Source organism: Nerophis lumbriciformis, linkage group LG10 (assembly GCF_033978685.3).
Source record: "Nerophis lumbriciformis linkage group LG10, RoL_Nlum_v2.1, whole genome shotgun sequence".
NCBI lineage: Eukaryota > Metazoa > Chordata > Actinopteri > Syngnathiformes > Syngnathidae > Nerophis > Nerophis lumbriciformis.
This window is the reverse complement of record NC_084557.2, coordinates 50,570,990-50,643,078: the sequence shown is the minus strand read 5'-3', so window position 1 is coordinate 50,643,078 and position 72,089 is coordinate 50,570,990. Positions and strand designations below refer to the sequence as shown.

At 39.4% G+C, this 72,089-nt stretch overlaps 2 protein-coding genes and 1 long non-coding RNA gene across 3 annotated transcripts; 1 reads left to right on the top strand and 2 right to left on the bottom strand.

Annotated features, from left to right (window-relative positions):
- The first annotated feature begins 17,584 nt into the window (after window positions 1-17,584).
- LOC140679058 (uncharacterized) lies at window positions 17,585-18,039 on the top strand. The gene is made up of 3 exons (XR_012050656.1): window positions 17,585-17,662; window positions 17,738-17,822; window positions 17,901-18,039. It is a non-coding gene; the product is annotated as an uncharacterized lncRNA (long non-coding RNA).
- A 2,321-nt stretch (window positions 18,040-20,360) lies between these two features.
- cyp11a1.2 (cytochrome P450 family 11 subfamily A member 1, tandem duplicate 2) lies at window positions 20,361-39,693 on the bottom strand. Its single transcript, XM_061969456.2, has 9 exons — window positions 39,396-39,693; window positions 36,176-36,331; window positions 35,914-36,113; window positions 35,598-35,801; window positions 27,727-27,887; window positions 27,483-27,649; window positions 20,972-21,050; window positions 20,709-20,900; window positions 20,361-20,636 (listed from the first exon to the last, which is right to left on the bottom strand). The coding sequence occupies exons 1-9, from the start codon at window positions 39,671-39,673 to the stop codon at window positions 20,514-20,516; spliced, it is 1,560 nt and encodes a 519-aa protein (XP_061825440.2). The 5' UTR covers window positions 39,674-39,693; the 3' UTR covers window positions 20,361-20,513.
- A 139-nt stretch (window positions 39,694-39,832) lies between these two features.
- Window positions 39,833-55,616, bottom strand: stoml1 (stomatin (EPB72)-like 1). Its single transcript, XM_061969459.2, has 7 exons — window positions 55,259-55,616; window positions 48,573-48,679; window positions 48,342-48,491; window positions 40,824-41,027; window positions 40,549-40,750; window positions 40,304-40,480; window positions 39,833-40,223 (listed from the first exon to the last, which is right to left on the bottom strand). Exons 1-7 carry the CDS (start codon window positions 55,419-55,421, stop codon window positions 40,033-40,035), a joined length of 1,194 nt encoding a protein of 397 aa, XP_061825443.2. The 5' UTR covers window positions 55,422-55,616; the 3' UTR covers window positions 39,833-40,032.
- Window positions 55,617-72,089: the final 16,473 nt, after the last annotated feature.

Sequence of the window (72,089 nt, the reverse complement as noted above, 5' to 3'; positions counted from 1 at the left end):
TATCATTAAACATCTTTAACTTGTTAACAATATTAATTATATGTGTTAAACATGCTTGTATTATCTTTAAACACCTTTAACTTGTCAACAATATTAACAATATGTGTTAAACATGCTTGCATTATCATTAAACATCTTTAACTTGTTAACAATATTAACTATATGTGTTTAACATGCTTGCATTATCATTAAACACCTTTAACTTGTTAACAATATTAACTATATGTGTTAAACATGCTTGCATTATCATTAAACATCTTTAACTTGTTAACAATATTAACTATATGTATTAAACATTCTTGCATTATCTTTAAACACCTTTAATTTATTAACAATATTAACTATATGTATTAAACATTCTTGTTTTAGCATTAAACATCTTTAATTTATTAACAATATTAACTATATGTATTAAACATGCTTGCATTATCATTAAACACCTTTAAGTTGTTAACAATATTAACTATATGTGTTAAACATGCTTGTATTATCTTTAAACACCTTTAACTTGTTAACAATATTAACTATGTGTTAAACATGCTTGCATTATCATTAAACATCTTTAACTTGTTAACAATATTAATTATATGTGTTAAACATGCTTGTATTATCTTTAAACACCTTTAACTTGTTAACAATATTAACAATATGTGTTAAACATGCTTGCATTATCATTAAACATCTTTAACTTGTTAACAATATTAACTATATGTGTTTAACATGCTTGCATTATCATTAAACACCTTTAACTTGTTAACAATATTAACTATATGTGTTAAACATGCTTGCATTATCATTAAACATCTTTAACTTGTTAACAATATTAACTATATGTATTAAACATTCTTGCATTATCTTTAAACACCTTTAATTTATTAACAATATTAACTATATGTATTAAACATTCTTGTTTTAGCATTAAACACCTTTAATTTATTAACAATATTAACTATATGTATTAAACATGCTTGCATTATCATTAAACACCTTTAACTTGTTAACAATATTCACTATATGTGTTAAACATGCTTGCATTATCATTAAACATCTTTAACTTGTTAACAATATTAACTATATGTGTTAAACATGCTTGCATTATCATTAAACATCTTTAACTTGTTAACAATATTAACTATATGTATTAAACATTCTTGCATTATCTTTAAACACCTTTAATTTATTAACAATATTAACTATATGTATTAAACATTCTTGTTTTAGCATTAAACACCTTTAATTTATTAACAATATTAACTATATGTATTAAACATGCTTGCATTATCATTAAACACCTTTAAGTTGTTAACAATATTAACTATATGTGTTAAACATGCTTGTATTATCTTTAAACACCTTTAACTTGTTAACAATATTAACTATGTGTTAAACATGCTTGCATTATCATTAAACATCTTTAACTTGTTAACAATATTAATTATATGTGTTAAACATGCTTGTATTATCTTTAAACACCTTTAACTTGTTAACAATATTAACAATATGTGTTAAACATGCTTGCATTATCATTAAACATCTTTAACTTGTTAACAATATTAACTATATGTGTTTAACATGCTTGCATTATCATTAAACACCTTTAACTTGTTAACAATATTAACTATATGTGTTAAACATGCTTGCATTATCATTAAACATCTTTAACTTGTTAACAATATTAACTATATGTATTAAACATTCTTGCATTATCTTTAAACACCTTTAATTTATTAACAATATTAACTATATGTATTAAACATTCTTGTTTTAGCATTAAACACCTTTAATTTATTAACAATATTAACTATATGTATTAAACATGCTTGCATTATCATTAAACACCTTTAAGTTGTTAACAATATTAACTATATGTGTTAAACATGCTTGTATTATCTTTAAACACCTTTAACTTGTTAACAATATTAACTATGTGTTAAACATGCTTGCATTATCATTAAACATCTTTAACTTGTTAACAATATTAATTATATGTGTTAAACATGCTTGTATTATCTTTAAACACCTTTAACTTGTTAACAATATTAACTATATGTGTTAAACATGCTTGCATTATCTTTAAACACCTTTAACTTGTTAACAATATTAACTATATGTGTTAAACATGCTTGCATTATCTTTAAACACCTTTAATTTATTAACAATATTAACTATATGTATTAAACATTCTTGTTTTAGCATTAAACACCTTTAATTTATTAACAATATTAACTATATGTATTAAACATGCTTGCATTATCATTAAACATCTTTAACTTGTTAACAATATTAACTATATGTGTTAAACATGCTTGCATTATCATTAAACACCTTTAACTTGTTAACAATATTAACTATATGTGTTAAACATGCTTGCATTATCATTAAACATCTTTAACTTGTCAACAATATTAACTATACGTGTTAAACATGCTTGTATTATCTTTAAACACCTTTAAGTTGTTAACAATATTAACTATATGTATTAAACATTCTTGTATTATCATTAAACACCTTTAACTTGTTAACAAAAACATATATTTCATAAATAAGTAAATATAAATGATATATATGAATGAGGTAGATCCCCACGACTTGATCAATTGAAAAGTAGCTCGCCTGCAGAAAAAGTGTGAGCACCCCTGATTTAGTGCAAGTCTCCTAATAATTCAGCATTAATTGCTAACAGAAGAAAGAATGAACACTTCATTGCATTGATTTGGAGATCACAATTGCCTTGTCCTTCCAAGTCCAGTTCTCTATTATGAGATGGGCTTATAGTGACATCTAGTGGTTGTTCTTTTACACATTCTTCCATGTACAGACATGAAAACATCCCTTTGATGCTTTATTATTTTGTAATTAAATAAATTATCTTCACAATTCTGGCAACTACTGTACTGCAACCACCACTTTGTATCTACATTATATTTGAAATGCCGTGTACTGTTCATATTATCATACTTGCCAACTTAGGAGGTACAAAACTATTCCTCAGCCTTGGACAAGATGGCGGGGGAAATCCTCGCTCTGAGCACACAGCTGGTGACGTGGGAGTTGGAAAACCAACAACTGTGCAGTGATCCATCTTTGCAGCAGACTGTTCATGGTGCCAGCATCCAGGTCACGGTTGGAGTTGCAGGGCCAAAATGTACAAGACCAAAAACATTTACACGTTGTGTAAATTATAAATAAAAAGAGAATACAACAAATCCTTTTCAACTTATACAGGTAAAAGCCAGTAAATTAGAATATTTTGAAAAACTTGATTTATTTCAGTAATTGCATTCAAAAGGTGTAACTTGTACATTATATTTATTCATTGCACACAGACTGATGCATTCAAATGTTTATTTCATTTAATTTTGATGATTTGAAGTGGCAACAAATGAAAATCCAAAATTCCGTGTGTCACAAAATTAGAATATTACTTAAGGCTAATACAAAAAAGGGATTTTTAGAAATGTTGGCCAACTGAAAAGTATGAAAATGAAAAATATGAGCATGTACAATACTCAATACTTGGTTGGAGCTCCTTTTGCCTCAATTACTGCGTTAATGCGGCGTGGCATGGAGTCGATGAGTTTCTGGCACTGCTCAGGTGTTATGAGAGCCCAGGTTGCTCTGATAGTGGCCTTCAACTCTTCTGCGTTTTTGGGTCTGGCATTCTGCATCTTCCTTTTCACAATACCCCACAGATTTTCTATGGGGCTAAGGTCAGGGGAGTTGGCGGGCCAATTTAGAACAGAAATACCATGGTCCGTAAACCAGGCACGGGTAGATTTTGCGCTGTGTGCAGGCGCCAAGTCCTGTTGGAACTTGAAATCTCCATCTCCATAGAGCAGGTCAGCAGCAGGAAGCATGAACTTGCTGGTAGACGGCTGCGTTGACCCTGGATCTCAGGAAACAGAGTGGACCGACACCAGCAGATGACATGGCACCCCAAACCATCACCCAACCATGCAAATTTTGCATTTCCTTTGGAAATCGAGGTCCCAGAGTCTGGAGGAAGACAGGAGAGGCACAGGATCCACGTTGCCTGAAGTCTAGTGTAAAGTTTCCACCATCAGTGATGGTTTGGGGTGCCATGTCATCTGCTGGTGTCGGTCCACTCTGTTTCCTGAGATCCAGGGTCAACGCAGCCGTCTACCAGCAAGTTTTAGAGCACTTCATGCTTCCTGCTGCTGACCTGCTCTATGGAGATGGAGATTTCAAGTTCCAACAGGACTTGGCGCCTGCACACAGCGCAAAATCTACCCGTGCCTGGTTTACGGACCATGGTATTTCTGTTCTAAATTGGCCCGCCAACTCCCCTGACCTTAGCCCCATAGAAAATCTGTGGGGTATTGTGAAAAGGAAGATGCAGAATGCCAGACCCAAAAACGCAGAAGAGTTGAAGGCCACTATCAGAGCAACCTGGGCTCTCATAACACCTGAGCAGTGCCAGAAACTCATCGACTCCATGCCACGCCGCATTAACGCAGTAATTGAGGCAAAAGGAGCTCCAACCAAGTATTGAGTATTGTACATGCTCATATTTTTCATTTTCATACTTTTCAGTTGGCCAACATTTCTAAAAATCCCTTTTTTGTATTAGCCTTAAGTAATATTCTAATTTTGTGACACACGGAATTTTGGATTTTCATTTGTTGCCACTTCAAATCATCAAAATTAAATGAAATAAACATTTGAATGCATCAGTCTGTGTGCAATGAATAAATATAATGTACAAGTTACACCTTTTGAATGCAATTACTGAAATAAATCAAGTTTTTCAAAATATTCTAATTCACTGGCTTTTACCTGTATTCAATTGAATAGACTGCAAAGACAAGATACTTAACTTTATTTTTAGCAAATATTAGCTCATCCGGAATTTGATGCCTGCAAAATGTTTCAAAAAAGCTGGCACAAGTGGCAAAAAAGACTGAGAAAGTTGAGGAATGCCCATCAAAGACTTATTTGGAACATCCCACAGGTGAACAGGCTAACTGGGAACAGGTGGGTGCCATGATTGGGTATAAAAGCAGCTTCCATGAAACAAACAAGGACGGGGGCGAGGGTCACCACTTTGTGAACAAATGCCTGAGCAAATTGTTTAAGAACAACATTTCTCAACCAGCTATTGCAAGGAATTTAGGGATTTCACCATCTACGCTCCGTAATATCATCAAAAGTTTCTGAGAATCTGGAGAAATCACTGCACGTAGGCAACATTGAATGCCCGTGACCTTGGATCCCTCAGGCTGTACTGCATCAAAAAGCGACATCAGTGTGTAAAGGATATCACCACATGGGCTCAGGAACACTTCAGAAAACCACTGTCAGTAACTACAGTTGGTCGCTACATCTGTAAGTGCAAGTTAAAACTCTCCTATGCAAAGCCACAGACATTTATCAACAACACCCAGAAACGCCGCAGGCTTTGCTGGGCCCGAGCTCATCTAAGATGGACTCATGCAAAATGGAAAAGTGTTCTGTAGTCTGACGAGTCCACATTTCAAATTGTTTTTGGAAACTGTGGACGTCGTGTCCTCCGGACCAAAGAGGAAAAGAACCATCTGGATTGTTCTAGGCGCAAAGTGTAAAAGGCAGCATGTGTGATGGTGTGGGGGTGTATTAGTGGCCAAGACATGGGTAACTTACACATCTGTGAAGGCACCATTAATGCTGAAAGGTACATACAGGTTTTGGAGCAACATATGTTGCCATCCAAGCAACGTTACCATGGACGCCCCTGCTTATTTCAGCAAGACAATGCCAAGCCACGTGTTACATCAACGTGGCTTCATAGTAAAAGAGCGTGGGTACTAGACTGGCCTGCCTGTAGTCCAGACATTGAAAATGTGTGGCGCATTATGAAGCCTAAAATAGCACAACGGAGACCCCCGGACTGTTGAACAACTTAAGCTGTACATCAAGCAAGAATGGGAAAGAATTCCACCTGAGAAGCTTCAAAAATGTGTCTCCTCAGTTCCCAAACATTCACTGAGTGTTGTTAAAAGGAAAGGCCATGTAACACAGTGGTAAAAATGCCCGTGTGCCAACGTTTTTGCAATGTGTTGCTGCCATTAAATTCTAAGTTAAAGGGGAACATTATCACAATTTCAGAAGGGTTAAAACCATTAAAAATCAGTTCCGAGTTGCTTGTTTTATTTTTCGAAGTTTTTTTCAAAATGTTACCCATCACGCAATATCCCTAAAAAAAGCTTCAAAGTGCCTGATTTTAACCATCGTTATATACACCCGTCCATTTTCCTGTGACGTCACATAGTGAAGCCAACACAAACAAACATGGCGGAAAGAACAGCAAGCTATAGCGACATTAGCTCGGATTCAGACTCGGATTTCAGCGGCTTAAGCGATTCAACAGATTACGCATGTATTGAAACGGATGGTTGTAGTGTGGAGGCAGGTAGCGAAAACCAAATTGAAGAAGAAACTGAAGCTATTGAGCCATATCGGTTTGAACCGTATGCAAGCGAAACCCACGAAAACGACACGACAGCCAGCGACACGGGAGAAAGCGAGGACGAATTTGGCGATCGCCTTCTAACCAACGATTGGTATGTGTTTGTTTGGCATTAAAGGAAACTAACAACTATGAACTAGGTTTACAGCATATGAAATACATTTGGCAACAACATGCACTTTGAGAGTGCAGACAGCCCAATTTTCATCAATTAATATATTCTGTAGACATACCCTCATGTCAGCAGGCCAGGTAAGCTAGGGTCGATATTCTTCTCTTGATCATCTTCGGTGGCATAAGGGACGGTGTGAGCCAAGACATCCAGGGGGTTTAGCTCGCTCGTCTGCGGGAACAAACTGCCGCCATTGCTTGCCGTGCTAGCGAGGTCCTTTGTCCCTGAATTGCTCACACACTCCGGCAGATTCAATGGGGGTCTGGCGGCAGATTTCTTTGACTTTATGGTTGGAAATGCATCTGCTTTGAGTGTCGCAGGATATCCACACATTCTTGCCATCTCTGTCGTAGCATAGCTTTCGTGGGTAAAGTGTGCGGAACAAACGTCCAATTTCTTGCCACTTTGGCATCTTTGGGCCACTGGTGCAACTTGAATCCGTCCCTGTTGGTGTTGTTACACCCTCCGACGACACACCGACGAGGCATGATGTCTCCAAGGTACGGAAAACAGTCGAAAAAAACGGAAAATAACAGAGCTGATTTGACTCGGTGTTTGAGAAAATGGCGGATTGCTTCCCGATGTGACGTCATCGCTCCGAGAGCGAATAATAGAAAGGCGTTTAATTCGCCAAAATTCACCCATTTAGAGTTCGGAAATCGATGTTGCAGAGTCTTGTCAACCAAGACTGTCTTGGTTGACAAGACTCTGCAACATCACGTGGACATCGGGGGCGGTACCTCTGGATTGGCAGACCGGGGTGGTGGTTCCTCTCTTTAAGAAGGGGAACCGGAGGGTGTGTTCCAACTATCGTGGGATCACACTCCTCAGCCTTCCCGGTAAGGTCTATTCAGGTGTACTGGAGAGGAGGCTATGCCGGATAGTCGAACCTCGGATTCAGGAGGAACAGTGTGGTTTTCGTCCTGGTCGTGGAACTGTGGACCAGCTCTATACTCTCGGCAGGGTCCTTGAGGGTGCATGGGAGTTTGCCCAACCAGTCTACATGTGCTTTGTGGACTTGGAGAAGGCATTCGACCGTGTACCCCGGGAAGTCCTGTAGGGAGTGCTCAGAGAGTATGGGGTAACGGACTGTCTTATTGTGGCAGTCCGCTCCCTGTATGATCAGTGCCAGAGCTTGGTCCGCATTGCCGGCAGTAAGTCGGACACGTTTCCAGTGAGGGTTGGACTCCGCCAAAGCTGCCCTTTGTCGCTGATTCTGTTCATAACTTTTATGGACAGAATTTCTAGGCGCAGTCAGGGCGTTGAGGGGATCTGGTTTGGTGGCTGCAGGATTAGGTCTCTGCTATTTGCAGATGATGTGGTCCTGATGGCTTCCTCCGGCCAAGATCTTCAGCTCTCGCTGGATCGGTTCGCAGCCGAGTGTGAAGCGACTGGGATGGGAATCAGCACCTCCAAGTCCGAGTCCATAGTTCTCTCCCGGAAAAGGGTGGAGTGCCATCTCCGGGTTGGGGAGGAGATCTTGCCCCAAGTGGAGGAGTTCAAGTACCTCGGAGTCTTGTTCACGAGTGAGGGAAGAGTGGATCGTGAGATCGACAGGCGGATCGGTGCGGCGTCTTCAGTAATGCGGACGCTGTATCGATCTGTTGTGGTGAAGAAGGAGCTGAGCCGGAAGGCAAAGCTCTCGATTTACCGGTCGATCTACGTTCCCATCCTCACCTATGGTCATGAGCTTTGGGTCATGACCGAAAGGACAAGATCACGGGTACAAGCGGACTAAATGAGTTTCCTCCGCCGGGTGGCGGGGCTCTCCCTTAGAGATAGGGTGAGAAGCTCTGTCATCCGGGGGGAGCTCAAAGTAAAGCCGCTGCTCCTCCACATGGAGAGGAGCCAGATGAGGTGGTTCGGGCATCTGGTCAGGATGCCACCCGAACGCCTCCCTAGGGAGGTGTTTCGGGCACGTCTGACCGGTAGGAGGCCGCGGGGAAGACCCAGGACACGCTGGGAAGACTATCTCTCCCGGCTGGCCTGGGAACGCCTCGGGATCCCCCGGGAGGAGCTGGACCAAGTGGCTGGGGAGAGGGAAGTCTGGGCTTCCCTGCTTAAGCTGCTGCCCCCGCGACCCGACCTCGGATAAGCGGAAGAAGATGGATGGATGGATGGGTTCGGAAATCGGTTAAAAAAATATATGGTCTTTTTTCTGCAACATCAAGGTATATATTGACGCTTACATAGGTCTGGTGATAATGTTCCCCTTTAATGATTTTTCGCAAATTTAAAAATGAAGTTTCTCAGTGTGAACATGAAATATCTTGTCTTTGCAGTCTATTCAATTGAATATAAGTTGAAAAGGATTTGTTGTATTCTCTTCTTATTTACCATTTACACAACGTGACAACTTCACTGCTTTTGTGCATCCAAATGATTCACTTACATGCAAGAACTCTCAGACATGAGTTTTGCCAGAAAGTGAAGTGAAACATGACCAAGCGGTGACGCTCATCCTTGTCTGTGTCAATCCTGCGATAAGACCGCTCATTTAGGCCATGGAGACTCTGATAAGCTGACGTGAGTAAAACATGTTTTATCTCCTGAAGGACAGCGTGTGACCCTCGCTGGGAGGATGTCCCTGGACTTGAAATAATCTTCTCAATGCCTCAGTGGAGTCAATGGCATGATGAGTTGATGGTGAACATGATACATCATTATTATTCATACAGCTCTTTTGTTGCATCTCATTTGTGTTGTGGCCAAGTAAGAATGTTGCACATGACAGGCCTGACTGTGTGGTCATCTTCACACCTGCAGGAGGAGTAGAGCCGCCTCACTAAAAGACAGGATCATGAACCCCCAGAATGACTTGATAAAGGTTCAAAGTAGGAATGCCGATACATGCTTTAAAATGTAATATCGGAAATGATCGATATCTGTTTCAAAAAGTAAAATGTATGACTTTTTAAAAGGCCGCTGTGTACACGGCCGTAGGGAGAAGTACAGAGCGCCAATAAACCTTAAAGGCACTGCCTTTTACGTGCCGGCCCAGTCACATAATATCTACGGCTTTTCACACACACACGTGAATGCAAAGCATACTTGGTCAACAGCCATACAGGTCACACTGAGGGTGGCCGTATAAACAACTTTAACACTGTTACAAATATGCGCCACGCTGTGAACCCACACCAAACAAGAATGACAAGCACATTTGGGGAGAACAGCCGCACCGTAACGCAACATAAACACAACAGGACAAATACCCAGAATCCCTTGCAGATGCTTGTTTTCTTTCAGAAAGATCTACCTCTCACACGTGATGGCAAGGAGAAAAATAATTAGCTCACTCTTTGCACAAATAGACTAATAGTCTGGACTGAGTGAAGCTGTTTTATTTGTGTTTTATGCCTCCTTTCCCCATGCACTTTAAAGGATGACTGTGTTATCTACTAGTCTAGACTGAAGCAGTTTTATTAATGTTCATGCACTTTAAAGGATGGCTGTGTTTTCTACTAGTCCAGACTGAAGCAGTTTTATTAATGTTCATGCACTTTAAAGGATGGCTGTGTTTTCTACTAGTCTAGACTGAAGCAGTTTTATTAATGTTCATGCACTTTAAAGGATGGCTGTGTTTTCTACTAGTCTAGACTGAAGCAGTTTTATTAATGTTCATGCACTTTAAAGGATGGCTGTGTTTTCTACTAGTCTAGACTGAAGCAGTTTTATTAATGTTCATGCAGTTTAAAGGATGGCTGTGTTATCTACTAGTCCAGACTGAAGCAGTTTTATTAATGTTCATGCACTTTAAAGGATGGCTGTGTTATCTACTAGTCTAGACTGAAGCAGTTTTATTAATGTTCATGCACTTTAAAGGATGGCTGTGTTTTCTACTAGTCTAGACTGAAGCAGTTTTATTAATGTTCATGCACTTTAAAGGAAGGCTGTGTTTTCTACTAGTCTAGACTGAAGCAGTTTTATTAATGTTCATGCACTTTAAAGGATGGCTGTGTTATCTACTAGTCTAGACTGAAGCAGTTTTATTAATGTTCATGCACTTTAAAGGATGGCTGTGTTTTCTACTAGTCTAGACTGAAGCAGTTTTATTACTGTTCATGCACTTTAATGGATGGCTGTGTTTTCTACTAGTCTAGACTGAAGCAGTTTTATTAATGTTCATGCACTTTAATGGATGGCTGTTTTATCTACTAGTCTAGACTGAAGCAGTTTTATTAATGTTCATGCACTTTAAAGGATGGCTGTGTTATCTACTAGTCTAGACTGAAGCAGTTTTATTAATGTTCATGCACTTTAAAGGATGGCTGTGTTTTCTACTAGTCTAGACTGAAGCAGTTTTATTAATGTTCATGCACTTTAAAGGATGGCTGTGTTGTCTACTAGTCCAGACTGAAGCAGTTTTATTAATGTTCATGCACTTTAAAGGATGGCTGTGTTTTCTACTAGTCTAGACTGAAGCAGTTGTATTAATGTTCATGCACTTTAAAGGATGGCTGTGTTTTCTACTAGTCTAGACTGAGTTGTATTAATGTTCATGCACTTTAAAGGATGGCTGTGTTATCTACTAGTCTAGACTGAAGCAGTTGTATTAATGTTCATGCACTTTAAAGGATGGCTGTGTTTTCTACTAGTCTAGACTGAAGCAGTTTTATTAATGTTCATGCACTTTAAAGGATAGCTGTGTTATCTACTAGTCTAGACTGAAGCAGTTTTATTAATGTTCATGCACTTTAAAGGATAGCTGTGTTATCTACTAGTCTAGACTGAAGCAGTTTTATTAATGTTCATGCACTTTAAAGGATGGCTGTGTTTTCTACTAGTCTAGACTGAAGCAGTTATATTAATGTTCATGCAGTTTAAAGGATGGCTGTGTTTTCTACTAGTCTAGACTGAAGCAGTTTTATTAATGTTCATGCACTTTAAAGGATGGCTGTGTTTTCTACTAGTCTAGACTGAAGCAGTTTTATTAATGTTCATGCACTTCAAAGGATGGCTGTGTTTTCTACTAGTCTAGACTGAAGCAGTTTTATTAATGTTCTTGCACTTTAAAAGATGGCTGTGTTTTCTACTAGTCTAGACTGAAGCAGTTGTATTAATGTTCATGCACTTTAAAGGATGGCTGTGTTTTCTACTAGTCTAGACTGAGTTGTATTAATGTTCATGCACTTTAAAGGATGGCTGTGTTATCTACTAGTCTAGACTGAAGCAGTTGTATTAATGTTCATGCACTTTAAAGGATGGCTGTGTTTTCTACTAGTCTAGACTGAAGCAGTTTTATTAATGTTCATGCACTTTAAAGGATGGCTGTGTTATCTACTAGTCTAGACTGAAGCAGTTGTATTAATGTTCATGCACTTTAAAGGATGGCTGTGTTATCTACTAGTCTAGACTGAAGCAGTTTTATTAATGTTCATGCACTTTAAAGGATGGCTGTGTTTTCTACTAGTCTAGACTGAAGCAGTTTTATTAATGTTCATGCAGTTTAAAGGATAGCTGTGTTATCTACTAGTCTAGACTGAAGCAGTTTTATTAATGTTCATGCACTTTAAAGGATGGCTGTGTTATCTACTAGTCTAGACTGAAGCAGTTTTATTAATGTTCATGCACTTTAAAGGATGGCTGTGTTTTCTACTAGTCTAGACTGAAGCAGTTTTATTAATGTTCATGCACTTTAAAGGATGGCTGTGTTGTCTACTAGTCTAGACTGAAGCAGTTTTATTAATGTTCATGCACTTTAAAGGATGGCTGTGTTTTCTACTAGTCTAGACTGAAGCAGTTTTATTAATGTTCATGCACTTTAAAGGATGGCTGTGTTGTCTACTAGTCTAGACTGAAGCAGTTTTAATAATGTTCATGCACTTTAAAGGATGGCTGTGTTGTCTACTAGTCTAGACTGAAGCAGTTTTATTAATGTTCATGCACTTTAAAGGATGGCTGTGTTTTCTACTAGTCTAGACTGAAGCAGTTTTATTAATGTTCATGCACTTTAAAGGATGGCTGTGTTGTCTACTAGTCTAGACTGAAGCAGTTTTATTAATGTTCATGCACTTTAAAGGATGGCTGTGTTGTCTACTAGTCTAGACTGAAGCGGTTTTATTAATGTTCATGCACTTTAAAGGATGGCTGTGTTTTCTACTAGTCTAGACTGAAGCAGTTTTATTAATGTTCATGCACTTTAAAGGATGGCTGTGTTTTCTACTAGTCTAGACGGAAGCATTTTTATTAATGTTCATGCACTTTAAAGGATGGCTGTGTTATCTACTAGTCTAGACTGAAGCAGTTGTATTAATGTTCATGCACTTTAAAGGATGGCTGTGTTATCTACTAGTCTAGACTGAAGCAGTTCTATTAATGTTCATGCACTTTAAAAGATGGCTGTGTTTTCTACTAGTCTAGACTGAAGTAGTTTTATTAATGTTCATGCACTTTAAAGGATGGCTGTGTTGTCTACTAGTCTAGACTGAAGCAGTTTTATTAATGTCCATGCACTTTAAAGGATGGCTGTGTTGTCTACTAGTCTAGACTGAAGCAGTTGTATTAATGTTCATGCACTTTAAAGGATGACTGTGTTTTCTACTAGTCTAGACTGAAGCAGCTTTATTAATGTTCATGCACTTTAAAGGATGGCTGTGTTATCTATTAGTCGAGGTGTTATCTACTAGTCTAGACTGAAGCAGTTTTATTAATGTTCGTGCACTTTAAAGGATGGCTGTGTTATCTATTAGTCGAGGTGTTATCTACTAGTCTAGACTAAAGCAGTTTTATTAATTTTTGTGCACTTCAAAGGATAACTGTGTTTTCTACTAGTCTAGACTGAAGCAGTTTTATTAATGTTCATGCACTTTAAAGGATGGCTGTGTTATCTATTAGTCGAGGTGTTATCTACTAGTCTAGACTGAAGCAGTTTTATTAATGTTCGTGCACTTTAAAGGATGGCTGTGTTATCTATTAGTCGAGGTGTTATCTACTAGTCTAGACTAAAGCAGTTTTATTAATTTTTGTGCACTTCAAAGGATAACTGTGTTTTCTACTAGTCTAGACTGAAGCAGTTTTATTAATGTTCATGCACTTTAAAGGATGGCTGTGTTATCTACGACTCTAGACTGAAGCAGTTTTATTAATGTTCATGCACTTTAAAGGATGGCTGTTTTCTACTAGTCTAGACTGAAGCAGTTTTATTAATGTTCATGCACTTTAAAGGATGGCTGTGTTATCTATTAGTCGAGGTGTTATCTACTAGTCTAGACTAAAGCAGTTTTATTAATGTCCATGCACTTCAAAGGATGGCTGTGTTATCTACTTGTCTAGACTGACTCATACGAATACGTTAAGAACAGGGCAGATTGAGCCCAGTTTCTAGTATACTCTGGACTGAAGCTGTGTGCCTTCATTGTTTTTGTAGCTGTTGTTTTGAGGCATGTTTAAAAATTAAAAAATACAAATAAATGCACTTTGTGAAAGTCAAAGTATAGTATTTCCCATAGTTGTAGTGGGTATCAGGATTATTTCAGGGAGAGCATGTCCCAAATTCCAAGCTGCTGTTTTGAGGCATGTTAAAAAAAAAGAATGCACTTTGTGACTTCAATAATAAATATGGCAGTGCCATGTTGGCACTTTTTTCCATAACTTGAGTTGATTTATTTTGTAAAACCTTGTTACATTGTTTAATGCATCCAGCGGGGCATCACAACAAAATTAGGCATAATAATGTGTTCATTCCACCACTGAATATATCGCTACCGCTTGATATCGGTATCGGTAATTAAGAGTTGGACAATATCGGGATATCGGATATCGACAAAAAAGCCATTATTGGACATCTCTAGTTAAAAGAAATGCAAATGATGCAAAATTCAAGCAGTGTCTACCCAGAATGGATGTATGTTGTTTATTATAAACAAGGTCCAGAAAGTTGAAAAACAGCAGCGGGGTGTTCAAATGGCAATAATGGTGAAGTGCCTTCAATTTGTGTTAAAAACATTCACATTTATTAAAGTGAACACTTTTTTCAGGTCACCACAAAGATGGAGGATGTAAACTGTCAGCTTACATCATACTTGCCAACCCTCCCGGATTTTCCGGGAGACTCCCGAAATTCAGCGCCTCTCCCGAAAACCTCCCGGGACAAATTTTCTCCCGAAAATCTCCCGAAATTCAGGCGGAGCTGGAGGCCACGCCCCCTCCAGCTCCATGCGGACCTGAGTGACGTGTTGACAGCCTGTTCTCACGTCCGCTTTCCCACAATATAAACAGCTAATGATGGAGGGCGAGTTCTTGGTTTCTTATGTGTGTTTATTGTTAGGCAGTTTCATTAACGTCCTCCCAGCGCGGTAACAACACACAACAATAGCAGTTTTCGTCTACCTACCGTAAAGCAGTTTGTCTGCCGTAAACAGCAATGTTGTGACACTCTTAAACAGGACAATACTGCCATCTACTGTACATGCATATGTGACCCACCCATAATGTGTCACATTTTTGTGTTGATTTATTTATTTTATTTTGTGGTTTGAATTCGTTTTTGGAGCGGTCATTACACATTTATCAGTATTCACATTGGTCAGTAGGGGGCAGTAGGGCGTTTCTTCCCAATTGAATGCTATCACCTGCAGACCGGAAGTGTCTTGTCATTCTGATGAGCGCGACCAGTCTGTGAACAATTGAAACGTCCTGTGTGCTTTTTCCTCCTGTATAACAGGTTAGTTTTGGTGAATCAACTCACTGAATAATATCCATGTGATCTTTATAAGTTTAAGTACACATTCTGATGGTGGAGCCTAACTCTAAAGTGTTTGTGAGTTGTAGTTTGTATTTGTGAATCAATCCAGTGCACAGCTGCAGTAATCAATACAAAAAGGCGACGTGAGTGCGCAATGTTTATATAGGAACTTCTGATCCTAATTCAGACTCCCAAATTAGAGCTCCCGTTTTCTTATTGATTTTATAATGTATATTTGTATAATGTGTGTGTTCTGGAATAGTGACAGAGAATAGAACAAGGATGGACAATTCAACCCTTAACTCAACAATGAGTAGATGAGTGTTATGTGTGTGTATATGTGTAAATAAATGAACACTGAAATTCAAGTATTTATTTTATTTATATATATATATATATATATATATATATATATATATATATATATGTAATAAAATATATATATTGCTAGAATTCACTGAAAGTCAAATATTTCTTATATATATATATATAACTTAACCACGCCCCTACCTCCCGAAATCGGAGGTCTCAAGGTTGGCAAGTATGGCTTACATGCAAGAATAATCATGGTAAAGAGAAACAAGCTGCTACAAAGAGGTGAGTGAACTTGTTTAGAACAGTTTATGCGGGTCATCTAAATCCACCTGATACTGATCACAGTCTAATCTTGCACCAGAACAAATCTAACCTGCGGGGGTCACACAGGAAGTAGACATGTCACACATTAAAGACCATAGTATTAAAAATGTAGAATTGCATCAAATCCAATAGAAAAACGTCTGTATTTATTATATTCACTGTATGACAATGTTGTGTTGATTAAAACTGTCAGATTACAACATACTTGCCAACCTTGAGACCTCCGATTTCAGGAGGTGGGGGGAGGGGGTGGGGGTGGGAGTGGTCGGGGTGGGACGGGGGCGTGGCTAAAAGGGGAGAATATATATATATATATATATATATATATATATATATATATATATATATATATATATATATATATATATATATATATATAAGAAATACTTGACGTTCAGTGATATCTAGCTATATATATATATATATATATATTTATTTATTTATTTAATTATATATGTATATATATATTTTATTATAAATATATATATATATATATATATATATATATATATATATATATATATAAAATAAATACTTAAATTTCAGTGTTCATTTATTTACACATATACACACACTTAACACTCATCTACTCATTGTTGAGTTAAGGGTTGAATTGTCCATCCTTGTTCTATTCTCTGTCACTATCTTCCGAACCATGCTGAACACCCTCTCTGATGATGCATTGCTGTGTGGCACGCACAAAAGTGCTTTCATCAAATGCACTAGATAGCAGTATTGTCCTGTTTAAGAGTGTCACAACATTGCTGTTTACGGCAGACGAACTGCTTTACGGTAGACAAAAAAGTGACTGCTGTTGTTGTGTGTTGTTGCCGCGCTGGGAGGACGTTAATGAAACTGCCTAACAATAAACCCACATAAGAAACCAAGAACTCGCCCTCCATCATTCTATAGTTATAACGTGATTGGGCAGGTACGCTGTTTATATTGTGGAGGACCTGAGTCCGCCTGAATTTCGGGAGATTTTCGGGAGAAAATTTGTCCCGGTAGGTTTTCGGGAGAGGCGCTGAATTTCGGGAGTCTCCCGGAAAATCCGGGAGGGTTGGCAAGTATGGATTACAACTCGTGCTTTCATTGTTGTTTGTTTATGGCGGTGAATCTTTTTTCATTCATTCTTTCCTACATTTTGATGAAGGAATGGCACTTTTTGTCATGATCCCACGTGACAGTTTGGACTGTGTTCTTTATTATTATTATGTGTTTGGAATCATTTCCTGTCCTTCCGCTCGTGTGTTTTAGTAGTGTTTCCTATTTAGTATCTGTGTTTTGCAGCACGTTTACCTTGTGTTCCTGGTCCCGCCAGCACACCTGTTCCTCCTAGTTGATTAGTTCTGTTTAGCTTCACACTGTTCCCTCCTTCAGCTTCATTATCTTCTGTGTGTTAATATGTTCTGTTCCTGCTAGACCTGCGTTACTTTGCTTCTGCCTGGTACCTAATAAACACTTTGCCTACCTTCTTTGCATCCTGGGATCCCGCCGAACCGACGACACGCACCTTTGTCACACTTTTTTCTCATTGCTTCAATACTACTGAAAAACAGTTACATTTATGTGGTTTCCAATTGGCTTGTGCCCTATCTTTTAAATATGTGTATTTTTTCAGACAGAAGTGGCCAAGGACAGATGAATTTGAATAAATAAACTGGAGGCTGAGGGGAGAATTCACTCTGTGGAGGCAAAGGTGGAACCGGGATAAATAATCACAAGTGCCTCTTCAGTATTACAATAACATGGTTTGTTTTGTTTGCACGTGTAGAAGTGGATGACAGCTCTAAGTCCTGCAGAGGAGATAAAAACAGGACATGTTGGCCCGATAAGGACGTCTTCTCCAGTGGTCCTTGGTCAGTTTGGTGTCTAGTCATTTTTATCTCAATTATGCTGGATGTGAACTTATCTTATTTGGCTTTTACTTCTTGCAGAGGACCCGTCATATCTGCCAAGAAGGACAGGAGTCGTCCCTCCATCAACACATGCGGTAAATAGCGATTGACTGCCGTTCACTAGAGGCCCATTTTCTTAAAAAAGTATGTGATGGTCATTGCTGATGAACGCCTTTCAATGCCCCCCCCCAGCTAGCACATAGTTGTGTCTCCATACACAGTGTGGAGCCGCTCCCCTACATTAATAATAATCGCATCCATTACAGCAAATAAACTGGATTTAGAATTTTAAGTATCATTATCACTGGAGGACGAGGCTAAACATGTTAGTTTTTAATTGCGTTTTGTACAAACCCTGTTTCCATATGAGTTGGGAAATTGTGTTAGATGTAAATATAAACGGAATACAATGATTTGCAAATCCTTTTCAAGCCATATTCAGTTGAATATGCTACAAAGACAACATATTTGATGTTCAAACTGATAAACTTTATTTTTTCTTTGCAAATAATAATTAACTTAATTTCATGGCTGCAACACGTGCCAAAGTAGTTGGGAAAGGGCATGTTCACCACTGTGTTACATGGCCTTTCCTTTTAACAACACCCAGTAAACGTTTGGGAACTGAGGAGACACATTTTTGAAGCTTCTCAGGTGGAATTCTTTCCCATTCTTGCTTGATGTACAGCTTAAGTTGTTCAACAGTCCGGGGGTCTCCGTTGTGCTATTTTAGGCTTCATAATGCGCCACACATTTTCAATGGGAGACAGGTCTGGACTACAGGCAGGCCAGTCTAGTACCCGCACTCTTTTAGTATGATTGCATTGTCTTGCTGAAATAAGCAGGGGCGTCCATGATTACGTTGCTCGGATGGCAACATATGTTGCTCCAAAACCTGTATGTACCTTTCAGCATTAATGGTGCCTTCACAGATGTGTAAGTTACCCATGTCTTGGGCACTAATACACCCCCATACCATCACACATGCTGCCTTTTGCACTTTGCGCCTATAACAATCCAGATCATTCTTTTTCCTCTTTGGTCCGGAGGACACGACGTCCACAGTTTCCAAAAAACATTTGAAATGTGGACTCGTCAGACCACAGAACACTTTTCCACTTTGCATGAGTCCATCTTAGATGAGCTTGGGCCCACCGAGGCCGGCGGCGTTTCTGGGTGTTGTTGATGAATGGCTTTCGCTTTGCATAGTAGAGTTTTAACTTGCACTTACAGATGTAGCGAATAACTGTAGTTACTGACAGTGGGTTTCTGAAGTGTTCTTGAGCCCATGTGGTGATATCCTTTACACACTGATGTCGGTTTTTGATGCAGTACCGCCTGAGGGATCAAAGGTCACGGGCTTAGCTGCTTACGTGCAGTGATTTCTCCAGATTCTCTGAACCCTTTGATGATATTACAGACCGTAGATGGTGAAATCCCTAAATTCCTTGCAATAGCTGGTTGAGAAATGTTGTTCTTAAACTGTTCAACAATTTGCTCACACATTTGTTGACAAAGTGGTGACCCTCGCCCCATCCTTGTTTGTGAATGACTGAGCATTTCATGGAATCTACTTTTATACCCAATCATGGCACCCACCTGTTCCCAATTAGCCTGCACACCTGTGGGATGTTCCAAATAAGTGTTTGATGAGCATTCCTCAACTTTATCAGTATTTATTGCCACCTTTCCCAACTTCTTTGTCACGTGTTGCTGGCATCAAATTCTAAAGTTAATGATTATTTGCACAAAAAAAAAATGTTTATCAGTTTGAACATCAAATATGTTGTCTTTGTAGCATATTCAACTGAATATGGGTTGAAAAGGATTTGCAAATCATTGTATTCCGTTTATATTTACATCTAACACAATTTCCCAACTCATATGGAAACGGGGTTTGTACAAAACGCAATTAAAAACTAACATGTTTAGCCTAATCCTCCAGTGATAATGATACTTAAAATTCTAAATCCAGTTTATTTGCTGTAATGGATGTGATTATTATTAATGTAGGGGAGCGGCTCCACACTGTGTATGGAGACATAATTAGGTGCTAGCTGCGTGTTTCTCACTCTTTTTTGCCACTTGTGCCAGCTTTTTTGAAACACGTTGCAGGCATCAAGTTCCAAATGAGCTAATATTTGCAAAAAATAACAAAGTTTTCCAGTTGGAACGTTAAGTATCTTGTCTTTGCAGTCTATTCAATTGAATATAAGTTGAAAAGGATTAGCAAATCATTGTATTTTGTTTTTATTTACAATTTACACAATGGTTTTGGGTTTTGTACAAGGAGCTAATGTAAAATAAATGTGTTCGGAATGCCTCAAGATCTCAAGAAGAGCTGGACAAAGTAGCAGGGGAGAGGGAAGTCTGGGCTGCTCTGCTTAGGCTGCTGCCCCCGCGACCCGACTTCAGATAAGCGGAAACTTTTATCTTTTCCTATTCTATCCTTATCATGTAAAAGCCTATAATGAGTCAATGGCGACACAGGACAATGTATTATGTGTCATTTGCAGTATTTTATTTGCACACATGGAATAGAGATGATTATTATTCCAGATTACACTCAAACAGGGCCATGACCTAACAAAGGCCTTTGCTCACGTGCTAATAAATTAAAAAAATGCATGTTTTGGTTATTATTGAAACAAACTATGGACTACAGTGCAGGGGCTTGAGAGTTAGAAGTATGGGCTTATCTGGTAGGAGTATGAGTTCAAAGGTGCTCCGCACATCTGCATGTCTTTGTTTCTCCACTTTGAAGTTCTCCAGCATCTGTAAAGAAATAAGGCAAAGCATTAATAAGATGTCCAGTATAAATAAACTACTTGTGCATGTTTATCTCACATGGATGAGAAAGATCTGCATCTCCGTCTCAGCTATCCTGCGTCCTATACACTGGCGCGGGCCGAAGCCGAAGCTCAGGCTGCGGAAGTAGTGGGTCTGGGTCCTGAGCCAGCGAGAGGGCTGATATTGCTCGGGGCGACAAAACACCTTGGGGTCTCTTCCCATTGCATAGAGACCTAACTGCACCAGGGTCTAATCATGGTGAACAGACATGTTCATGAGTAAAACAATGTGCTAAGTTGACATATTAGTGTATCATTTACCCCCGCTGGGACCTGGTAGTTCTGAATGATGATGTCCTCTGCTGTGTATCTCTGCAAGCTCACTGCTACTGGATGCAACCTGCAGGAGTCACATCAACAAATACTCAACACTTAAAGGATGCAGTGACAGCCTGCTTCTCAGCGTTGGGTTATGGACGGTACAGCAAATACAGTAGTTGGTAATATTAGTTAGATATCTTTTACCATACAACTACTTATATTTATAAGTAAAACTACTTATACCTATAAGTGGATGTATGGATACATTTACTTTCATCTGAGAAGAAATAGATATGCGTATATCTATGTTTCTACACAGATATTGGATATCTACTTATTAGAGATGCGCGGATAGGCAATTATTTCATCCGCAACCGCATCACAAAAGTCGTCAACCATCCGCCATCCACCCGAACTAACATTTACCGTATTTTCCGCACTATTAGCCGCACCTAAAAACCACAAATTTACTCAAAAGCTGACAGTGCGGCTTTTAACCCGGTGCGCTTTATATATGGATTAATATTAACATTCATTTTCATAAAGTTTCGGTCTCGCAACTTCGGTAAACAGCCGCCATCTTTTTTCCCGGTAGAACAGGAAGCGCTTCTTCTTCTACGCAAGCAACCGCCAAGGTAAGCACCCGCCCCCATAGAAGAGGAAGCGCTTCTTCTTCTACTGTAAGCAACCACCCGCCCGCGTAGAAGAAGAAAAAGCGCGCGGATATCACCGTACGTTTCATTTCCTTTGTGTGTTTACATCTGTAAAGACCACAAAATGGCTCCTACAAAGCGACAAGGATCCGGTTCATGAAAAGACGCAATCTCTCCATCCGCACACGGATTACTATTTCACAGCAACTGATATTCCTGTGAACCGCACTGTGGATACAACGGGAGCACGTACGGTGAATATTCGCACCACAGGGAATGAGAAGTCATCCTTCACTGTGGTTCTAGCTTGCCATGCTAATGGCCAGAAACTTCCACCCATGGTGATATTCAAAAGGAAGACCTTGCCAAAAGAGACCTTTCCAGCCGGCGTCATCATAAAAGCTAACTCGAAGGGATGGATGAAGAAAAGATGAGCGAGTGGTTAAGGTAAGTTTAAGTTTACGCGAAGAGGCCGGGTGGCTTTTTTCACGCAGCTCTGTCCATGTTGATATACGTATGTTTGTGATTGCACATTTGCGTACATTTTGGGAGTGAACAGAGTTGTTAGAACGCTGGTTTTTAATATATTATTAAAGTTTGACTGACCTATCTGACTGTTTTTTTGACATTCCTTTAGCGCAGTTAGATGCGGCTTACAACACCGGGCGGCTTATAGGTGGACAAAGTTTTGAAATATGCCGTTCATTGAAGGCGCGGCTTTTAACCCAGGGCGCCTTATGGTGCGGAAAATACGGTAATCAAAACCGCACCCGCCCGCCATCCGCCACCCGCCCGTTGTTATATATCTAATATAGACGATACAAGGCATTAGTGAGGTTATAAAGCTTTTGCCTGTTAAAGAAAGGAGACTGATCCAATGCAGCAGAGACATTCAATGCGTGCCACGCTGTCGCGGCCCAGTGCGCAATCATATGGGAGCCGCGCTGAGCGCACCTCCAAGCGGGCTCGCGCCACTCAAACTGCTGCAGGCAGCTGCGTTCTATCTTGTTTTAACATCCTGTGGCACTCTTCTGGGATCACGGCGGACGAAACTGCTCATGCTCAGGGTGTTTGTGGAGGTTCGGGGTTTTGCACAAATGTGATGCACCATGTTAGATGTCCCGGTTTTGTGACTGTCGTAGACATAAACAACGTCACAGCTCTTAAAAAACACGTAGCCAGCATTACTATCATCCTGATTTACAACCTCATAAAAACGAGTCCACGCTGAACTTTTCTGGCCTTTTTTTCCCCTGGTCTTTAGTATTCATTTTTTTAGTTTGTCGCGTACCACGTTTGCTGCCGGCGTTGCCATCTCTTTTTTTTTTCTTCTTTTGTTGTGGCATATGCTGCAGGTGCCTGCTCGTTTTTCGTATGTGGGTAACAACATTTAACTATGTATATATATTTCCGAATTGGTTTAACTGCCACCCGCCTGAATCTATTTAAAATCAAATTTTTTTTTATTTCAACCGCCCGACCCAACCCGCGGATAAAATCTAATTTTTTTTTTATTTCAACCGCCCGACCCGCGGATAATCCGCGGACTCCGCGGTTGTGTCCGCAAACCGCGCATCTCTACTACTTATATATGTATATGCAGAGTAGATATATCTTTGCATAGAGACATATATATATATATAAGTAGATATAGCTGTTTCTTTGCATGTATATAAGTAGCACTGCGTAGAAACAGATAGTAGATATATTTTTGTTTCTATGAATAGATATAAGTAAAATAACTTATTTTTCTATGCATGGATATAATTAAAATATCTGTTTCTATGAATGGATAGGTATAAGTAAAATATCTGTTTCTACGCATAAATATACAGTACGTATATATAATCTATGTTTCTATGCATATATATAAATAGTGTAGATATGGATATATAGAAGTAAAATGTCTGTTTTTACACATAAATATACAGTAAGTAGATATAATCTATGTTTCTATGCATAGCTATAAGTACTGTAGATGTATCTATGTTTCTATGTATGGTTATAAGTGGATATATATATATATATATATATATATATATATATATATATATATATATATATATATATATTAAATGGGCCCTAGTGTGTGAATGTGAGTGTGAATGTTGTCTGTCTATCTGTGTTGGCCCTGCGATGAGGTGGCGACTTGTCCAGGGTGTACCTCGCCTTCCGCCCGAATGCAGCTGAGATAGGCTCCAGCACCCCCCGCCGACCCAAAAAGGGACAAGCGGTAGAAAATGGATAGATGGATATCATTGTTGGGTTAGTTACTGAAAACCAGTAACTAGTTACAGTTACTAGTTACTTTATTTCAAAAGTAACTCAGTTACCAACTCAGTTACTTACACCAAAAAGTAATGCGTTAAGTAACTATTTAGTTACTTCTTTTTTTCTTCTTTATTTTTTTAAAGCTCCCATTAATGCCCTTTTAGCCTTCATTTCAGTACTGTTATTGCACTGGACAATAATACAATGTGTTGATCAGCGCTAGGAATTTTCTAAATGGGGTCCCAGGGACCCCATCAAGTCATAAAAATGGGGTCCCACAGTAAATTTTTGGGGTCCCACTTTTTTGTAAGCGTTTTGAAAAAAAAAAAAAAAAGATAAATGTATGCATTATCCTGTTATATCTCATATTCTATATTGTGTTTTGGAAAAAGGTTGTCATAAAGGTTACTTCATTTATTAAAAAAAAAATTATAAAAAAAGAAAACAAATGTGTTTACATATGTAAATGTATTCAGTTATAAACATTCCTTCACTTTCTTCTTTCCTTCATGGATCTAAATACTGGTAGTTTTTTCTATGTTTTTATTGAATAAGTTGTAGGTGTATTTATTTCAGTATAAAAGTGTAAAAAGTGTTTTGCTTGGTTCATGAAATGATGATAATGGTGTGCCAGGGCATACATACATTTTATATTTAAATCTCTGGAGTCTACATCAACTTCACATCTATTCCTCATTTCAAAATGTTTTAGTTTTTTATGTTGTTTTTTTTTGTTTGTTTTCCGCCCTTTTTTGTCAAACAAAACTATGTTTTTAATGGCAAACACACAAAATATGCAAAATCTTCCACCAAAAATATTTTTCAAAGTGGAATATTTGATGTGAAGTAATGGGAACCTTGGATAGGTCAATAATTCATAATAACATTGATTTTGATTCAATATTATGTTTTGAGCAATGACAGTTTGAAAGAAATGGATTAACGTGGACCCCGACTTAAACAAGTGTAAAAACTTAGTGGGGTGTTACCATTTAGTGGTCAATTGTAGGGAATATGTACTGTACTGTGCAATCTACTAATAACAGTCTCAATCAATCAATCCACTCCCTCTCTCTCTGGCTCTCTCTGGCTCTGCCCCTCCCTCACCAATGCTGCTGCGTGCGCACAATTTGTTTTGTTTTTAACCCCTTCTTAACCCTGAACGTACATTGAAAATACACGCAACCCTAACTCAAAATGCCGGACATTTGAGGCATTTAAGAAACTCCGCCCTGACAGCCCCGCAAAAGAAGACATGTCCGGTGAAAAGAAGACGCATGGTCAGTCTAGAATATCTCCATGTTAAGAAACTCGGCTTCAGCTGCACCATGATGTCTTGTTAGTAAACACAGACACGCCCCCCCACACCCACACCCACACAGCGCCTCTTCTCTTATCCCCGTTGTGACACAGGAAGAATCAGAAGGACGACACTGCAACTCTCCAATAAAACACACTCAGATCTTCTGTTTTTTAGCTGATACTACATAAAAAATAACGTAAAATAACGCAGTAACGCATCATGTAGTAATGGTAACTGAGTTACTGAATATAAAAAATAATGCGTTAGATTACCGCCCAAACTAACGGCGTTACAGTAACGCGTTAGTCCCAACACTGATGGATATACATATGCGTAGAAACAGACGTAAATAGATAGATCTGTGCATAGAAACATAGATATAAGTGGATATAGTAATCTATACATAGATATAAATACAATATATGTTTCTATGCATAGATTTAAGTAGATAATGTAAGGGACATGCAACACTTCCATATACCATTTTCTGTATATTAATAATGAATCCTAAATTGTTTATTTGAGTGGGCACAATACTGTCATTTTGTGAAAAACTCAAAGGCACCGCTTACAAACCTCACAAAAGCACATTTGCCATAAGAACACACCAATTTGTTGACTTTTTTGTCCATCTAAAAATGTGTTCCAATCCTCTGCGGAACAACGTGTGACCATTCTTGTCTCGGTGACTACAAAAGTAGAAAAGCCTGCTGGCAATTGGTCCCGAGTAGTGAAGTAAGCACACAGCTCAAAGGGGGCGTGACTTATATGTTTGTACCTTCAGTTGGGAAGGATTTCATATGGCCACATTCCTGTGTGGTTGTCGCGTGAGATGAAGACGGGGGCTTAATAATTTTGCAATGCAGTCTGCTAAAAACGATGAAAAGCGCCACTCTACAACTCACGCTGTGGTCAAAGTTGAAATTGCCACAAACACGTTTTAAGATATTAACATTCTACTAAAGTGGATAGTGCACCTCTCGCCCCTACAATTTGTCACGTTTCATGTTCAAGGTTCAAGGTTCAAGGTTCAACTTTATTGTCCCCGCGGGGAAATTTGTCTTGGGCACAGTGCATCATTGCTTTCTTAACATACCCAAAAACAACAGAAGAAAAACACAAGCACAGACACAACCACAACCATACAACTAACATTTAAACATCAGAACATGGAGCTTGATAGACATAGGTGGCACTTTGATGTAGGCATAAAATCTACAGTATGGAGATAAAGATAAAGTACCAATGTGCATTGCACTAGAGCTCATGGATAAAGTGCTGTGTGCTAAAGTGCTTAGTTCTAAAGTGCTATGTGCTAAAGTGCTATGTGCTAAAAAAGTGCTAACCTATGTATTAAAATTCTATTGCACATTGTTGGTCAGCTTAATGGAGGCTGGGACAAATGATAATTTAAGGCGGTTAGATTTGCATAGTGGGACCCGGAGTCTTCTCCCTGATGGCAGGGTTCCATATTCAGGAAAGAGTGGGTGTTGTGAGTTGGAAATAATTTTCTTAGCTTTTTTCCTAACTGCCTGCTCATAGATGCTCTGTATAGGCTCATATTCTTTCCTCCCTACGATTTTCATTGCCGTTTTATGCATGCCGGCCAGTTTGCTTTTTAGCTTAACGGTTAGGTTGCCAAACCATGAGGTGATCCCGTATCTAATGATGCTCTCTACAATGGCACGGTAGAAAATCATCATGATGTGGCTGCTTACGCCGTACAATCTTAATCTTCGCAAAAAATATAGCCTCTGTTGCAGTCTATTGCACAGTTTGTCAATATGTGTCTTCCAGCAGAGAAGATTATCAATATGAACCCCTAAATATTTATATGAGGATACCTGGGTGATTTCCTGATTTTTGATGACCACTGGCTCATGGTCAGTCACTTTCCTCGGATCCAAAACCATTTCCTGTGTCTTGGTCACATTTAAAATAAGATGGTTAGTGTCACACCACCTAATAAATAGGTCTATCTCGTCTTGGTACACAGAGGGGTCCGTATCCTTGTGTAGAAGGCTTAGGAGCACGGTATCGTCCGCAAATTTCACCATATAATTGTTAGGGTGCACAGTCCTACAATCATTGGTGTACAATGTAAATAGTGTTGGTGATACAACGCAACCCTGTGGGACGCCTGTGTTGCAGTGTTTGGTGTCTGACAGTGTTCTGTTGACCTTCACTTGCTGTGTTCTGTTTGTTAAAAAAGAGTGTCCGGTAAACCGCGAGGAATGGGGCTGTATGAATCCCCTCCTTACTGTACGGGTTAGCTAATACTAACCTGAGTGTTTCCTTCAGAGCTCCTTTGACCAAAGGAATGTGTTTGAGCATCTCGACCATGTCTCCTTGACACTGGGCCCTGGCTGAGGCCACCTCTGCCCTCAACTCTTCCTGGAGGTTGGGATGTTTGGCCAGCTCATATAACGTCCACAGCAATGTGATAGAAGTCTGGAAGGACGGATGACACCAGTGCTCACTTAAGAAAGTTTAGCTTGTGAGAGGAAAGCGTTAGGACTGTTCATTACCGTGTCAACCCCCCCCGCCATTAACTCGGTGACACTGGCCTTGATGTCTTCAATGGACAGTTTGTCCAGCATGAGCAGGCTGGCCAGTACTCCTGGGTATTTGGCCGCTTGGCCGCTCTCCTGCCGTAACTTTCTGTAGATGTTCTGGATGCAGCGGTCAGCTGAAGAGGAAAAGGACATTTAATGAGAGAATGCCAAGAGTGTGCAAAGCAGTAATCAGAGCAAAGGGTGGCTATTTTGAAGAAACTAGAATATAAAACATGTTTTCAGTTATTTCACCTTTTTTGTTAAGTACATAACTCCACATGTGTTCATTCATAGTTTTGATGTGACAATCTACAATGTAAATAGTCATGGAAATAAAGAAAACACATTGAATGAGGAGAAGGTGTGTCCAAACTTTTGGCCTGTACTGCATTTCATTAAAATTATGAATATCATTACGTCCTAGAAGCATACCTGCCAACTTTTGAAATCAGAAAAACCTAGTAGCCAGGGTCTAAGGGCCGCAGGCCCCGGTAGGTCCAGGACAAAGTCCTGGTGGAGGGTTCAGGGCTTCGCCCCCCGACGCAAAATGATTATTAGCATTCAGACAGGTTAAAATGTTGCTAAAACCATCACTTTTCTATCAGTCACAGTGACTTTTCAAAACAAAAATATTACAGCAAAAATCATATGGGTTGATTGACATGTTTATTCTGTAAGCTAACTTCAATAGTTTGAAATTATTTTGACAGTTAATGCCAGTTATCCTGTCAACCTTTCACAAGACTTCAATTTGTTAATTGAAAGTATAAACAGTATAAACACTTTTTACAGTAAACAAATGGTAAAACAGTACTAAACAATTCCATTAAAAACAAAATTGGTGTCATTATTAACTTTCTGTCCAAGCTTGTATAATCTACTGCCTTGTTCAATTGTAAAAAATATTCTGTGCCTAAAATTCACATTTCTATCACAATTATCATACTGTAAACATGGTAAGCTAACTTCATTCAAATTAATAGTCCTGTCAATAGCATGGAATTACAATTCAAATGTAGTTTTTTTGTAAGCCTTTCAAAAGAATTCAAAATATGAAAAATTCATGAAAATGAATTGAAGCCATCAGACACTTGAAAAGTGGCACATCACATCTCTAATGTAATCATTTGAACTTTTCAACAGAAATAGCACTGCAAAAATATTAAGGACATACTTCTGTATTTTGGTAGTTATGCTGTCAACATTTAACAAGATTTCTTCAACTTGGACTTGAAAGCATAAATAGTATAAACACTTTTAACAGTATAACAGTACTAAACAATTCCAATAGATAACATTGGTGTCATTACCTTTTTGTGGCTAAAATCCAAATTTATTCTATCAGATTGATCATACTGCAAAAATGATATGGTAACTTTATGATAAGTTTACTTGAAGTGGCATAAAACACTGAAAGTGATTGTTCCTATAACCCCTTTGTTTCAAATGTTTGTTCCACTTGTGGCAGTCGGGCACCAGCATACTGTCTTTGACAAGTTGAAGTGGCATAAAACACTGAAAGTGATTGTTCCTATAACCCCTTTGTTTTAAATGTTTTATGCCACTTCAAGTTGTCAAAGACGTGCTGTGAAATACAGCCGACAGGATTGCGCACCAAACACGAAGCAAGGCCAAAGCGCATGCATGGTGCAAGAGAACAAAGGACTTCTTTCATTTAAGGTTTGTGATAAACCATCAAACTCATTCGTTAAAAGGACTCTATAGTAATATAAAGTGAGTTTTTCTGGACATTATCATGCAAGAAAAGTTTATTTTTGGGACCGCGATCACCGCGTAATGATTTTTAAAGGTTGCATTACAAACATTTAACTGTCCCATGTGATCAGCCAGTGCGATTGGAAATCCATGCTCAATTATTGCCTCCGTAAATAAAACTTCGGCATTTATCACATCCAAAGAATCTGTTTGGGCGACGAAAAACGTTGAAAGTTTTCCACTTGTATCGCTAGCAACGGCATTAGACTTGTGTTTTTTTGTCCCAACGTGGTCTTTTACATCGCTAATTCCTCCGTGTCCGATCGAAAAATCTTGTCTGCACAAGGTGCAATTCGCGTAGTTTTTTTCCTTTTTTTTTTTTAAATTAATGAAAAACCGTATTTTTTATCACTGCAACCGTAACCCGGAATAGGTTGATGAAAACCGTACTAATTACGGGAAAACCGGAGTAGTTGGCAGGTATGTAGAAGCCATAAGTGGGTGGGTTATAGACCTACTGGGTAAAATACGTTAGAAAGTTAGCACCCACTGGGTATAAATGGCCCCTTTAAGGCCTGCGATTCATTTTTATTGGCTTCAAACACATGCTTGCAGACAAAATAAACACGTCCAGGATTGGAACATTTTGACACACACACACAAAAAAATAAAATCCTCCCAAATCCCCCCCATAAAACGGGACCCGACTACCGAAATGGGCAATGACCTGTAAAGCAGTGTTTTTCAACCTTTTTTCAGCTAAGGCACATTTTTTGCGTTGAAAAAATGCAGAGGCACACCACCAGCGGGAATCATTAAAAAACAAAAAACTCAGTTGACAGTAAAAAGTCGTTGTCGCAATTGTTAAATATGACTTTAAAGCATAACCAAGCATGCATCAATATAGCTCTTGTCTCAAAGTAGGTGTACTGTCACCACCTGTCACATCACACCCTGACTTATTTTGAGGTTTTTGCTGTTTTCCTGTGCGTAGTAGCAAGGCCCCAGGGGTAGATGAGATCCGCCCGGAGTTCCTTAGGGCTCTGGATGCTGTGGGGCTGTCTTGGTTGACAAGACTCTGCAGCATCGCGTGGACATCGGGGGCGGTACCTCTGGATTGGCAGACCGGGGTGGTGGTTCCTCTCTTTAAGAAGGGGAACCGGAGGGTGCGTTCTAACTATCGTGGGATCACACTCCTCAGCCTTCCCGGTAAGGTCTATTCAGGTGTACTGGAGAGGAGGCTACGCCGGATAGTCGAACCTCGGATTCAGGAGGAACAGTGTGGTTTTCATCTTGGTCGTGGAACTGTGGACCAGCTCTATACTCTCGACAGGGTCCTTGAGGGTGCATGGGAGTTTGCCCAACCAGTCTACATGTGTTTTGTGGACTTGGAGAAGGCATTCGACCGTGTCCCTCGGGAAGTCCTGTGGGGAGTGCTCAGAGAGTATGGGGTAACGGACTGTCTGATTGTGGCGGTCCGCTCCCTGTATGCTCGGTGCCAGAGCTTGGTCCGCATTGCCGGTAGTAAGTCGGACACGTTTCCAGTGAGGGTTGGACTCCGCCAAGGCTGCCCTTTGTCACCGATTCTGTTCATAACTTTTATGGACAGAATTTCTAGGCGCAGTCAAGGCGTTGAGGGGATCTGGTTTGGTGGCTGCAGGATTAGGTCTCTGCTTTTTGCAGATGATGTGGTCCTGATGGCTTCATCTGGCCAGGATCTTCAGCTCTCGCTGGATCGGTTCGCAGCCGAGTGTGAAGCGACTGGGATGAGAATCAGCACCTCCAAGTCCGAGTCCATGGTTCTCGCCCGGAAAAGGGTGGAGTGCCATCTCCGGGTTGGGGAGGAGATCTTGCCCCAAGTGGAGGAGTTCAAGTACCTCGGAGTCTTGTTCACGAGTGGGGGAAGAGTGGATCGTAAGATCGACAGGCGGATCGGTGCGGCGTCTTCAATAATGCGGACGCTGTATCGATCCGTTGTGGTGAATAAGGAGCTGAGCCGGAAGGCAAAGCTCTCAATTTACCGGTCGATCTACGTTCCCATCCTCACCTATGGTCATGAGCTTTGGGTTATGACCGAAAGGACAAGATCACGGGTACAAGCGGCCGAAATGAGTTTCCTCCACCGGGTGGCGGGGCTCTCCCTTAGAGATAGGGTGAGAAGCTCTGTCATCCGGGAGGAGCTCAAAGTAAAGCCGCTGCTCCTCCACATGGAGAGGAGCCAGATGAGGTGGTTCGGGCATCTGGTCAGGATGCCACCCAAACACCTCCCTAGGGAGGTGTTTAGGGCACGTCCGACCGGTAGGAGGCCACGGGGAAGACCCAGGACACGTTGGGAAGACTATGTCTCCCGGCTGGCCTGGGAACGCCTCGGGGTCCCACAGGAAGAGCTGGACGAAGTGGCTGGGGAGAGGGAAGTCTGGGCTTCCCTGCTTAGGCTGCTGCCCCCGCGACCCGACCTCGGATAAGCGGAAGAAGATGGATGGATGGATGGATAGATGGTAGTGTTTTAATCCTTGTCTTGCGCTCCTATTTTGGTGGCTTTTTCTGTCTTTTTTTTTTGTATTTTCCTGTAGCAGTTTCATGTCTTCTTTTAAGCGATATTTCCCGCATCTACTTTGTTTTAGCAATCAAGAATATTACAGTTGTTTGTATCCGTCTTTGTGAGGACATTGTTGATTGTCATGTCATGTTCGGATGTACATTGCCTTTGCTCCACAGTAAGTCTTTGCTGTCGTCCAGCATTCTGTTTTTGTTTACTTTGTAGCCAGTTCAGTGCATAGCCTTCCCTACACTTTAATGCCTTTTCTTAGGAGCACTCACCTTTTGTTTATATAGACAGCACAGACACTCAACAACAACACATCATTTGCAGACTATAATTACTGGTTGCAAAAAAGATTTTTAACCCAAACAGGTTAAATTAGAGAATCTCCCACGGCACACCAGACTGTATCTCACGGCACACTAGTGTGCCGCGGCACAGTGGTTGAAAAACACTGCTGTAAAGGGTGCGTCCTGTCATGGTGAACCTGTGTACACATTTCTTGCAAGAAATGATAGCTTAGCTCTCAAAATTGTTTTAGTTTGCGCTATAATTAGTAAAAAATAATACAAAGAAATTAAATATATGGAGAAGTTTAGATTGGATATTACACACATTTTCTTTGTTACCTATAACATAAAAATGGTATAGCTGTAGATGTGGACTTTTGGGGGCGTGGTTAAGATGGGAGGAGTATATTGACAGCTAGAATATTATATAGTATTTCATACATATATACATATATATATATATATATATATATACATCCTGAAAATATGCAAACAAATCTGTGTATTTCATACATATATATATATATATATATATACATATATATATATATATATATATATATATATATATATATATATATATATATATATATATATATATATATATATATACATATATATATATATATATATATATATATATATATATATACATATATATATATATATATATGTATATATATATATATATATATATATATATATATATATATATATATATATATATATATATATGTATATATATATGTATATATATATATATATATATATATATATATATATACATCCTGAAAATATGCAAACAAATCTGTGTTTGGATAATTGATACTTCAAACTTGCATAAATATAACATGAATATAAGATAACTTGCCTTATGAGAGCTTCAAATTGTAATGAATAAAATGGTAAAGTTGTTGATAAACAAGCAATTATTTTAATAATTAAATATGGTCATTTTAAATGAATTATTATGATAATTTAAAATTAATTATTTCAAATATGTTTATTTTAATGTACCGGTATAATTCTATGGCTGGATGTAATAAGGAGTCAGAAAAATACAAATAAAAATACAATTAATTTTGATGTTTTTAGCAAAATATTGTAAACATTTATTTCGTTTTTTTTTGTTTTTTTTAATTAATAAATATATTTATTTTTAGGTAAGATAAACATAATAATACAATTTATCTCTAGTCTGGATGATTTAGTTCTTGTCACCCTGTTGTCCTCCCGTCGTGAAAAAAGGCTGTCCTCACTCAGGTTCGCATGGAGCTGGAGGGGGCGTGGCCTCCAGCTCTGGCTGAAAATCGGGAGATTTTCGGGAGAATATTTGTCCCGGGAGGTTTTCTGGTGAGGCGCTGAATTTCGGGAGGGTTGGCAAGTATGCCTGCGGTTCCCACACAACATTGTTTGTCAACACTGTCTGCTCTCATTTTCTCGCACATTTGACCCTCTGGTGTTCTGTGTACCTACACTCTGTCCTCCTCCTGTCTAGGCCTGCTTTGTGTGTGTGTGTGTGTGTGTGTGTGTGTGTGTGTGTGTGTGTGTGTGTGTGTGTGTGTGTGTGTGTGTGTGTGTGTGTGTGTGTTGCGTGTGGTACACAGAACATCAATTTCCACAGTTCTATTAGCCCCGGGTCCAGTGGACCCAGACATGTTATATGTAATATAAATGTGTCGGGGGGGTGTATGGTGTGTAGTCATCAAATATGTATTCTGATATATGTTCTTCACAGAAAATGAGCCAAAGCCAGTGAGTCTCAGTTTGAAAAATGGATTAATTGTATCATTTTTCTTTTAATAATAATCGAAAATGGGTCCCACAGACCCGAACACCACACAAGGGTTAAGTAGACTGTCGATTTTACAGTAAAAACCTAACATTTACAACATTTTACTGTAAAATAGTGGGGGGGGGGGGGTTATTTTTTACAAAATGTTACGGTAAATGGAAAAACTACCACTGTTTTTTGGGAGGGTTTTTACAGAAAAAGCTGCCAGAATTTGTGTGTTAAATGTACATTGTTTTTTACAACATTATATTATTAATGGAAAAAAGTTTTTTTTTTTTATTCTGGCAACTTAGCTGCCAGTTTTTCTACCGTAAAAACAAATGTACCGTCTTTCCATTTCCAGTAATACACCGTTAAAAACAACAACCGTAGGTTTTAGAGTCAAAAACTGGCAGCTCAGTCAACAGAATTTGAACGCAAAAAACAATAGTAGTTGTTTTCAATTTACAGTAATATGCTGTAAAGAACAATGTAAAATGTATTGTCATTTTTATTAATTTAATGGGTAGTTTGCTGTAAAGTTAAGTATTTTTATTTAGACAAAAACATGTTTGGAAAGTTTGATAATTGTCATGTCTGTGTAATCATGTTTTGTTTTAGTCATGTTTTGTTTAGTTATTTGACTCTTTAGTTTCTGGCTTTTCACTCCCTTGTCTTGTTTCCATGATTACCCATTAGTTTCACCTGTTCCACGTTTGGACTCATTGTGCACTCTTGTTTGTCACCATAGCAACCCATTAGTTTTCACCTGTCACGTCACGCACCTGTTTTCGTTAATCATGTCTGTAGTATTTAAGTTCATTGTTTTCAGTTTGTCTTTCTGGTGACATCCCCACATTTATGCTCTGCACATTCCTGACACTTTTTTCATGTCCATCGTTCACGCTGCTCCTTTTTGTCCATGCCAAGTAAGTTTTGTTTATTAATGCCACAGTTAGTGTTGTTTTGTTGTTCATAGTTTCTGCCTTTGTGCAAGTATTTGTTTTCATAGCCAAGTTGTTTCTCCGCCACTGTGCGCGCTTTTCGTTTGTACTTTTTTTGATAAGTTTAAATAAATATGTTCTCACATTCCCGTCTCGCCCGAGCCAACTTTCCGTTGCCTTCTAGAAAAACTAAACCCCAGGACCAAGTCTTGACAATAATATACTGTAATATTTGTTGCAATTTTGGATACAATTAAAGTTTAAAAAGATATGCAATTTCAAGCAGTACATATATTTTTTCTATCAAAATGAAAAAAATCAATTACATTTAGCGAGAAAATTATAAGTACTTTATTAACACATATCACTCCCAGGTGTTTGTGGGCCAGATAAAATGATGTCACGGGCCAGATGTGCCTTGAGTTTGACATCTGTGACCTACATTGTATTTCTTTTTGTACCTTACATGTAGAAAAGATATCAAAGTGGCCCACACATCCTTCAGTTTTTAAGTATGCGGTCCTCGCTGGCATAAGTTTGGACACCCCTGATCTGGAGTGATTCCGAGAGTGTCATACCTTGATTAAAGATTCCATCCCAAGCCTCCACGTGGTCACGCCACACTTTGGCTCCAAGGCGCCTGAGCAGAGCAGGCGGGATGTACAGCATGGGCGAGGTAGTCTTGAACATGAGAGTGATGCAGTCGATGAAGTGCTGAGATTCCGGATCGATGTAGTCCAGCATCAAGCCCAGACGCTCGCCGTACAGAACTGAGCTCACAGCTAAAGGATGAAGCAAATAGAGTCAAAATAGAGTCAAGTGTAGTCACCTGCAAAGTAAGGAGATTGAATGAATAACTGAGCCATGTTGTGACCAGTAACAAAGTATCCTCACATTCCAGTGCATATTTGAAGAGTTCCTGAGAGAGATCAGTGGTCCACTTGTTCTGTCCGTTTCGCAGTATCTTCTTGTGCACCCTGGCCACAAAGTCTTGGCCCACTTCGTCCAGCAAGGGAACAAAGTTTGCCAGCATCTTGGGCGAGATCACCTCCTTGTTGAGGATGACCCGATTGGACCTCCATTCCTCCCCATCCCTGCAAGTGTCCAAAGCGCTGGTAAATCTGAAGACACGTATCTGGAAGATAATGATACCCACTTCAGTAGAACTCCATATTTGCGATTCCTGTAGTCTCTGTATGAGGTCCATGCTTCGACTTTCAGCCTTTTTGGATAATGTCCCTCTGCTTTGAACAGGATGGCAGCATCCTCCGGGTTGATGATGTTTACACTTTCATAGTAGCCTATCTTTTCTCTGACAGACACATTGTGAGTGAGAATTAGAGTTACACATCAGCAACATCTTTATATCTTTCTGTCTGATATACAAACCCCGTTTCCATATGAGTTGGGAAATTGTGTTAGATGTAAATATAAACGGAATACAATGATTTGCAAATCATTTTCAACCCATATTCAGTTGAATATGCTACAAAGACAACATATTTGATGTTCAAACTGATACAAAAATTTTTTTTTGCAAATAATCATTAACTTTAGAATTTGATGCCAGCAACACGTGGCAAAGAAGTTGGGAAAGGTGGCAATAAATACTGATAAAGTTGAGGAATGCTCATCAAACACTTATTTGGAACATCCCACAGGTGTGCAGGCTAATTGGGAACAGGTGGGTGCCATGATTGGGTATAAAAGTAGATTCCATGAAATGCTCAGTCATTCACAAACAAGGATGGGGCGAGGGTCACCACTTTGTCAACAAATGCGTGAGCAAATTGTTGAACAGTTTAAGAAAAACCTTTCTCAACCAGCTATTGCAAGGAATTTAGGGATTTCACCATCTACGCTCCGTAATATCATCAAAGGGTTCAGAGAATCTGGAGAAATCACTGCACGTAAGCAGCTAAGCCCGTGACCTTCGATCCCTCAGGCTGTACTGCATCAACAAGCAACATCAGTGTGTAAAGGATATCACCACATGGGCCAAGGAACACTTCAGAAACCCACTGTCAGTAACTACAGTTGGTCGCTACATCTGAAAGTGCAAGTTAAAACTCTCCTATGCAAGGCGAAAACCGTTTATCAACAACACCCAGAAACGCCGTCTGCTTCGCTGGGCCTGAGCTCATCTAAGATGGACTGATACAAAGTGGAAAAGTGTTCTGTGGTCTGACGAGTCCACATTTCAAATTGTTTTTGGAAACTGTGGACGTCGTGTCCTCCGGACCAAAGAGGAAAAGAACCATCCGGATTGTTATAGGCGCAAGGTGTAAAAGGCAGCATGTGTGATGGTATGGGGGTGTATTAGTGCCCAAGACATGGGTAACTTACACATCTGTGAAGGCACCATTAATGCTGAAAGGTACATACAGGTTTTGGAGCAACATATGTTGCCATCCAAGCAACGTTACCATGGACGCCCCTGCTTATTTCAGCAAGACAACGCCAAGGCACGTGTTACATCAACGTGGCTTCGTAGTAAAAGAGTGCGGGTACTAGACTGGCTTGCCTGTAGTCCAGACCTGTCTCCCATTGAAAATGTGTGGCGCATTATGAAGCCTAAAATAGCACAACGGAGACCCCCGGACTGTTGAACAACTTAAGCTGTACATCAAGCAAGAATGGGAAAGAATTCCACCTGAGAAGCTTAAAAAATGTGTCTCCTCAGTTCCCAAACGTTTACTGAGTGTTGTTAAAAGGAAAGGCCATGTAATTTTTCTAAGTTAATTATTTTTTGCAAAAACAAAAATGAAGTTTATGAGTTTGAACATCAAATATGTTGTCTTTGTAGCATATTCAACTGAATATGGGTTGAAAATGATTTGCAAATCATTGTATTCCGTTTATATTTACATCTAACACAATTTCCCAACTCATATGGAAACGGGGTTTGTAGATGAGCTGGGGCCCAGCGAAGCCGGCGGCGTTTCTGGGTGTTGTTGATAAATGGCTTTCACTTTGCATAGTAGAGTTTTAACTTGCACTTATAGATGTAGCAAGGAACTGTAGTTACTGACAGTGGTTTTCTGAAGTGTTCCTGTCAGTTTTTGATGCAGTACCGCCTGAGGGATCGAAGGTGACGGGCATTCAATGTTGGTTTTCAGTCTTGCTGCTTACATGCAGTGATTTCTCCAGATTCTCTGAACCTTTTGATGATTTTATAGACCGTAGATGGGGAAATCCCTAAATTCCTTGCAATAGGTCGTTGAGAAATGTTGTTCTTAAACAATTTGCTCAGGCATTTGTTGACAAAGTGGTGATCCTCGCCCCGTCCTTGTTTGTGAATGACTGAGCATTTCATGGAAGCTGCTTTTATACCCAATCATGGCACCCACCTGTTCCCAATTAGCCTGTTCACCTGTGGGATGTTCCAAATAAGTGTTTGATGAGCATTCCTCAACTTTCTCAGTCTTTTTTGCCACTTGTGTCAGCTTTTTTTGAAACATGTTGCAGGCATCAAATTCCAAATTAGCTAATATTTGCAAAAAATAACGTTTACCTGTTCGAACGTTAAATATCTTGTCTTTGCAGTCTATTCAATTGAATACAAGTTGAAAAGGATTTGCAAATCATTGTAATCTGTTTTTATTTACTATTTAAACAACGTGCCAACATCGCTGGTTTTGTAAAATAACTATTATGCACATGTATACTACCATCAAATGCAGTTTCACCACATCGCATATTTTAAAGCTACTTTTTCAAAAAAATTCCCTAAATTAAGCATTTTCAAACATAATTGTTAAATGAGCTAAAATATCAATAGTAGTTATATTGACCACTAGATGAAACCAGACCAGGTCATCATGTTCAGTATTGTGGCCACTGAGCTTCAGACAGCATTACCAGATTGGATTAAAGAGTGTAAATGTGACTAAATGGTGTTATTTCATGTCTAGAGGGCTTCTTTCATAATGTTGAAAAATGTATTTAGAAGGTAATAAAAAAAGATGTCTATGCTCTAGCTATGAAAATATTCGATTTACAATTAATGATTCCTTTTACGCAAAAATCCATTTATCGCAGTCATGTCCGGAACCAATTGACAGCATTAAACGAGGAATTATCGTAATTGAAAACTGCAACATTTGTTCATTCAAAAGACTTTCCAATGTTTAAAAAGAAAAAAAAACATTATATATGTTAGTCATTGGGCTGAATTTGACACATTTGAGCAAAAAATATATATAAATCCAAACATAAGAACGCATATGTCCTGTTTGGCTTTGGTGTATTGTTGAATAACTGCCGGTGTTTGTGAAGGTGTGGAAGAACTGACCACATTCTCCACCTGTTCAAAAAAACAATGACCTAGGTTGAAGTCCTGATTAGATTTCTTAACTAAAAGTACATCCTCATACCTGTAAATGGGTCCAAAAGTGTTAAAATTCTGCACCATGATCCGGTGAAGGTTTTTGAAGCCATCCAGCTTCCAAAAATTGTACAGGTTGGCCACGCCGTTCTTCCACAACCCAGGAATCTCTGCGAAGGGTTTGACGATGCTGCTGCTCTCGGAGAAGGCCTGTCTGACCATCGGCACGCTGCTGCTGCTGCTCCTGCGCACACCCGCTGCCATCAGCTCATCCCAACAGCTGGCGGGGAGCACAGAGGGTTGGCGCCACAAAGTCCACCTGGCCATTCCTGCAACTCTTCTGCAATCTGCGCCGTCCGGAGTCAGATGTTTGGTTCAAGAGCAGGAGGCTGGTCTAAATAGTCCTCCTACACGCCTCTTCGCTCTCAAGGCTCTCCAAGTTGCAGCACAGTATGTCTTTGTGAGCTACGGCACAAACTACACTCATTATTACTTCAAACTCCAAACTGTTTATTGCAACCCTGTAGCTAAAACTCTGAAAAACTCTGCGTGTACTTCGGTGCAAAGTACTACCATAATAATAACATACTGTAATGTTAAATAAAGCTGATCACAAAGAATCTCCAAAAAATAATGTTTTCACATCAACTTAAACATTCAATGAATATCATATTCAAACATTATTTCTAGAGCAGCTTTATTAGTTCCTCCAACTTCATAGCTGTCCTCACATCTCCCTGAATTTGAAGTCGACCACAGCTGTAAGCCGCAAACGGTCCCAGCCTACCCTGGAACATGGCCAGTAGGTCGTCCTCGCACATGGTCAGTGTTACGTCAGGCTCTCCACACGGGGGCCCCTCTCCAGCTGCACCGCAGCCTAAACCACGCACGCAAAAAAAGATGTTATTGTGTAGCTTAATGATTTTTTTTTTTCATACGTTCCTCTCAGTGAGATACCTTGGCTCAAATCCACATAGTAGCTGTGATGCTGTCCATCTTCTGAGCTGATGTCAAACTGGAAGCAAGCGCCCACCTGGTTCACCAAAGCTTCAGAGAGGACACGTTCGACCTTGTGGAGCAGCTCTTCAACAGATGTCTGAGGTGTCTGCTCATCTATAAAGGTGACACTGCTCTCTATCCGAAGGAAAACGGTACGATTGCGTTAAACAGCAGCGGTCTAACACATTTTGGTGTGAGGCTACCTTGTTGTTGCGAGCTGTTGCTGATAAAGTGCATGGCCAGCTGCTGAAGGGGGCCTGCGAGACCCTCCATGCCTGGTACAGATGGAGGAACCATGACGGGTCCAGAAGGTGCCCCCTCAGGAGCTTTAAGAAGAGATCCTGGTGTAATTTCTACCCGGTCGATCTCCAGACCCCATGGTCGAGTCAGTTCATTTATGTCCATCTGCAGAGAGCAGGAGAGGATTCAGGTGTGATGTCAGGCAGCCATTTAAAAGGAATGTGAAGTGTTTTCCTACGCCAAGATATTCTCCAAGTTTCACTCTCTCCGTTTGAATCTCCCTGATCGTCTTCTTGGTAAGGCTGTGAGTTAAAGCGTTCTGTGCGGTCATCCGGGTAGAGACGTTGATGTCCTGAACTGACACCACTGACAAGACCGGGTTCCAAATTCTGAACTGAATGTCTGCACCTACAGACAGGAGGCCACCATCCATGGTATTCACCTAGATGACATGAGGTAGAGGAAAGGATTGGTCGTCAGACTCGCAAATCACCACCGGAGGGCGCTGTCTTAAACTGGTATGTCTGCAAGGTTTATGACAGCCAATCATCGTTGAGGTTTTATTACTGCAATAACCCAACAGCAAAAGGCAGTTTTTTTTATTTTTGTACTTTCCTTTGTCTGCGGCGTTTGAGTAAAAGAAGTGTTTAACTAGAAGAATTGACGAGCTTTGCGTCCTTGGCCTGCTAAAGTGGTTACAGGAAACAGCTGTGCACTGTAGCCAAACTTGCCAACCCTCCCGGATTTTCCGGGAGACTCTCGAAATTCAGCGCCTCTCCCGAAAACCTCCCGGGACAAATTTTCTCCCGAAAAACTCCCGAAATTCAGGCGGACCTGAGTGACGTGTTGACAACACACAACAACAGTGTCTACCGTAAAGCAGTTCGTCTGCCGTAAACAGCAATGTTGTGACACTTTTAAACAGGACAATACTGCCATCTACTGTACATGCATATGTGACCCACCCATAATGTGTCACATTTTTGTGTTGATTTATTTATTTTATTTTGTGGTTTGAATTCGTTTTTGGAGCCGTCATTACACATTTATCAGTATTCACATTGGTCAGTAGGGGGCAGTAGGGCGTTTCTTCCCAATTGAATGATATCACCTGCAGACCGGAAGTGGCTTGTCATTCTGATGAGAGCGACCAGTCTGTGAACAATTGAAACGTCCTGTGTGCTTTTTCCTCCTGTATAACAGGTTAGTTTTGGTGAATCAACTCACTGAATAATATCCATGTGATCTTTATAAGTTTAAGTACACATTCTGATGGTGGAGCCGAACTCTAAAGTGTTTGTGAGTTGTAGTTTGTAAATGAACACTGAAATTCAAGTATTTATTTTATTTTATTTATATATATATATATATATATATATATATATATAGCTAGAATTCACTGAAAGTCAAGTATTTCTTATATATATATATATATATATCTTAACCACGCCCCCCGCACCACCCCCGACCACGCCCCCGCCCCCCCACCCCCCACCTCCCGAAATCGGAGGTCTCAAGGTTGGCAAGTATGACTGTAGCAAGTGCGCTAATAAAAGTTAAAGTGCCAATGATTGTCACACACACACACACTAGGTGCGGTGAAATTATCCTCTGCATTTGACCCATCCCCACAAGGGAGCAGTGAGCAGCAGCGGTGGCCACGCCCGGGAGTAATAAACATTTCAGGATTTTCAGAAGTCCACAATGGGGTCTTGTCCACATGCACTCAAATGTTTTTGAAAATAGATTTTTGCATTTTGTTGTAATGTATGGCAACTTGGGACACTTGTTGATTGACAGTTTAAAAATAGCCAGACTTCTTCAATCATCAATTTGTTGTATGCATAAAATCTAAAAATAGCATCACCATCACAATTTTTGGCAGAAAAATCGCAATTAGGTTTTTTTCTCAAAATCGGGCAACCCTAAATTGTGGTAAAAATAAATAAATAAATAACACAATTAGGATCAGAGCGAACCTACAGAGTCTTCGCTAGAGTAAGATGGCTGAAGTTAAGGTGAGAAGACTGTTTGTGTGTTTCATGTAAATTTGTAAATATTTAGTGCCTAAGTCGGGGGTGCTCACACTTTTTCTGCAGGCGAGCTACTTTTCAATTGATCAAGTCGTGGGGATCTACCTCATTCATATATATCATTTATATTTACTTATTTATGAAATATATGTTTTTGTTAACAAGTTAAAGGTGTTTAATGATAATGCAAGCATGTTTAATACATATAGTTAATATTGTTAACAAGTTAAAGGTGTTTAAAGATAATGCAAGCATGTTTAACACATATAGTTAATATTGTTAACAAGTTAAAGGTGGTTAAAAATAATACAAGCATGTTTAACACAAATAGTTAATATTGTTAACAACTTAAAGGTGGTTAAAGATAAAACAAGCATGTTTAACACATATAGTTAATATTGTTAACAACTTAAAGGTGGTTAAAGATAATACAAGCATGTTTAACACATATAGTTAATATTGTTAACAAGTTAAAGGTGGTTAAAGATAATACAAGCATGTTTAACACATATAGTTTCCTTTCTTTCATGAAGACAAGAATATAAGTTGGTGTATTACCTGATTGTGATGACTTGCATTGATTGGAATCAGACAGTGGTGATGATAACGTCCGCATTTTCGAATGGAGGAGAAAAAAGTCCTCCTTTCTGTCCAATACCACATGAAAGTGGTTGGTTTTTGGCATCTTATTTGTCCAGCTTCCGTACTCCTTTGTATACACTTTACAAGAAATACATTGTCGGCAAACTCCGTAGCTTGCTAGCTTGTGCACGCCAGCTTTCTGAGACTCTTATTTTGGTAGCGCAGGCAGGATGAAGCAGAGCTTTTATTGTGCAACTGTGCAGTCGGTCTTTGGAGTTTTGACGACAGGTACGGCGCCAGAGTCTGTTGAAATAAAGTGTTTCTCGCCTTCCAGTCGGTCATTTTAATGAGCTGGCAGTAGCCAGCGTCATCTCAGAAGACCCTCGGGTGCCGTGAATGTCAATCAAGTGACGAAAGTGACGTCATAGTGAAGATTTATGATCGCTCATTTTTAGGACTATTTTTTTAATGCCTGGCTGGTGATTGACTGACACACCCTCCGAGATCGACCGGTAGCTCGCGATCGACGTAATGAGCACATAATATGTTACGTTAACATACCAGTTGGTTATTTATGCCTCATATAACGTACACTTATTCAGCCTGTTGTTCATTATTCTTCATTTATTTTAAATTGCCTTTTAAATGTCTATTCTTGCTGTTGGCTTTTATCAAATGCATTTCCCTAAAAAATGCGACTTATACTCCAGTGCGACTTATATATGTTTTTTTCCTTCTTTATTAAGCATTTTCGGCCGGTGCGACTTATACTCCGGAGCGACTTATACTCCGAAAAATACGGTAATATGATCCGGTTCAAGAAACTGTTCAAACTAAGTGTTAACAAAGTACATAGAAGGACAATTATGATAAATGTCTTCAACTTATTGAACATGACATGTCATTGATCTCATTGGGTAAATCATAACTGACTTAAGTTATTTATGAAGAAAACTGTTGTGTTTAGAATTAATTGATGTAAATTGTGTACAAATTGAAAACAGGAAGTGAATATGTGTGTTAATAATTGCTGTGAAGTGGAAAGGAGGTAAGATTGAACAAGGTTTGGTTCTTTTTATTCCTTTTCGGACATGTTGTAAGGAAAAATAATAATATGTGATGTATCATATTGAAACTTTATACAAGTTCGAAATAAACTTAACCTAACCTAACCCTAGAGGAGAAAAAGAGAGACTCCCATTGGCTCTATTGTTGGCTGACGTTTATTTACGAGGTCGAATGCATAAAAAAGACATGTCTGCTTGCCTTACATAGGGATTGTAAATGATCAACATTTCAAAATAAGTGAAGTTGCACTTTAGGAAAAATTTAAAGATCATGATGTTAAAAAGACATGACTTTGAATAAGTTAATATTATTGTTTATTTATGTTATGAAATAAAACTATGGCCTTAATAGTTGTCTGAGTTGAACAGCTAAAGTTGGATTTGATTGAATGGCAGCAGATAATTTAAGTTTATACTTATTTCTCATCCTATTCATTTGATTTATTTTAATGTATCAATTATTTTCAGGGTTGGTTGTCACATATCACATACTCATATTTACAAATATACAATACACAGAGTAGGCTGTTCTAACGATGTGTTTACTATTAATGTTTTTTTACTCCTTTTGTGACAAGATGCATTAAGTTATGCAGTCAAATTGTCGATGCAATTAAACTTCTTCTGCCAACATGCCTTCTATAAAATATTGTTCACAATAAAATGAGCATTGTGACAGCCCTCCACACAATGTGGTTGGTTGTCACAAACTGCCAATGACAGTTTATTACCTCTTTGTTACAATGAGTTATAAAATGAGAGGGATACACATTTCAAGCCAACACCTTAAGCTTCTATCTAATTTAGGAATGACTTTGAACAATCTTACGTGTGATGTGTGTGACAAGCAACCCAGTTCTCCACTACCTTGACACCACCAAAAAGTATAAAAGCTACATTTAGTAGGAGCAAATATGATGAATGAATACAGTGAGCGTGTGCTTCAAGACTGCCACCTTCAGGAGAAAGTCAAACACAGCGTGTAGATAATACCTGCAGTGTAAGCATTCTGAATGACCATATTTCTCCAAATATGGCCTCCACTTCAAAAGCCCACTGGCATTTATTTGTTTTAGTGGACAAATCACTCAACTGTAACTTTCTTAGCGTGAAATGTTATCTAATTATCATTTTTGACATTATGTAGTAATATATGAATTAAAAAATATTTGTTGAAATAAATGCTTACATTCCAACAATTACCTGGTACCAGAGGTGGGTAGTAACACGCTACATTTACTCCGTTACATCTACTTGAGTAACTTTTGGGATAAATTGTACTTCTAAGAGTAGTTTTAATGCAACATACTTTTACTTTTACTTGAGTATATTTATAGAGAAGAAACGCTACTTTTACTCCGCTACTTTTATCTACATTCAGCTCGCTACTCGCTACTGATTTTTATCGATCTGTTAATGCACGCTTTGTTTGTTTTGGTCTGTCAGACAGACCTTCACAGTGCTTGCGTTTCACCAAATGCAGTCACTAGTGACGTTTCACTCGGTTCCACCAATCAAATGCAGTCAAAGTGACGTTTGACTCCGTTCCACCAATCAGATGCAGTCACTGGTGACGTTGGACCAATCAAACAGAGCCAGGTGGTCACATGACCTGACTTAAACAAGTTGAAAAACTTATTGGGGTGTTACCATTTAGTGGTCAATTGTACGGAATATGTACTGTACTGTGCAATCTACTAATACAAGTTTCAATCAATCAATCAAAAGTGTGAAGGAAAAAAGACACTTTTATTTCAACCGTACACCCCGTCAAAAGCCTAAAGACTGACTGCACAGTTCTTGTCTTCACAATAAAAGTGCCGCTCCATCGCGCCTGCCCTTACAAAATAAGAGTCTCCGAAAGCCAGCGCAAACAAGCTAGAAAGCTACGGAGTTTGCAGCCAATGTATTTCTTGTAAAGTGTATAAAAACAAATATGGAAGCTGGACAAATAAGATGCCAACAGCCAACCACTTTCATGTGTGGTATTAGACAGAAAGGAGGAACTTTTTTTATCCTCCATTTGAAAACGTGGACGTTATCATCACTACTGTCTGATTCCAATCAATATAAGTCATCAGAATCAGGTAATATACCAACTTATATTCTTGTCTTCATGAAAGAAAGGAGTCTATATGTTAAACATGCATGTATATTCATTAAAACACCTTTAACATGTGAAAAAAACGGTAAAATAAATAAATATAAATTATATACTGTATATATCAACTAATGTACCGTATTTTTCGGACTATAAGTTGCAGTTTTTTTTCATAGTTTGGCCGGGGGTGCGACTTATACTCAGGAGCGACTTATGTGTGAAATTATTAACACATTAGCGTAAAATATCAAATAATATTATTGATCTCATTCACGTAAGAGACTAGACGTATAAGATTTCATGGGATTTAGCGATTAGGAGTGACAGATTGTTTGGTAAACGTATAGCATGTTCTATATGTTATAGTTATTTGAATGACTCTTACCATAATATGTTACGTTAACATACCAGTTGGTTATTTATGCCTCATATAACGTACACTTATTCAGCCTGTTGTTCACTATTCTTTATTTATTTTAAATTGCCTTTCAAATGTCTATTCTTGGTGTTGGCTTTTATCAAATACATTTCCCCAAAAAATGCGACTTATACTCCAGTGCGACTTATATATGTTTTTTTCCTTCTTTATTATGCATTTTCGGCCGGTGCGACTTATACTCCAGAGCGACTTATACTCCGAAAAATACGGGATATATATATATATATATATATATATATATATATATATATATATATATATATATATATATATATATATATATATATATATATATATATGTATGTGTGGGAAAAAAATCACAAGACTATTTCATCTCTACAGGCCTGTTTCATGAGGGGGGTACCCTCAATCGTCAGGAGATTTTAATGGGAGCATTCGCATACCATGGTTTATATAGGGCACAGAGTGGGTGGGTACAGGCTGGCCTAGGAGCGTGGTGATTGGCTCATGTGTTATCTAGGAGGTGTTTCCGTCTATGGCGGCATGCTGTTACAATTTCGCTGCGCTTGTTGAGGGATGACAGGTCTGGACGGTAAATAATAAACAGTTTCTCTTTCAAGCATAGGTTGCATCTTTTATTACCACTATTGTAAGGTGTGCTGGATGCAAGAATTTGCCATGTTATTGAATATTCAACATTATTGTCTTTGAGGTCCCAAATGTGTTTGCTGAGTTCTGTGGTATTTCGCAGGTTTTTGTTCCTGAAAGAAGCCTTGTGATTGTTCCATCTGGTTTTGAATTCTCCCTCGGTTAATCCTACATATGTGTCGGATGTGTTCATGTCCTTGCGTATTACCTTAGATTGGTAGACAACTGATGTTTGTAAGCACCCCCCGTTGAGAGGGCAATCAGGTTTCTTTCGACAATTACATCCTTTGTTGGTTTTGGAGTCGTTCTGTCTGAGGGCCGACGGCTCATTTGCAATTGTTTTGTTGTGGTTTGAGATGATTTGTCGTATATTGTTCATGCAGCTGTAGCTCAATTTAATGTTGTTCTTGTTGAATACTTTTCTTAGGATGTTGTCTTTGGGAAAGTGTTTGTCAATCAGATTGAGGAATTTGTGTCCAATGTTCGTTGAGACGTTTTTGCTGTATGGGGGGTTGTACCAGATGATGTCGTTCCGTTTTCTGTTCTTTTTTGGCTGGTTTCCTGGCGTGGGTTATATATATATATATATATATATATATATATATATATATATATATATATATATATATATATATATATGATATGTGTGTGTATGTTACTCATCAGTTACTCAGTACTTGAGTAGTTTTTTCACAACATACTTTTTACTTTTACTCAAGTAAATATTTGGGTGACTACTCCTTACTTTTACTTGAGTAATAAATCTCTAAAGTAACAGTACTCTTACTTGAGTACAATTTTTGGCTACTCTACCCACCTCTGCCTGGTACCTTCTGTCGTTAGGTAAACACCCACAGCCACACATTTTCTAAAATACAATAAATATAAAATAATGCTGTGCGCCATTATTTTATAGCTGGTTTACCTGGGATGGAGGTATATTGAAAGCACGCGTGCGCAGGTCTACCCTCTGCCACTGGTCAATGAGGGGCAGCAGCAGGACAATACCAGGACCCTTTGGAGGACAGACGCGACCCAGGCGAAAGACCACTATCCTCTGGTAGTTTGGCACGGTCTAAAGGCATAATTTATGTTGGTTATCACCACATCAACATACTGTATAGAGGACATGGTTTAGGAGGTTTTAGTGCCTTACCTTTAATACAAACCATCCCGTTATGGGAAAGGTTATAAAGGTGCAGATGTGTACGAGGAAGATGACAATTTGATTGCAAATCCAGGACAGCCATCCCTGGGAACTATCTTGAAAAAATACACCAAATAAGGTTATACAATTTGCTATTTTTAGGAATTTGTTATTTCAAGACAAGACCACAGACTGACCTGAATCAGAAACAAACTGGTGTGGTGTTATATATAGCATCAGATGATCATGGATCAATATGTTTGTATGTATACTTACTGTTAAGGCAGGATACAACACCAAACTGTTTTTTTTCTATAGCACAGTCAGCGGTCTTGTCTTTAAATAGCAACTTCCGGTTCTTGCGTCAATATATGAAAAAACATCAGTTGTTGGTTTATTTGTTTCTGCTGACTGGTAATTTTCATTTTATTAAATGGAATCTGTTTTTAAATCAAACCGTTTATAGATGGAGTTATTGTTGCTCCCTGACACTGAATAATACGCACTTTCAAATAAACCAATTGTTCCTTTTTCAATTGCCATTCATGAAAAGAAAAATGTATTGAACAAAGCATACGCTGACTCAGATCAGAGTCAAGATCTTAGACTTAGACTTAGACAAACTTTATTGATCCACAAGGGAAATTGTTCTTAATCCTATGGAGAATCTGTGGAGGGAGTGGAAGGTGAGGGTCCATGCTCGGTGCACATTATTATTATTATTACAAACCCCGTTTCCATATGAGTTGGGAAATTGTGTTAGATGTAAATATAAACGGAATACAATGATTTGCAAATCCTTTTCAACACATATTCAATTGAATATGCTACAAAGACAACATATTTGATGTTCAAACTCAAACTTTTTTTTTTTTTTGCAAATAATAATTAACTTAGAATTTCATGGCTGCAACACGTGACAAAGTAGTTGGGAAAGGGCATGTTCACCACTGTGTTACATGGCCTTTCCTTTTAACAACACTCAGTAAACGTTTGGGAACTGAGGAGACACATTTTTGAAGCTTCTCAGGTGGAATTCTGTCCCATTCTTGCTTGATGTACAGCTTAAGTTGTTCAACAGTCCGGGGGTCTCCGTTGTGCTATTTTAGGCTTCATAATGCGCCACACATTTTCAATGGGAGACAGGTCTGGACTACAGGCAGGCCAGTCTAGTACCCGCACTCTTTTACTATGAAGCCACGTTGATGTAACACGTGGCTTGGCATTGTCTTGCTGAAATAAGCAGGGGCGTCCATGGTAACGTTGCTTGGATGGCAACATATGTTGCTCCAAAACCTTTATGTACCTTTCAGCATTAATGGCGCCTTCACAGATGTGTAAGTTACCCATGTCTTGGGCACTAATACACCCCCATACCATCACAGATGCTGGCTTTTACACTTTGCTCCTATAACAATCTGGATGGTTCTTTTCCTCTTTGGTCTGGAGGACACGACGTCCACAGTTTCCAAAAACAATTTGAAATGTGGACTCGTCAGACCACAGAACAATTTTCCACTTTGTATCAGTCCATCTTAGATGAGCTCAGGCCCAGCGAAGCCGACGGCGTTTCTGGGTGTTGTTGATAAACGGTTTTCGCTTTGCATAGGAGAGTTTTAACTTGCACTTACAGATGTAGCGACCAACTGTAGTTACTGACAGTGGGTTTCTGAAGTGTTCCTTAGCCCATGTGGTGATATCCTTTACACACTGATGTCGCTTGTTGATGCAGTACAGCCTGAAGGATCAAAGGTCACGGGCTTAGCTGCTTACGTGCAGTGATTTCTCCAGATTCTCTGAACCCTTTGATGATATTACGGAGCGTAGATGGTGAAATCCCTAAATTCCTTGCAATAGCTGGTTGAGAAAGGTTTTTCTTAAACTGTTCAACAATTTGCTCACGCATTTATTGACAAAGTGGTGACCCTCACCCCATCCTTGTTTGTGAATGACTGAGCATTTCATGGAATCTACTTTTATACCCAATCATGGCACCCACCTGTTCCCAATTAGCCTGCACACCTGTGTGATGTTCCAAATAAGTGTTTGATGAGCATTCCTCAACTTTATCAGTATTTATTGCCACCTTTCCCAACTTCTTTGTCACGTATTGCTGGCATCAAATTCTAAAGTTAATGATTATTTGCAAAAAAAAAAAAATGTTTATGAGTTTGAACATCAAATATGTTGTCTTTGTAGCATATTCAACTGAATATGGGTTGAAAATGATTTGCAAATCATTGTATTCCGTTTATATTTACATCTAACACAATTTCCCAACTCATATGGAAACGGGGGTTGTATTATTATCATCAACATCCCTCATTGAAAACTATTACATTGTTTTAATTTTTGAATCAGAAAGCAATATGTTATATTGCCTATTAAATATTAAGGGGCTAATAATAGTTTTCTTGTTTCAATTCTGTAAATCCTTATGCAGACTTTGTTATAGCGCAGTGGCGGGCCGTGTGTTTCTCACCTAGGCCTTCAGTGATGTCCAACTTCAATAATTATCTCTCAAAATACCATCATTTATGTCCCCACATGACCATTGCTGGAGAAATACTACACAGAAACACATTTATGCACTACTGTACATTGAAACACATCAAAAGTATACAAAACGGGTTATATTTCGGCGCATTTAAAAATCTGGTACTGTCAAAAATTGCAAAAAAACATATTAAACGTGAAAAAATAAAGATATACCTGTATAATATTCGAACTCACACTTTGTAGGACCCATGTGACGCCGTATAAGCCAGTGGTACCCCTCGTAGTCGGCTGATTCGAGTGGAAACAGCATGCATTTTACCATGAATTGATTTACGTGGACCCGACTTAAACAAGTTGAAAAACTTATTGGGGTGTTACCATTTAGTGGTCAATTGTACGGAATATGTACTGTACTGTGCAATCTACTAATAAAAGTTTCAATCAATCAATCAATTCCCCATTTCATCGCCGACATTGTCTTACAAGATGTAGTTTCTCTTTAAATATCCTTTATGAAACTGGCCTTGAAAATGTATATCTGCCACCTAATCAACGTTTTGTTCTCCTTCTTTGCGGGTCAACACTTCCTGCTTCCTGCTAAATTGCAACTTGTGATTGGATACTAACTTTGGAATGACGAGTGAGTATCCAATCACAGTCTTGTTAACATCAGGCTACTGAGAGAGGTTACTGTCAACACCTTGTGATCTGATTGGCTATCGCAACTGTCTATCAACTGTGTGTTCTCAAATTCATCCCAGTGAGTATGCGTACATTTCACGTTCAACCTGAGGCCAGCGAGAAGGCCTTACTGACAACCACTTGTCGCAATTGTCTATCAACTGTTTGTGTCCGTTAACTTTCAGTGCACAGACGCCTGCATTGTTGATTCTGAAGGCCCCGGGGCAGATTTTGTACAGCATGGCAACATTAGCTAGCTGAATTCTGATTGGATTAAAAACTCTAACCTAAAAACAACAGCACTGGAAGGAGCTTGATATGACATGAAGAAAATATGAATACTTTAAGATATTTCGGGAAAGTAAATAAAAAAATGCTTTAATCTTTAATTATGATCATGATTTATGGTTATGGTAGGCCAGCAGAGAAGGCCTTGCTGGCCACTGTTATAGCGGGCACGCAAACTATAACTATGAGCAATGTTCCCTCTAAGGTGCGCGCCTGTGTAATTGTGCACTGCTCAAGCGTCCTCTGCGCACGGCAAATCTATGCCACGCACAAACAATTTTCGACACGACAGAGAAAACAGTTTTCGTCATCATTGTTCAAATATTGTAACGTCTGTCGAGACACTTTGAGGACATGAATTCCATCCATCACTTTACTGCGCAAAACTCTTTATCGTCGGCCATAAACACATCACCAAAACATTAGTAAAAAAAATGATATCTAGCAAAACTGGTCATTTTCTGCAGTACAAACCAGACCAAAAGCAACTTTGTTATATCAACAGCTGCCGCTCGCTCTTTCTCACTTGCGCCAACACATGCACATATGGCATTTAGCCAGTGATGCGTTTACAGCCACACAAAAAGTCGGACAACTCCAACACCACACATAAAGTGTCATTCCAGGTCGCTACACTATGATTTACCAATCAAATATGTGCTTATTCTAGTGTCATTTATTAGGAATCTTCATTTATAAATATCAATCATGAAATGCTGTTAGTATATTATTAGTTAGTTAGTTATTATTAATAGTATTTACATGCTGCCGCTAGGCGACATCATACGCAAATACGGTGTTAGCTTTCATTGTTATGCTGATGACAGCCAACTCTACATGCCCCTAAAGCTGACCAACACGCCGGATTGTAGTCAGCTGGAGGCGTGTCTTAATGAAATTAAACAATGGATGTCCGCTAACTTCTTGCAACTCAACGCCAAGAAAACGGAAATGCTGATTATCGGTCCTGCTAAACACCGACATTTATTTAATAATACCACCTTAACATTTGACAACCAAACAATTACACAAGGCGAATCAGTAAAGAATCTGGGTATTATTTTCGACCCAACTCTCTCCTTTGAGTCACACATTAAGAGTGTTACTAAAACAACTCTCTCCTTTGAGTCACACATTAAGAGTGTCACTAAAACGGCCTTCTTTCATCTCCGTAATATCGCTAAAATTCGTTCTATTTTATCCACTAGCGACGCTGAGATCATTATTCATGCGTTCGTTACGTCTCGTCTCGACTACTGTAACGTATTATTTTGGGGTCTCCCTATGTCTAGCATTAAAAGACTACAATTGGTACAAAATGCGGCTGCTAGACTTTTGACAAGAACAAGAAAGTTTGATCATATTACGCCTATACTGTATATACCTTTATATACATATATATATACCTAAACTGTATATACCTTTATATATATATATATATATATATACCTATACTGGCTCAACTGCACTGGCTTCCTGTGCACTCAAGATGTGACTTTAAGGTTTTACCACTTATGTATAAAATACTACACGGTCTAGCTCCGTCCTATCTTGCTGATTGTATTGTACCATATGTCCCGGCAAGAAATCTGCGTTCAAAGAACTCCGGCTTATTAGTGATTCCCAGAGCCCAAAAAAAGTCTGCGGGCTATAGAGCGTTTTCTATTCGGGCTCCAGTACTATGGAATGTTCTAGCAGTAACAGTTAGAGATGCTACCTCAGTAGAAGCATTTAAGTCCCATCTTAAAACTCATTTGTATACACTAGCCTTTAAATAGACCCCCTGTTAGCCCAGTTGATCTGCCGTTTCTTTTCTTTTCTCCTCTGCTCCCCTATTCCTTGTGGAGGGGGGGGGGGGGCACAGGTCCGGTGGCCATGGATGAAGTGCTGGCTGTCCAGAGTCGGGACCCGGGGTGGACCGCTCGCCTGTGCATCGACTGGGAACATCTCTGCACTGCTGACCCGTCTCCGCTCGGGATGGTGTCCTGCTGGCCCCACTATGGACTGGACTCTTACTATTATGTTGGATCCACTATGGACTGGACTCTCACAATATTATGTCAGACCCACTCGACATCCATTGCTTTCGGTCTCCCCTAGAGGGGGGGGGGTTACCCACATATGCGGTCCTCTCCAAGGTTTCTCATAGTCATTCACATCGACGTCCCACTGGGGTGAGTTTTTCCTTGCCCTTATGTGGGCTTTGTACCGAGGATGTCGTTGTGGCTTGTGCAGCCCTTTGAGACATTTGTGATTTAGGGCTATATAAATAAACATTGATTGATTGATATTAAATAAATACTAATAAAAATATATTTTTTACAAACAGGAAGTTGCAGGAACGTACACATGATCCCCTGCTTACATCTCATTGTGCAACATGTGAATGTTTTAATGGGAACTAAATGGGGTACACATTATTTCCAAAGCAGGACCTCCACCCAGACAAACAATACAAGTACACAGTTCATGAAAAACAATATTTGTTGTTATTGTCATTGTAAGTGGGCCTAAACACTTATATTAGAAAATAACCTCATGGAAATGACTGCTGTCATTTGATTATAAGAATAAGAGAATGTTGTCTGTCTATCTGTGTTGGCCCTGCGATGAGGTGGGGACTTGTCCAGGGTGTACCCCGCCTTCTGCCCGAATGCAGCTGAGATAGGCTGCAGCGACCCCGAAAGGGACAAGCGGTAGAAAATGGATGGATGGATGGAGATGTAGCTTGTTATTTAGTGAGGTTTGGGACAGGTGTGCTGCTGGTGTAGCCACAGTGTGCACGTCTGATGTTGCTCACATGGACTCCACTCAATGCTCAGGGACTTTTTGCCTTTGCTCACACACATCAACAATTAAAGGGAACATTGACTATGACATTTTGGGTTATGATCAATTTAACTGAAAACAAAGGGATTTGTATCTGATTTCATTAAGGGAGGTAATCATTTTTTCCTCAACTATATATTTCACCGTGATAAACAGTTGCCATAATTTAAATTGTGCACACGCCACAGTATTTAATACACTAATAGACTTAATATTGACAATAATTATGATGATTGGTTTTGACTGACCCTCGTCTAAAACACTGGACTTTCAATCGGAGGATCCAGGTTCGAGCCCGGGGCGGAAATGGAAGCAGGGGTTGGACCAGGCGAGTACGTTACCCCACTAATACTAGAAATGTAGCTCTTATTTATAGTGAGTTCGTAATGGATACTTACCACTGAAGTCGTTTTCAGAAACATTGGGGATGTAATCGAACGAGAGTCCTTTGCTGAGGTAGCCGAGCTGCGAGAAGCTGTCGCCGGACACAAACAGTCCAGGAGTCCTCGACGTTCTCGGGTTACTCTGAGGAAGTAGCTGGTAAGACTTGCTCCCGAACATTGTAAAGTTAAAACAACCCGTTTCTTATGTAAAAACACGCGCACAACTGTACACTTTTAAAAACATCTTTCATCTGACGTCTTCATTTTTGATAACTCGTTTGCTGGCATTTCCGTATTTTGTGCGAGCTCTTCCTCGTCAATTAAAACAGCACGTTGACGCTGGCGCCACCTATCGTCGTTCAGGGGGTGTTACAACAACATAGCAGGTTCAGTGTTCAAACATTACTCATTTTGAGTTCAACTTTTAACTAAATCCATCCATCCAGGCCCGGCCCTAACCAATCTGGCGCCCTAGGCAAGATTTTAGGTGCCCCCCCCCCCCCCCACATCGGCAGTGAAGTGTATATACTCACAAGAAACCGAATAGCTTTGTCTTTGACCTTTTTTTTTTACTTACAACTATACCTAATATATAAAGGGGTGGAAAAGTGACTATTACCTGCAGGGCAAACATTAGCTAACCAGAAGGCAATAACAATGTAAACAAAAACACCTGCTTAAAAGATCTAATACAAATGTCCCTGAGGAATGTAAGGTGGGAGTACAGTAATTACCTAACGTAACATTATTATTTTCCATAACAATTTAGCCCCCTCCACAATATTAACCCGACGTTAAAACAGAACTCGCTATTTATTGATTAGCAATTGCCGAATCATGTAACATTAGCTTAATGCTAAAAAGCCAGGTTACTATCACATTCTGTAACAGACAAATCATTTCATGTAGGCTAACGTTACCTACCTGCTACCTCTGTCTTTTTCTCGTTTCTCCTCCTTTTCTTTTCTCTTTTTTCTTCCCTGGGCACCTGACAGTTTTGGCCGTTTTGACATCTTGTGTTGATTTTTTGATGTGGTGATGTCCAAAAAGAGTCATGATACAGGAAGGGAGGGGGCGCACCGTGCGGGGGGGAGGGGGGCGTAATGTTGTAACAAATAATATTTCTATTAAATAGGCTTTACTTTGCATTTTAATTAACGTGGGATTATTTTTTGTATTTAAAAATAATAGTACCATCTTTTTTTTTTCTTTTTTTTTTCTCCAACATTTGTGGCACTGGCGTGGCGCCCCCTGATGGACGGCGCCCTTAGCATTTGCCTATACGGCCTATGCCACGGGCCGGCCCTGCATCCATCCAACCATTTCCTACCGCTTGTCCCTTTCGGGGTCGCGGGAGATGCTGTAGCCTATCTCAGCTGCATCTAAATCATTCTAGTCTCATCTAATTGTATTTAATTACATTTTATTATGAACAGAGAAATAAGATACAAGAGAAAATTATCATTAGAGTTGCAATAAAACGAACAGTATGTGCATTCCTCAGATTTGTTGAGCCCAAAGTTGTTTTTTTATTGGCCACAAAAATTCTACAGCATGGGTGTCAAACTCTGGCCGTGTAATTTCACTAGGCCCTTGAGGCGATATCAAATTAACACTAGAGCTGGCCCGCCGATCATATTCAGCGGCGGTGCCGCGGTAACACCGCTAATTCTCATACTTGCCAACCCTCCCGGGAGACTCTCAAATTTCAGTGCCCTTCCCGAAAATCGTCACTTCCGCTTTTCACCCAGTACAACGAATGCTGGCCCAGTAACATTATACGTGCGGCTTCAGCACGCACACACATGTGAATGCAAGCATACTTGACCAACAGCGATACAGGTTACACTGAGGGTGCCCGTATAAATAACTTTAACACTGTTATAAATATGGGCCACACTGTGAATCAAACAAGAATGACCCCCCAACCCCGCCCACCTCAACAGCAGCCCGGAAGAGTTAGGGCTGCATGGGATTCTGGGTATTTGTTTTGTTGTGGTTTGATTGATTGATTGATTGATTGATTGATTGATTGAGACTTTTATTAGTAGGTTGCACAGTGAAGTACATATTCCGTACAATTGACCACTAAATGGTAACACCCGAATAAGTTTTTCAACTTGTTTAAGTCAGGGTCCACTTAAATTGGAACAGCAAGAGAACTTTCGAATGTCCAGGTCAGCTGTGATTCTACTTAGCGAAAAACTCTGTCCATTTGTCGAAGGGGACAACGACAGACTACGAAAAACAGTGACTGCATTTGGACTGGCAAAGCAGACTATTACTAGTTATTGTCCGCGATGTATGTCGAGCAATTACTCAACGTCTAGTTTTGTACTACACAACTATTGTGGAGCCATGAAGTGGTTGCGGCCGTCAAGTACGACCGCCAATTTCAGCCTACAAGCACATGTGTCCTGACCAGATATCTAGATCCCTAGATTGATTGTTGTAAAATGTTCTTTATCACATTGTTTACTTTTACACGTCCATTAAAGATATAATTCATGTATGATGGCTCAGGTGTGATTCACTACAATAGTCTAACAGCTGCTGATGGTGAGGCAAGCAAGGTTTACTGTTAAAATAAATGTGGCAATAGGCTACATTGAAACACAGGGTAAGGATACACTTCCAGGTCAGAGGTGACTATGACGCTAGCATACGGATAAGGTTATGTGGGTTTTACCCTGGATAACCTTATCTTGCTTAGTGTAGAAGGGGCCTCAGGGTACTCTACTTTCTCCCACCTCCGAAAGTCTTGTACCTGCGAATGGGTTGATTGGCAACACTGAGGCCCCGTTTACACTGAGCCGGATAAGGTTATCCAGGGTAAATCACACCTAACCTTATCCGTGTCCACACACAACAATGCCACCGTTTAAGACCCTCGTCCCCCGCGGGGGAAAAAAATCCACCTTAGCGTCCATCTGCTCCAAACTCTCCAGTAGATGACTTTACTTCACTGTGAAGTTATTTAAAAGAGCTATATTGTAAATAGTTTGCTGTGCATTTTACATTTGTTTGCTGTGTTTTATGTGCAAGTTCTTAAATTAAAATGCATCCCCTTTGAACAATGTCCAGTGTTGTGGTATTTCAATGAACTGGAATCCAGTGTGCTGTGGGGCCCTATTGTAGTGAATCACACCTGAGCCATCATAAATTAATCAAATCTTTAATTGACATTAGAAAGTAGACAATGCGATAAAGAACATTTTACAACAATTATTCTAGACAGAGAATACCCAAAGTATTGTTGTTGTGGGTTGACTCTGCCGTTGGGTTATTCTTTCATGAGATATGGCGTCAGGGGATAAGTTGGGTCACCCCAAAGAAAAACAGGGTCCAGTGGTTCCATCTTTCAGCTGCGTGCTAATGGTGGAGTTAGCGAAGATGCGGGCATCATGCATGCTGCCTGGCCATTTCACAGTCACGTCCATAAAGCAATATTTGTAGTCACTAGAGATGCGCGGATAGGCAATTATTTCATCCGCAACCGCATCACAAAAGTCGTCAACCATCCGCCATCCACCCGAACCAACATTTTATCAAAACCACACCCGCCCGCACCCGCCCGTTGCTATATATCTAATATAGACGATGCAAGGCATTAGGGAGGTTATAAAGCTTTTGCCTGTTAAAGAAAGGAGACTGATCCAATGCAGCAGAGACATTCAATGCGTGCCACACATCTCTTGGCCACGCATTCGTGGCTAAGAGATATTAATGCGTGATAATATTATTTATCATTATTATTATATTATTGTCATTTCCATTAAGAAAGTGTTGACTATAGTTGCCAATGCCCTCAGATCAGGAGTGCGTTCCTCACACTTTGTGTGTGCAGTTGCAGCAAGCAGAACGAGGCTTTTAAGAAGTTAAAAAAATGTTTTAGAAAGACTAGGCCTATATTTTCGTTAGGTAAAAAAAATGTTGTGAATTTATTTCAATGAATATTAACTTGTTAACGTTATAATGCTCAAATAGGGACGAGGGCGGGGTGCACAGTGAAGAAGTGAACAATTTTACGACAAAGATGAACCTTTATTGATTGATCTGCAGCCATGACAAAATATCAGACAATCTCCATTGTCAACGACAGGCAGGAAAATAAAGATAAACACATAGCCTATGTTCTAGGCAAAGGCATAGGCTCATACCTTTTTAAGTTGAAATAAAAAAAAATAAAAAAAAATGTGCCTCATAAGCCTTAGGCTGTCAATCATGCGCACAAACTTGAATTATACAATAACATATGTATATATAATATGCCAATCGGAGATGCGCTTCACTTGAAAGCGAGGCCAAATAATTATTCACACATAGTAGTATATCTCCAATAGAAAAAAAACACAATAAACAACGCAATTGCCTTAATTCCTTTGCATTGTAGTGCGCCCAAACAACACGTAACCATCAAAATTATTCAGCTGACCGAACTCAATATAGGTTAGACATGGGCTTATTTGGTATAGCCTATAGGTAACGTAGACTAATTCGTTTAACATATCCAACCGTATGTCTACTTACTTTTTTTTTTGTTCGCACTATGCAGGAATAAAATGGCATCTACAGTGCCAGGATTCATGCGAGAGCGCCTGGCCTCTAAAATGCGCCCTGCTGCGCTGAAGGAGCGCTCACTTGCGGCACTTGTTGCTGGGACGCGGTGCTAGATGAATAATTGACTGTTTCAAAGAGTGCTGCTCGTTTTTCGTATGTGGGTAACAACATTTAACTATGTATATATATTTCCGAATTGGTTCAACCGCAACCCGCCCGCATCTATTTAAAATCTATTTTTACCCGCCCGACCCGCGGTTTATCCGCGGACTCCGCGGTTGTGTCCGCAAACCGCGCATCTCTAGTAGTCACACACTGCCTGTATCACATCCACGGGAGGAAGGGAACAAGTTTTTGGGTAAATGGACTCACAGATGACCCGGACATTTGAAAGTTATCTTGCCGTCTGAGAAGTGTTGTATCCCAAATAGCTGCAATTTTAGTGTGGCTGAAGCGGGGCTTAGGCTAAATAATTATTTGTTTAAGGGGTTGAACGACTCAGTGTAGACATGGCCTAAATTAGCCTTAGTGTGTGAATGTGAGTGTGAATGTTGTCTGTCTATCTGTGTTGGCCCTGCTTTGAGGTGACGACTTGTCCAGGGTGTACCCGCCTGAGTGCAGGTGGGATAGGCTCCAGCACCCCCAAAAGAGACAAGCGGTAGAAAATGGATGGATGGATTTAGCTACAATAGGCAACATTTCGAAAGCGTTTAGTGTTCCTACTGTACATTTAATAATGTTACATATTATGTGGTAAAGAAACAAACACACTGATGTAACTGCACATCATATTCTGATGTTACCTCACCTTAGCTGTCACCTCTCATCCATTAGAACAAGAGTCTGGAGGAATATGCTGTATTTAAAAAGAGCATTGCTTACCTGCGTGCGTTCCTATGAAGTCCTTTGAGGTATCAGGCGAAAAAACACCCCCACCCCCAAAGCCTCCCAGTGTCACAGTGTGAGCTACTTTCTGTGTAGATGTTTGACCTAATCTCCTCATGGGGGGTTTCTGTTTTCTTTGTACTTTCTAAAGCTTCCAGTTCTTTTTAAAGTTGTTTCTCCTGTATTCGTTCTTTCACAGTGCAATCATGACCATCTGAGCCTATAGTCTGGGGCCTTTCTGAAAGGAGACAATGAGATTGGCACCAAATGCTGTGTAAACAAATGCTAATTTGTCATCCTCTTAATCTCTACTGTCTACACATGCAAATCAATCAGACACATCTAGTGTTGTCCCGATACCAACATTTTGGTACCGGTACCAAAATTATTTCGATACCTTTCGATAGTTTTCTAAATAAAGGGGACCACAAAAAATGGCATTATTTCAAATAGTGAACATACAAGACAACTTTTCTTTTAGTAGTAAGTAAGCAAACAAAGGCTCCCAATTTAGTCTGCTGATTTATGCAGTAGCATATTGTGTCATTTTCTATTCTATTATTTTGTCAAAATCATTAAGGACAAGTGGTAAAAAAAGGAACTATTAATCTACTAAAACTAAAAACACCACCAACTCCATTGTGAAATTTGCTGACGACACAGCTGTGGTGGGCCTGATCTCCGGTAACGATGAGACGACCTACCCGAGTGAAGTGAAGAACCTGGCACTATGGTGTCAGGCGAACCACCTCGCCCTGAACGTCAGCAAGACCAAGGAGATCATAGTGGATTTTAGGAGACGGGGGGGGCAAGGAACTACAGTCCACTCAGCATCGACGGGACGCCGGTCGAGAGAGTGACCAACTTCAAATACCTGGGAGTGACAATATCAGAAGACCTGTCCTGGACCACACACATGGACAACGTGGTGAAAAAGGCACGACAGCGTCTCTACTTCCTCAGGAGACTCAGGAAGTTCAAACTAAGCCACAAGATCCTCAGAAACTTCTACTCATGCCCAACAGAGAGTGTCATGACTGGAAACATCACCTCCTGGTTTGGGAATAGCTCCGCACACGAGCGCAACAGACTGCAGAGAGTGGCCAGATCAGCCATCGGAGGTGTGCTCCCAACCATCTGCAACATCTACACCAGGTGGTGTAGATCCAAGACCAAGAGGATAGTGAAGGACTCTAGCCATCCAACTTTCTCACTGCTGCAGTCAGGCAAGTCTCATGGCCAACACGGAGAGACTCAGGAGGAGCTTCTATCCCTAAGCCATCAGACTGCTCAACTGCACCGCTGAGTAACACTTATCACAATTGCACAATAATCACTTTACTTACCACTGTAATTACCGTATTTTCCGCACTATTAGCCGCACCTAAAAACCACAAATTTACTCAAAAGCTGACAGTGCGGCTTATAACCCGGTGCGCTTTATATATGGATTAATATTAAGATTCATTTTCATAAAGTTTCGGTCTCGCAACTACAGCCGCCATCTTTTTTCCCCGTAGAAGAGGAAGTGCTTCTTCTTCTACACAAGCAACCGCCAAGGTAAGCACCCGCCCCCATAGAACAGGAAGCGTAGAAGAAGAAGAAGCGCGCGGATATTACGTTTCATTTCCTTTGTGTGTTTACATCTGTAAAGACCACAAAATGGCTCCTACTAAGCGACAGGTTTCCGGTTCATGAAAAGACGCAATCTCTCCATCCGCACACGGACTACTATTTCACAGCAACTGCCTAAAGACTTTCAAGAAAAGCTGGCTACTTTCCGTGCATATTGTAAAAACAAGATAGCTGAAAAAAAGATCCGGCCAGAGAACATTATCAACATGGACGAGGTTCCACTGACTTTTGATATTCCTGTGAACCGCACTGTGGATACAACGGGAGCACGTACGGTGAATATTCCCACCACAGGGAATGAGAAGTCATCCTTCACTGTGGTTCTAGCTTGCCATGCTAATGGCCAGAAACTTCCACCCATGGTGATATTCAAAAGGAAGACCTTGCCAAAAGAGACCTTTCCAGCCGGCGTCATCATAAAAGCTAACTCGAAGGGATGGATGGATGAAGAAAAGATGAGCGAGTGGTTAAGGTAAGTTTACGCGAAGAGGCCGGGTGGCTTTTTTCACGCAGCTCCGTCCATGTTGATATACGACTCCATGCGCGCCCACATCACGCTGGTTTTTAATATATTATTAAAGTTTGACTGACCTATCTGACTGTTTTTTTGACATTCCCTTTAGCGCAGTTAGATGCGGCTTACAACACGGGGCGGCTTATAGGTGGACAAAGTTTTGAAATATGCCGTTCATTGAAGGCGCGGCTTATAACCCAGGGCGGCTTATGGTGCGGAAAATACGGTACTAGACTACAATACTCTTCATTCAATGACTATAAATAATGTCAAAACAAGAGTATAAAGAAGTCATACTGTTCCATTACCTCTGTTCATACTACTGTCACTACTCAACTGCCAAAGAACTGTAGACACCTTAATATTTATTACTTCCTATACTTCCTATACTGTGTATACTGTATATACTGTTATACTATTTGACATTGCACTGGTACTGTATGTGACTACTGTACTTTTACTTGTACTGATACTTCTACCATAACTACTGGGACTTATTGTGCAACTTATTGTCTTGTAATTAATGTACATCAGAGCTATTCAAATGTTTGTATTTTTTGTTTTTAGTGTATTAGATTCAGCAACTAGTGTTTGGCTCCCACTGTACGCAATATCTGAAGAGCATGGAAAAAAGCATTTCACTGTGGTGTACTCTGCATGTGACCAATAAAAACCTTGAACCTTGAACCTACTTGTTCATTTACTGTTAATATCTGCTTACTTTCTCGTTTAACATGTTCAATCTACACTTCTGTTAAAATGTAATAATCACTTATTCTTCTGTTGTTTGGATACTTTACATTAGTTTTGGATGATACCACAAATTTGGGTATCAATCAGATAATAAGTAGTTACAGCGACATATTTCCTGAGTTTAAAAACATAATATAAATTTTAAAAAAACAAAAGATGTGGTGCCAAAAAATATTGACGTAACCATAGTACCGTATTTTCCGCACCATAAGGCGCCCTGGGTTATAAGCCGCGCCTTCAATGAACGGCATATTTCAAAACTTTGTCCACCTATAAGCCGCCCCGTGTTGTAAGCCGCATCTAACTGCGCTAAAGGAATGTCAAAAAAACAGTCAGATAGGTCAGTCAAACTTTAATAATATATTAAAAACCAGCGTGATGTGGGCGCGCACGGAGTCGTATATCAACATGGACAGAGCTGCGTGAAAAAAGCCACCCGGCCTCTTCGCGTAAACTTAAACTTACCTTAACCACTCGCTCATCTTTTCTTCATCCATCCCTTCGAGTTAGCTTTTATGATGACGCCGGCTGGAAAGGTCTCTTTTGGCAAGGTCTTCCTTTTGAATATCACCATGGGTGGAAGTTTCTGGCCATTAGCATGGCAAGCTAGAACCACAGTGAAGGATGACTTCTCATTCCCTGTGGTGCGAATATTCACCGTACGTGCTCCCGTTGTATCCACAGTGCGGTTCACAGGAATATCAGTTGCTGTGAAATAGTAATCCGTGTGCGGATAGAGAGATTGCGTCTTTTCATGAACCGGATACCTGTCGCTTAGTAGGAGCCATTTTGTGGTCTTTACAGATGTAAACACACAAAGGAAATGAAACGCGCGCTTTTTCTTCTTCTACGCGGGCGGGTGGTTGCTTACAGTAGAAGAAGAAGCGCTTCCTGTTCTATGGGGGCGGGTGCTTACCTTGGCGGTTGCTTGCGTAGAAGAAGAAGCGCTTCCTGTTCTACCGGGAAAAAAGATGGCGGCTGTTTACCGAAGTTGCGAGACCGAAACTTTATGAAAATGAATCTTAATATTTATCCATATATAAAGCGCACCGGGTTATAAGGCGCACTGTCAGCTTTTGAGAAAATTTGTGGTTTTTAGGTGCGCCTTATAGTGCGGAAAATACGGTAGTATCGACTAGATACACTCCTGTACTCGGTATCATTACAAGTCAAAATGTAGATCCACCAAAGGCGTTTGTTTACATTGTGACGCCGAGCTACGGTGTGTAGTGAAGCATGTTTAGCTATTCCTCGTCCTGCAGGGATGATACTTGTAAGAAACTCACTGTATTTGTCGCCATGGAGACCAGGATTAGTGATTTAGAAGTAGCTACAACACTGCCGACTGCGGCTGGACTTTAGCTAACCATGACTTAAAGCACCTCTTCCTGTGGGCGTTTCAGTGTAACTTCACCTTTATTGTTAGTTTTTAAGCCAAAATGCGTCCGTTCTCCCTTTTCTGCCTACACACATTGGGCCCCATTCAGCAATAAATTCCTAACTTTTCCTCTTATCTTTCTTCCTAAGTGTTTTCCTTCAAATTCATGACGTGTTCTTAAACCGCCCAATTGCTCCCACCTGCTGTTCTTAAGTTGCTGAATGCCAAATGGTTAGCGTGTGCGTGTCTATCCCAATTTGCATATAAACACGACCTTATTTCCCATTATGCATATGTAAACGCCCTTAATTCCATAATTTGCATAGGTAAACGCCCTTAATTCCCCGTATAAGGGCACAATTTTGATCAGGGTCATTTGGGTACTTTCTTTTGTCATTTTAATTTAGTAAGTAGAGTAAACACAGTTGTTTGCCAATAAATAGTTTTGTGTCTGTCTATTTGTCTGTCTTATCTATCTATCTATCTATCTATGTATCTATCTATCTATCTATCTATCTATCTATCTATCTATCTATCTATCTATCTATCTATCTATCTATCTAACTATCTATCCATCTATATATCCATCTATCTATCTATAGCTATCTCTATCTATCTCTATCTATTTATCTATTCATCTATCTGTATCTATCTATCGATATATCGATCTATCGACCTATCTGTCATGTCTGTGTTGATCAAGTTTTTGTTTTAGTCATGTTTTGTTTTGTTTAGTTATTGGACTCTTTAGTTTCTGGTTGTTCACTCCCTTGTTTTGTTTCCATAGCAACCCATTAGTTTTCACCTGTCACGTCACGCACCTGTTTCACGTTTTGAGTCACGCACCTGTTTTCGTTAATCATGTCTGCGTTATTTAAGCTCTTCTTTTTCTGTTGGTCAGCCTGGCGACATCCGCATTTATGCTCTGCACACTTTATCCTCTCAAGCCATGTTCACAGTCCCATGCCAAGTAAGTTTTTGTTTCATTGTTCACAGTTTCTGCCTATGTGCAAGTTTTGTTTTCATTAGCCAAGTTTTGTACCTCCGCCATTGTGCACGCTTTTCGTTTGTTCTTTTTTGATAATATTAAATAAAATATGTACTCACATTCCCGTCTCGCCCGAGCCAACTTTCCGTTGCCTTTAGGAAAAACAAAACCTAAGGACCAAGTCATGACACTATCTATCTATCTGTGATATTAATTTAACATTGGACAATAGAAGTAAGGGAACTTGTCACACTTAAGAACAAATAGGCCACCCTAAGAGTGCTCTGAAGCACTCGTAGATTTTGTTCTTACCTACGAACAAATCCCAGCTAAGAAAACATTGGTGAATACAAAAATCTCCTTAAAAATTTCGTAAGTGGGCCTAAGAACAAAATTTGTTCTTAAAAACGGTTGCTGAATGGGGCCCATTGTCTGTTTGTAAGTACATCGTGATTGTGCCCTACCGAACATGCTCATTGCGGGGAGGTTGGGGGACGGACGGTACTTTTCAGAGGCGGTATAGTACCGAATTCATTAGTATCGGGTTACTATTCTAATACCGGTACACCGTACAACCCTAGACACAACATTTAATATGCAACATATCCATCTTTGTGATTTTCACTGTACAGTAATAGGAGTGCCCCAACTTAAGAGTGTTCTGAGAAAAAAAAAAAAAACTGTCTCTCGACGAATTGTTATGCTTTAAATTGCAAGCAAAAGCCTGAGTTACAAGCATTCTCTCCATTAGTTGGTGTAGCAAATGTCACAGTGAAGCCCGTAAGATCCACCCAAATCTGGTCTGACTCACTGGCATTAGCTTATAGCTGGAGATGGACATAACTTTGTTTTCCAACCGTGGAAAGAAAGAAAGTGGGTGTGAAGGACATTGCTGTAAAGCAGTGGATTATACTCATTGAATTCAAACAGAAATCATCAAAAGCATGTCAGTGCTGGTCTGCATCGTACTGAATGAAGAAGAATGAGTCTCTATGGTGGATAATGTACATGATTATTACATTACTTCATAAAACTACAGTAGTTATTAGTTGTGCATTCTATTGTATTGTTTTATAGAATGTTACCAATCTAAAAAATCTTTAAAATGTTGCTGCTTTTTCGGGGTGGGGCAAGCACCAACTAAATTGATTCCAATTCATTTCAATGTGTTAAGAGCTCCATTACAGAACCAATCAAGATCGTAAGTTTAGGTATTAAATTACTTTACTTGGTGCTTTTTTGATCCCTGCCTATAATTTGTTCGCTAACAGTTTGATTTATGTAAGGTTGCAAGTCCACAGTGTCATGACTTGGTCCGGGGTGTGTGCTTTTCCAGGATGCAACGGAAAGTTGGCTCGTGCGAGACGGGAATGAAGGTACATGATTTATTATTATCAAAAAAAGGAATAAATGAAAGCGCGCACAGTGGCGGAGAATAAACTATGAAACCAAAAGACTATAGCAAAAAAGTACAAACAAAAAACACGCACAATGGCGGAGAGCAAACTATGAAACCAAAAAGACTATAAATATGGAACAAAAACTTACTTGGCTTGGACAAAAATATTTGCTTGAGGAATTGACATGGAAAGAAGTATCAGGCATGAACAGAGCATAAATGTGTTGAGGTCGTCAGGACGAACAACAGAAAATGAATGAACTTAAATACTATGGACATGATTAGTGAAAGCAGGTGCGTGACTCAAAACGTGAAACAGGTGCGTGACGTGACAGGTGAAAACTAATGGTTGCTATGGTGACAAACAAGAGTGCACAATGAGTCCAAACGTGGAACAGGTGAAACTAATGGGTAATCATGCAAACAAGACAAGGGAGTGAAAAGCCAGAAACTAAACAAAACATGACTTAAAACAAAACATGATTACACAGACATGACACACAGCTATCCTATTAGTAATTTATAAACATGAATGAGAGTAAATACACAAATATATTTTAAATGATATTGTCACATATGTGTAACATTCACTGACAATTCTGTACAGAACACTGAACCTATCCAAAGCAGAGTTTTATGTATGTAATAACATGGTATGCAAAAAGACGTTTTGTTCAGTTTGCCCTGTCAGGGACTAGGGATGATGTTTGATAAGGAATTATCGAGTTCGAGCCCATTATCGAATCCTCTTATGAACCGATTCCTTATCGATTCTCTTATCGAATCCAGATAGGTTGTTGTATATGGAAAAAAAAAAACACAATATTTGGTTTAACAAAAGCTCACTTTTATTTTATAATTTAAAAAAAATAAAATAAAATAAAATATTGACTTTTACCCCCCCTAAAAATATATATATATATATTGACTGTTGTTACCCAAAGTATATTAAGTAGGATTTTTCAGAAAATCAAATATATACAGTAACACAAAAACAACCTGTCTCTGTGATCACTATAGGTGTATAAATAATAATATAGTGTTAAATAAAATCAGTCCCCTGGGCACAACACTGAAAATAATACAGCTCTCCAAAAAGTGCACTTCTGCTGCTATTGGAACATACTAACTACACACACTATGACACTAAGAACACCACAGTCATCAATCAACAATTCTTCTTCCAAAAAATTAGCATGTCTGTTTTTTCAGGATCAAGTCTGACCCGCTTTTTGCTAATCGTGTCGCCAACGGTGAAAAAACACGTTCACTTGGCGTGGAACTAGCTTGGACACACAGATAGTTTTGACGACATCCTCCTCCAGCCTGTATCTAAACCTTCTGGGGTCCATCAGTGTGGCTTCCTCCAGGAATGACTGCACGTCCTTGTCCTGGAGGGAAAATGAGGGGACAGACACATCATATAATTAGGGGGGAAATTAGCTGAATGTGAAGACTCGGGTGTCTGTTATTAAATCTTTAGCATTAGTATGTGGGATTAAATGATGGACTGGATTAAGTAATGAAGTTAAACATTGTACAGATATGATCCACTTTAAGAGGTTGTTCAAATTAAAAGTGCTTACAAAGTACAAAGAATAATTATGAGAAATACTTTCAACCTTATTGAAAATAAGATATTCTTCATCTCAGTATATTAATAATGACTGAATTAATTATTTTAGCCTAAAGGCTACAAGTGAGCAAATATGGAAATTAACCGGCAACAGTAAATGTTAGTTACTCAACGCCACTATCACTGGAGCTGGGGCTGCAGGTTTGAAGCAGAGGAAGAGGGGCGTCCTTCGTCATCTGTCGCTGCTTCTCCATGTGTCGAAGATACGACACGGTTCTCGAACCTTCAGGTTATGTGCAGCCTGAAAATGTTTCAACATGCTTGTTGTACTTCCCCCCTTACATGAAAGCGAAGCCTGGCAATAATTGCATTTGCGGTTTCCTTGTCGTATTTTTTTTGTAAAATAAAGCCATGTCTTGAGGCGTTTTTTTCGGTCCATTATTTTTGCTACGTTATTTCCTGTGATGTTCCATAGGGCATTTCCTGTGGGACAGGATTCGTTCCCAGAGATTCGAATAAAGAACCAACTCTTTTTCTTTACTATAGTGGCCTCGATAACGGGAACCGGTTCTCAAAAAGGGATTTGAGTCCATGGAATCGGTTCTTTTCTTATCGAACAACCGGGAGAACCGGTTTCGAACATCATCCCTATCAGGGATACTAACGACCTCAGGGCAAAACAGACTGCACCCCAAACCAGCAAAGCAGCCTAACCTGCCACCAAACTTTTTGGAAGGGCATCAAGAAATGGTTGTTGTAAGAGTCGCAAAACATTTTTTCTAAATGCTTGATATTAGGCAGCGTGGTGGTTGACATGTCTGCCTCACTTATAGGTGGTCCTGGAAACTATGTAAGCAAAAACACGTAAGTTAGGTTTATTTCGCACTATACAGTAAATTGTCCATAACTGTGAAATGTTGTGATTGAGACTCTAGAGTGTACCAAGCCTCTCACCCTGTCAGCTGAGATGGGCTCCAGCTTACCTGTGGCTCCAAACTTAAATACGTGGTGGAGAAAACAAAACCCAAAACCAGTGAAGTTGTCACGTTGCGTAAATGGTAAATAAAAACAGAATACAATGATTTGAAAATCATTTTCTACTTATATTCAATTGAATAGACTGCAAAGACAAGATATTTAACGTTCGAACTGGAAAACAAATATTAGCTCATTTGGAATTTGATGCCTGCAACATGTTTAAAAAAAACTGGCACAAGTGGCAAAAAAGTCTGAGAAAGTTGAGGAATGCTCACCAAACACTTGTTTGAAACATCCCACAGGTGAACAGGCTAATTGGGAACTTGTTCACCCCCTGGGAGGTGAGGGGAGCAGTGGGCAGCAGCGGTGGCCACGCCCGGGAATCATTTTTGGTGATTTAACCCCCAATTCCAACCCTTGATGCAGGGAGGTAATGGCTCCCATTTTTATAGTCTTTGGTATGACTCGGCCGGTTTGAACTCACAACCTACCCATCTCAGGGCGGACACTCTAACCACTAGGCCACTGATAGATGTTGAATGTAGACTTTATAGTGACTGAGACCAGAACACAGGACACATGTCACTGCTAAAACCCTCACACATGTCCGTTAATAATCAGTTGAAAGTGAATTACTTCTATTGTATTGGGACTCCTGTGGAAGGTACACATGTATATGAGTAGAAACATAGACTTTAAACCTCAAAGATGACAAATAGGTCAAATAGGTTTGTTTGAGTTCACACCAAACTAAGCAAGCATGCCTGCTCCAAATGGATCTCACAACATTGCAAACTGAGATGTTCAAAAAGTTCTTGCTAAGAATGACATTGTGGGTTATTTTGCATAAAACAACCCTGTTTACCCTAAAAAGTATTGTTTTGAAACTCTACAGCTAAGGCAGAAAATCGTTCCCCACTATAATTTAATAATCTTCTCTTGTGCATCGCTCAGCACTTGATCCCAGGCAGTGACAGGGAATGGTTGACCAAAATGAAGTAGGAGGACTGAGGTGTCAGCACTCTACTACAGTGAGGATCGCCCCGCCTTGCCTTCTGCAGGCACTAATGTAATCCACACATGGAGTAATTCACTTGTCTCGCTTCGGAGCAAAGTCATGTCAGCCCTGTTTAATAGCAAGGAACACGTTAATAACATAGGAAATGTTGTGACGAGCTCGTGGGAATTATGTGAAGCTATTCCATTGCAGATACATAGACAGAATTTTATTTCAGATTCTTTCAAATAAAGCTGCAAAATCTTGTTTTGAACGATTTTGTGCATTTTAGAACAGATTCACCTCACTTTTCCAAACCAAACCAGGTTTTTACATTTCATATGCACTACGTTTATATTATGTATATTTGAAATATTTTAGTTGACATGTGTAAGGTGCCACGTGATGATTATGGGTAAATGTGTTAGAACACCTGCAGGTGTGAATCAATAAATATGTACTGTTTGTACTGGGAATCAGTGTTGGGTTAGTTACTGAAAACCAGTAACTAGTTAGTTACTAGTTACTTTATTTCAAAAGTAACTCAGTTACAAACTCAGTTACTTACACCAAAAAGTAATTTGTTACTATGAAAAGAAACTATTTAGTTTCTTATATATATATATATATATATATATATATATATATATATATATGTATATGTATGTATGTATATATATATATATATATATTTTTTTTTTTTAAGGCCTCACCATATATATATATATGTATATATATATATATATATATATATATATATATATATATATATATATATATATATATATATATATATATATATATATATATACTGTATATATATATATATATATGTATATATGTGTGTATATATATATATATATATGTATATATATATATTTTTTTTTAAGGCCCTATTTAATGCCCTTTTAGCCTTCAGTTCAGTACTGTTATTGCACTGGAGAATAATACAATGTGTTGATCAACTTGACATGCATTTGCATCACTGAACTCTGCTAAGCAATGTAGTCTACATACAACACACAAAGACAAAGATATGTTTCAAAGGGCCAATTTATTTCAGGCCAGAACAGATTGACAAAACTATTTTAAATAGCTGCAACATAACATACATAAGTAACAAACAGCGTAATAACAACATAGCTGTAAAGCAAGAAAGGCACACACTACATACACAAAGCCT

What these genes read in the sequence shown, in the direction of transcription:
- stoml1 (XM_061969459.2), bottom strand. Translation starts at nt 55,421, where the DNA reads ATGTTCGGGAGCAAGTCTTACCAGCTACTTCCTCAGAGTAACCCGAGA. An exon ending in AACTTGGAGAATATCTTGGC is followed by an intron (nt 40,751 to 40,823) that starts GTAGGAAAACAC and finishes TGCTCTCTGCAG; the next exon opens with ATGGACATAAATGAACTGAC. An exon ending in CAACAGCTCGCAACAACAAG is followed by an intron (nt 40,481 to 40,548) that starts GTAGCCTCACAC and finishes TCCTTCGGATAG; the next exon opens with AGAGCAGTGTCACCTTTATA.
- cyp11a1.2 (XM_061969456.2), bottom strand. Translation starts at nt 39,673, where the DNA reads ATGGCCAGGTGGACTTTGTGGCGCCAACCCTCTGTGCTCCCCGCCAGC. An exon ending in AAATATGGAGTTCTACTGAA is followed by an intron (nt 36,114 to 36,175) that starts GTGGGTATCATT and finishes GGACACTTGCAG; the next exon opens with GGATGGGGAGGAATGGAGGT. An exon ending in GCTCTGAAGGAAACACTCAG is followed by an intron (nt 21,051 to 27,482) that starts GTTAGTATTAGC and finishes TGACTCCTGCAG; the next exon opens with GTTGCATCCAGTAGCAGTGA.